At 37.2% G+C, this 72,089-nt stretch overlaps 2 pseudogenes; one reads left to right on the top strand and one right to left on the bottom strand.

Moving 5' to 3' along the window:
* The first annotated feature begins 24,758 nt into the window (after nt 1-24,758).
* Nucleotides 24,759-25,223, top strand: LOC110543411 (small ribosomal subunit protein uS15-like; annotated as a pseudogene).
* Nucleotides 25,224-46,857: 21,634 nt separating this feature from the next.
* On the bottom strand, nt 46,858-47,569 carry LOC110544506 (calcyclin-binding protein-like; annotated as a pseudogene).
* Between the last annotated feature and the right edge of the window lie 24,520 nt (nt 47,570-72,089).

The following is a 72,089-nucleotide window of genomic DNA, read 5'->3' as shown; positions in this document are numbered from 1 at the left end:
ACACAGAGAAGTAAAGTAAGTTTCTTAAAATTATCCACTCAATAAGTAGCAAAATTAGTGTTTGCCCTTAAACATATACGTTTTTAAATTTCCTAACACCATAAAAGGCATCAAAGTGACAAGGAGGCAGACACTTCTGATAATGACTTAAACAAGGACATTTCATCCTACCTGTCCAAAAGCTAGTTATCAACAGTGCTACCTGGCATCCTTTAATAGTATTCTGAAAAAAAAATAATTATGTGTGCATGTAGGTACACAAGGATACACATATACCTATATGTGAATGTATATGGAAGCCTAAGGTAGATGCAAATTGTCTTTCTCATCTTAGTTTCTGACATACAGTCTCTCCTTCAACCTGGAACTCACAGATTCAGCTAGACTGGCTGGCCAGCAGTCCCCAGGCATTCTCCTACTTCTGTCTTTCCAGTTCTGGGGTTATAGGCACATAATGACTCACCTTTTTCTTTTCTTTTCATTTCTTTTCTTTTCATTTCTTTTCTTTTCATTTCTTTTTCATCATATGTTCTAGGGACTCAAACTAAGGTCATTATGTTTATGTGGCAAGCATTTTATCAACTGAGTCATTTCCTAGGCCCTTATAAAATTACACAATTTTCTGTACGTCGTAGTCTCCTCTTTGGATCTGTAGAAGCTCGTTTTTTATTGGATTTGATTGGTTTAGTATTTGCATTGTTTTAAAATTGTATTTATTATTGTGTGTGAGTGCATAATATGGATCTCTGAGTGCATGCATATACATGGTGCCACAACATGTGTGCAGAGGCCAGAGGACAAATTGTGGAGTCAGTTTTCTCCTTCCAACTCTAGGTGGGTTTCAGGGCTTAAACACAGGTGACAAGGCTCATGAAGAAAGCATTTTTGCCCACTGAGCCATTTTGCTGGCCTCTGTCTTGTTTGTTATGAGACAGACTCACACTGAAACCCAGTCTATGTAACTCATCATGTAATTCAAGAGTGCCTAGAATTTACTATAATCCTCCTGTTCCAGTCTCCTGAGTACTTGGATAATAGATGCGAGGTATCTATTCCAAGTCTATAAAACCTTTTAAAAATGCCTAAAATAAATTGTATTACAAAGAAAGTACATTAAACGGAAATATGGGCATCAAATGTTAAAAAAATCCAAATGGCAGTATATATGCTCATTATTGATACTAACTAACAGTGGATCTCTCTCTAACTTAAAAATATTTTTGGAGAAAATAACCCCTTAATTTTACTTAGATATTAACAAAAAAGTAGGGTGATTTTTCCTATAAAGTTTTAAACTTGAATTAAGTACAGGACCCACTTAAGGAATCATAGGGAGCTCTACAGTGACTTTGTAAGCTGACTTGCAAGAGAAGATACTTAAATATTCAAGAAGTTTGCAAGCTGATTTTATCCACTGTCCAAAAGCAAATTATTTTAAGAACTTTTTTAGTTTTTGAAATTATAATATATTGATATCATTTTTTACTCACAACTCTTCCCATCCATCATTGCTCTTTCTCAAAATCATGGCTTGGCTTCTTTTCCTTTAGTTACTGTTTCGTATATACATATTCATGTATATGTATTTATGTACACACACACACATTTATTTCTGGCCTATAACTCAGAAATATGCCTGCCTTCTCCTCTCAATTACTGGAATTAAAGGCCTGTGTCATTACACCTGACTGTCATTTGTTTCCTTCATGATGACTTTTCTGATTGGTATGAGATAGAATCTCATTGTGGTTTTAACTTATATTTCCTTATTGGCTAAAGATGTAAACATTTTTTTCTGATATTTATTCATCATTTATTTTTCTTCTCTTGATGACTGTTCAATTCATTTACTATAGACTTAATCATTTGCAGTTTTAATGTTGAATTTTTGAAGTCCTTTAAAGATTCTAGATATTGATTCTCTCTGTGCTATACTGGATAGAAAAATAAACTAATCATACTGAAAAAAGTAAAGTAAAAAATTTTACAATTAAATAAGTTATATTTAAAGAATAACTACAAAATAATTTCCTAATTATTTGATTGTATTTTATATTCTCAAGCTTATTTATTTATATCTAATGTATGTATATGGTATAGATACTACATATTGACATGCTAGTTAGTAATCTTGATATTTAATGACTTGATATTAAAATGGGTAGGGAAAATGGGATTTTAAATATGCATAGCCTACTCTTTAATATTTAAAACAAGTCTATTGTGTCTCTAAGTTTAAGGTTAAAAACATCTGTTAAGGTAAGTAACACACCTGAAAATATATCTCTATGGAACACTTTTAAGTCAAGATTTTTAAGTTATATCTACTAGAGTTCATTTTTTCTTTCATTTTTTTCTTTTTACTATTACATCAAAACATAATCTTCAGAAGAAGAGAGGACTTAACTAAATAAAATAATTATGTATTTCATATGACTCTATTAGAAGAATCATAAGACAAATAATATTCTGGATACAATGTTTTTAAATTGCCTGTCTGAAAAAGGGACTTGCATCTGGAATATTCAAGGAACTTACAAAACTCAATAATAAGTGAAAAACCAAATAAAATAGCTTATTAATGAAGAAATTTGAATGATAAATAATCCCATGAAAAGATCTAATTCATAATTAGAAACATTGAAAGTAAAGCCATAATGAAACCCTAGACTGGCTGTAATATAAAATGGTGACTATCAAATGTAAGCAAGCATGTGGAATATCTAGAATTCTCATACCTGAAGATAAATCTCTATGGAACACTTTTAAGTACAACTATTTTAGAAAACAATTTCATACATTCTTATAAACACAAAGTTTGTCCTACCATGTTGTTCTTTTTCCAGCAGAAATAAGAACAGAGCAACCCTGTGAATGGGGTTCTGTTTCCCTCAGGAACAGCTAGAGCCATTTAGTGCAAGGTCCATGTGCTAATCAAGGTTCCCAGTGTCACAGTTAGCTCTTTTAAATGAGATGGCTGGTATCAGATGCAATGAAATCTGAGGAGTTCCAAAGCCTATGATGATACCAAAGTGATACAGCTCCTTGATAAGCTGCTGTGTTAAGCATGGCAGAGGATAAGGGTAGATGCCTGAAACTGATCACAAGACAGGTCTAGAGAGACACAGACCTGGCAAGACAGAAAGCAGGTCCAGGCCTAGCAGTTGTTCAAGACAGTGGTAAACACTGAGCTCATGGTAGTTGGGCAGACTCCAGCCAGCCTGGTTGGCAGCTAAGTCCCAGGAGTTCAGTAGCTAATCCCCAGGGAGGAGGGAATCCTTATCACCAGAATAAATGATGAGTCTTGGGTCGTCATAGTGGAAAGCTGATGGTGTCATGCAACACGAAGCACATTTATTTTGAGTGAAATCAAAATAAATGTGTTTTATAAATCTTGATCAGTGGGAGGAGTTTGAAAGTGAATTTGTTTGATTCACTGGGGCTAGAGATACTAGGGATACTTGACTTACATATGGTGGTTCAGTACTTCATTTACATTTAGTGGCACAGTCCTATCAAAAGAAGGATAACATAGTACTTAATTATCTTATAGGTGGGGGAAAACCTCCAGGTACAATAGAAGGTTATTGGTTGAAAGCCAAGACACCAAGGCATCTTATTAGCATAGGGTGGGTATCGCCAGGTTCTTGCTAAATAGGTTTTCTTAACAAGAAAGAAGCTGGCCTGTAATTCTCCCTGAAGGCTATATGATGCTCCTTGGATGTTTTTACAGGTTCAAAGAAGGCGCCCCCTTGAGAAAGGGAGTCCATCATAATAGACAGAGCTCAGTTGGCTATCCAAAAAGGCCAGACTTTAATCACACCAGCAGAGCCCCACACTGCCATAAGGCCCAGTCTGTGCCATTTTATGTATTTTTCCAAGAGGAGTATATTTTTACACAAATGCATATATGAATGTCCATAGCAACATTGTTTTCAATAAACAAACTGGAACCAGCTTTTTGTCCATTAGTAGATGATTACATAAAAGAACTGTATTATAATGATGTAGTTGAATAGTATTCACAAATGAAAGTGAATGCTATTAATTCATATAACTTGAATGAAAGTTGTGCTGAATGAAAGAACCAAACACACTACACTATTTCACTTACAGAAAATTCTAGAAGCTGTAAATTAATGTGTCATAACATAAAACACATCCTTGGTTTCCTTGGGGATGGAAAAGAGAAATAAAGAGTGTAAAGGAGGAATTAAAATAAGGAAAGCTTGTTTAACTGATAGATGCATACATACTCTTTTGATTGTGCTTACAGTTTCATGGGTATGTGCATATTAAATCAGTCATCACATTTTACATTTTAAACATATGCAATGTATTGTATAACAAATGTACCTCCACATAATCTATTTTTAAAAGAGTAACATTGACCTTCTCTATCAGTGGACTCGGGGAGGAGCATGGGAGGAGACAAGGAAGGGAGGGTGGGGTTGGGAGGGGAAGAGGAAGGGAGCTATAAGTGGGACACAAAAGGAATAAACTGCAATTAATAAAAAATTTAAAAAGTAAAAGACAAAAAAAAGTAACACTGAGCTTCTTTGCAAAAATTCTAAATGGCACTGTAACAGAGAAGGTGCAGAGATGGCAAATAAGATCATTGTACAGATTTACTACATTTCCTAATTGTTTTTGGGACCTACTTTGTTATATTGAGTCACTGGGAGGTGTCAATTATTTGCAGATATAATTGTTTTATATTTACTAAATGTTATTCTCAACAAACTCTAAATATCTTCTCTAATGTAATTCACATATTTCCCTCTACATTTTTCAGATTCATGTGAACATGAAGAATAAGTAGTTTTCCTTCAAAATCAGTTGAGAGGAGACGAAGACATTAAGCAATATGTCACACAGTAGGTCAATAGTGGAAATGGGACTAGAACCCAGACCTTGGTTCCTCTGTGTGGTTCTGCATGACATTCAGAATTCTTGTCAGGTTACTTCAAGGTAAGCTTGCTTATTGGAGGAGACTGTTGTGCTCAATGTTAACAAGACTTTGGAAGAGAATTCATTATAATCAAAACAAAGTTGGTTCTCATAAATACTTGAAGCATGTTTTAAGTTCGGTAGCATTCTTGCATACTAATGAAAAGGTCTCGTATCATGATTCTGTTGCTTGATAGTGCTAATCTGTCCATTTAGCATACAAAACCTCACTTTCATCCACAGACACAGAAATGATATCTGAGGCAACATTTCATTAACTTGTATATTTTTCCCAAACTAATGATTGGTTGTGTCCTTCTTTTCCTGCATCTCTCCCTTTCTCTTTGGATGTTGCTAGGGAGATTTTGGCACAGCATAGAAAGAGGAGGAGGGAAAAGGGTAGGAAAGCGGGGAGTTAGGGGGTGAGAGAGGGTGAGTTACCAGGGGCCACTGCTCTCAAAACAGACAAAAAGGCAAAAAAAAAAAAAAGAGTGGGAAAATGCAAGCCTCTGTACCCTTTCAGGCAGGGTTGGGGCTGTGTGAATTCTGCCAGAAAATTTAAGGTAGCTCTAAGAAGGCAGGCCACAATAGTGTTTAAAGATGTTCTATATCCCTCTTTAAGGGTCATTTGCAGATAATATACAACTGATTATTCATGGACTCCTATTCTTTCAACCACCCATGCATATGTATACAATGGCAAACAGAGACCATAACAGCTACAGAGACATCTGCACACTCTCAGCCAGAAACAAAGGGACAAAGGGACAAAGGGACACATCCAGGAAAAGACACCTTTTCAAGCCCCCAGATGATTAGTTAGGCACAGAGGGAAGAAAGAGCCATAGGTGGTAAGAAAGGTGGGGTGGGTTCAGTGTAAAGAGTAAGAAGATGGAGATGAGAGATTGGATTAGCAGTGTGAAAGTGTGAAAGAGAGAGTGTGAATGAGTTAATGTGATTCCATAGAAACTTCACGTAAGGTATTAGGAATAATTGAGTTACAAATCTCACCCGGAATTATTGTTTCTGGGCACTGAAATAAATTCTAATCACCTTTTAGAGGTCCTGTAGTAGAGCTACTTTCCTAGCACAATTGTCGAAGCTCAAAATGATCATATTATTGTGTGTGCATAGACTTCAATTCATTTATTTATTCAGATCTCTAGAAATACATTGCTTAGGAAATGAGCTTAAAACTCAGGTGTAGACAAAAAGCCAAATAAAGAAATAACAAAGTGATATCTGAGATATACAAATAAGTTGAGAGGATCTCCTTACCACCCAAAAGCATAAATAAGAAAAAGTGAATGAAACAAAAAAGCTACCTTTTTCTCCTTTTAGAATTCTTTTCCGTGTTGGCACGCATTTGAAGAAACACATAGCGACTGCTAAACAAATGCTCAAATGCTAAACAAATGCTATAGTTTCACAATTGTGATTCATTGGCGGCTGGCCTTGGGTGAAGTAGTGGAAAATGTGAAATACAGAAAGTTTTTAAAGACATGCATTTTCATTACTTTTCAAATGCAGGCAGTTACTCCATGTTAAGAAATTTTTGTCTTCGTAAGGACCTGTCTCTGCATAGTTCATAATGGATTGCTTAGTACAATTGCAATTACCCTGAACACAGCTGAGGATTTTTCAATGAAGTAGATTCCCTCTTGGTACTTTGTCTTACTGGGAAATAACAATAGCTTGTCGTTAGTGACTACTTCCTATATATAAGGCAGGAGATGCCATAAGTAGTACACAAGAATCCTCATATTTCTTCCCACAATTACATTATGAGGTCAGTTCAACAAGTATTCCCATTTTATGGATAGGGAAACTGATATTCAGATTTTGCTATATGGGTGAAAATTAACAATTAGAATGCACAGCCCCGATTTAACCCCAAATAACCTGTCTCGAGAGGCTGTGATATTAAATAGTGTATTTACTGCCTTAGACAAACAACCATTTGCCTCAAGTTTAAAGGGGAAAAATCTGATATGATTTATTTTAAGAATGAAAGCAAAATGCAAAATATGTTTTGGCATCAGCACACACTGAACCATCCTTCATCTCTGCCACTACATCTGTGGCTCCAAGGATCCCTGACTTGCAGGGTCATAAGACTTAGAGTCTGCAAGATGCCCTGGCATGAAAGAGAGAGCCACTTCTCTTCAGCTGAAACTGGAAAGTAAACTACCACCTTTCAGGAACTGGTAACACAGACTGTAAATACAATGGTTTTCCACTTAATTTTCAGTGAACAGGAAAAATGAATCAATTACAATTTCCTATTGCTGAATAATCCAAGTAATCAAGGCTTTGCTGCAGTAAGCCTAACAATTGCTTATATGTATACTAATGAAATTCTACAATAATAACAAGTGCCTGGCAAAGCTTTCCTTGCTTTTATTTAGCTAGAACATAGATGAGTTTGCACATAGCCCAGTCTTATTTCAATTCTGAAAAATTTTTAATTATAGGAATGTATATTAGTGAAGATGTATGTGTTCATTAGTGATAAAATAATATGACCATTCAACATTTTATTGTTTAGCAAATAACAGTGCTGGAGGAGTCTGTGATCATTATGACTTTATATACGTATGTATATATGTGTGTGTGTGTGTGTGTGTGTGTGTGTGTGTGTGTGTGTGTGTGAAGCCAAGATCGAAGGAAAACCAAAGTTAAAAAGTTGCTGGGCAAGTTGCCATGATACTATGTCCTGCATATAATTTGGGGCTTTCCTTTTCAGTTAAACACTAAAATCCTAACTCTCCAGCTATATGCCTTCTTTTGCACACAGTAGCAACTACTTCACATGGAAAGTTGATATTTTGATGAATGAGAATCTATGACAAATTTTCTGTACAAGAATCCTGACCTGCTAAAAAGATATGTGAATGAACTTAGTTCCAAGAGAATTTTCATCCCACTTCAATTTTATTCAAGATTTCTAAATTAAAATGCATAATACAGTAAGGCTTAGAAGTTTACAGTAAAGAATCAGAAATCAGGGATTAGTTAAAACAATAGATACACATGGATTTTTTTTTATTATTTTTTAGCAGACACTTTCCACCCAAGGGTGAACATTCTTATTGCCCATTCATTGGGAATTTATAGTATCTGGGACAACCAAATAATGCAGCAGAGTAAGAATTCTTTCTGAAAGGGGAGGAAGACCTCCTTATCAGTGGACTGGGGGAGGGACATGAGTGGAGAAGAGGGAGGAAGGGTGGAATTGGGAAGGGAGTAAGGAGGGGGCTACAGGTGGGATACAAAGCGAATCATCTGTAATTAACAAAAATATAAAGAAAAACACACTTAAAATAGAATTTCTTCTGCACATCACAAAGACAGGCATGCCAGAAACATTTATCAAGATATGTACCTGTGTCAAAGGTTCACTGTCAGTTTCACATTTTTTGAATTTAAAACAATATTTCCTACAGTTCTGTAGGAAGAGGTAAAAAGAATAAGAGAAGTACAAGCTCTGTGTGCAGCTCACAAAATGAAGGGTGAAGCAGACCACAAATTAAAAGTCTATTAGGTGGCTGCTTTTGAGTAGGTCAGTTGTTCGGTTTGAGAAAGCTTCTTATGTCTACATGTACTAACTTTACATTACTATAGCAATGATGGTAGTAATACCTATATTACAGAATTGCAGTGCAGACAAAATAAGTCACATGTGGAAAACACATAATGCTGAGTTTTTGCAAAGTAGCAATATTCCAGTATTTACTGGCAACAACAAATCACTTCAATCCACTCTTTCCCCCCTTAATTTATTTGTTACCTGACAATGCCTTCTATGCAGCTCACAGTCTACCTTTTCCCCATTCTGCTCTATGGGAAACAATCCCATTTGTGTTGTCCTTCATCTTCTTAGTCCTCTAGTTAAGTGATTTTCCATAACTTCCAGCACCTTACCTTTTTTTCTCAGACTATCAGCTCCCTCTTTCTCCTTTTTTTTTATTTTGCCAACCTCTTGCATAGTCCCAAATGACCCTCTCTTTCTCTGTCTCTGGTGGGAGGACATTCCTAACTTTTTTTTTATTCTGTATCCACTCTATTGTCACTCCCTGTGAGCTCCAAGAATAGGTTCCTTTCAGAATTTTCATCTTGTTAACAAGATTATTCTACACACTTGAAAACATAAGCACAAAAATTCTAAGCTAAACTAATTAAACGTTAGCAAGCATGATCAAGAAAAATAAAGGAGATGGCACAAATCACAGACAAGGAAACTTATAGATCTGGATTGTAATATTGGTAGATAATACTATATATAATTTCTTGTAAAGTAAACTGAAAGACTCGATGCAATGTAGTATAAACAGGATGACATAAATCAGCCAAGGAAAAAGAGAAATGTATGGAGAGCAATTATTATAAAAAGAAACAAACAATAGTCAAATATGTGGAATCTCAGGGTCTTTCTGATTTGCATTTCCCAACAACCTTACACCAATCAGAATGGATGAGATAAAAAACTCAAGGGACAACACATGCTGGAGAAGTTGTGGAGAGAGGGAAACTCTCTTCCATTGCTGTTGGGAATGTAAACTTGTACAACCACTCAGAAAATTAGGAAGAGTGCTACCCCAAGATCCAGTTATACCACTCTTAGGCATATATCCAAAATATGCTCAAGTATACAAGGACATTTGCTCAACCATGTTTGTAGCAGCTTTATTTGTAATAGCAAGAAGCTGGAAACAACCTAGAGGTCCCTCAAGGGAGGAATGGATACAGAAATTGTGGCACAATTACACAATGGAATGTAAGTTGTCTTTCAAAGAAGTGTCTGTGTTATTTCAAAATAATGAGATACTCTCAGAAAGAAGAAAATATTACACATAACCCTTTATCCCATAAAAATCTCTCAAGAAAAATTTTCATCCAGCATGTTGGCTTATAATTTCAGTTCTTAGGCTGCTAAGACAAGAGGGTTGTATGTTCAAGGCCAGTGTAGGCCACATGAGCCAGTCTCAAGAAAAATTTGATTAAATAGTATTGTAAACAGATAACTCAGATAAGAGGCAGATATAGTACACACACACACATTTAATGTGTGTCAGAAATAACCTAATTAAAATAGGTCAATGGAACAGAAATCTTGAAAGAGACTTAGAATTATATGGAAATTGTGTCAGTTTGTAATACAGTTCAGATGATACCAGCAGGCACAAGGTCTTAGGTGAGCTTAGTTGTATAAACTGAGCCTTGTGGTTCACACCTATATTCCCAGATCTCTATACAAGGAGTTCAGGCTAATCCTTTTCTACATAGTGAGTTCAAGTCAGTTTAGGTTTCATGAGATCTTCTCTGAAGGAACAAATAAACAATCAAGAAAATGTATGATATAATGGTGGCATTTTAAAGCTCCAGAATAAAGATGGCTTTCTAAAATTGTGTTGGGACAACTGAATAATCACCTGGCTTTCATTTTTGTATTTTTCAATTATTTATTACAATTTATTCAATTTGTATCCCTGCTGTAGCTCCCTCCCTCTTCTCCTCCCAATCCCACCCTCCCCCCCTCTTTCCCCTCTTTTGCCCCTCCCTAGTCCACTAATAGGAAAGGATCTGCTCCTCTTCTATTTAACCCTAGCCTATCAGGTCTCATCAGGACTGATTGCATTGTCTTCCTTTGTGGCCTGGCAATATATAAGAAGGAAGATCCATAGCTCACATTGTAAACAACAAACTTCAGTGGATTAAACAAATCAATATAAAATGTAAATTATACCAACTATGTTGTTGGATAAACTTTTTAACATACAATTCAAAATTATGGTATAATAAAAGAGGCACTGGTGAATTTAGTATATAATTTATTATATTTCACATAGACTAACATAAAGACAGACAAATAGACAAATTATAAACTGAGAAACTGACTTCAGTATGTACCAGTATCTCTACCAGAAAAATAGCCTGCACATTTGATGATTGAATGACCAAACCCCAATTTAGCAAATAAAAAAAGACTAAAGTCATGAACAAATAATTTTAAATTGCTATAAAATATCTCATGAAAATAAGAAAAGGTGTTTGGTTTCATTCACAATAAAAGAAGTGGAAATTAAAACGAGTCTAATACGGTCTTCCAACTTGTCAGATTGCAAAAGTTCAACATCTTAATAGAACACTTGTAGAGGTTAAGTGTAAAATTCTTTCACACATTATGGGGATGAAGATAAAGTAGTACAATACTTACGGCATTGTGCCTGCCTTTGAGTTATTTACGAAAACTACATGTGCTAGAGAGTGTGGAAGCCAGAGGTTGTGGTCAGCTATCTTCTTGATTTTATTTCTTTAGATTGAACTTGGAGCTGATTGGCCAGATTATCTGGCCAGCAAGTCTCTACAATCCTCTTGCCTTCAACTCCAGCAAGTCTCTACAATCCTCTTGCCTTCAACTCCCCAATGTTTGGGATTGTTTCTACACCTGGCTTTTTTGTTATGTGTGGTAGGAATTCATGATCAAGTCATTAGGCTTGCATGCCAGACAAGCACTTTACTTGCTGAATCATCTTCCCAGCCTCCAGAATCGCATATGCTTTTGGTGAAGAAATTACACAGTAACTCCTGCACTGTGCACTGCAACTATTTGCAAACAGAAAATACTGGAAACAAAATAAATGTGTGCATAAGGGAAATTGATTCAGTAAAGCACAGTGCCTCCTTACATAGGACACTATAGAATTGTAAATAAGTTAAAATAATCTTCATAACTCTCATGTAGCAAACTCATGGATGATTTAAGGTCTTGAGAAAGTCAAGTACATGAAGGTGACTTTATATTTTGAAACATGCCATTTGAACGATCCAAGCAATTTTCTATCTTCTGCATTTGACTGTTGGTCTCTCCATTTTTGAGGGGCGGTGGTAAATTGACCTGTCTGATAGATAAGCTAAAAGTTGTTGATGCTTTTATTTGATGCAGATTTTATTTGCTGTTGGTAGAGAAAAGGAGTGACTTCCAGCTTCTGGTACTCAGTATTTCTTAAAATGAGTTTTTCCATTTAATGTTTAATCTGTCCAGGTTGTGTTTAGAGATAAAGTAGGAATAACATATAATATATGTATATAAGTCTATTTCAAGTAGTACAGATAACACACACACATATATTTCAAGTAGTATACATACACATATTGCTTTGAGATTGATGAGTGATTGTTAATATATATTTACTTGATTTCTCTGTACTACCTAAATTTTTTTTCTACCATGAGCCTATATTTTCATACTAATTTTGTAATAAAGGCATTACATTTAATTAAAGAAAAGGACTCCTGAAAAACTAAACTCAGGCTGTGTACAGAGGGACAGTTGGGGGTGGAATTCTACATGCCAGGTGCTATATGCCTTTAAAACCAGCCTCCAGGAAGATGACCTTCCCTGGAAGACAGACGATATTGAGGCAGAAAAGTAGATTGTGAACACTCTGCTGAAGTAAATAAAAAACGTGGCAGAATAGCCCATGGCATATCTTCAGTGTTTCATTGCATATTCTGGAGAGTTATAGCATATATCAAGGCTTCAGAAACTGGGGATATGGAGCATATGCTAAAAATAGGGAAACATAGCATATGGAAGGTAACATGAAAACATAAGTAAATAATCTGGTATGACAGCTTGCATGAGGAACCAGTCCTAAAACAAACTCAAACAAGGAATGTAGCCATTAAGGTCCTTAGAATAAAACACATTCCAGTTATTTACAGCAAGAAAAGTATTTGTAAATAGATGTTAGGTAGTCCTGAGTTGGTGAGGGAGAGTTGCAAAAAAAAATAAAAATAAAAATAATAAGTCCTAAGTTTTCAGGAATATTATCCAATGCCACAGTCTGGAACTGTACAGATAATGAAGAACTACAGTCTCTGCCCCTGGAAAACATCAAGTGCCAAGACCTTTAATTGACTTTAACTGATAGTGCTGCCAGTGCCAATGCCACATCTGTGCTGCTACTGCTCCCATGATTTAGATACATCTGCCACCGCTTGTTATAGAAATACGAGGCCTCCTCACAGAGCCAGTTTGTTTGTGTTACTTGCGAAACAATGTCACACATGACTGTCCTTGTTTGGTATATCCTAGGTTACATGACTGTTTCCTAGCTACAATGGAGGCTAAGAATTGGAGATCTGGACTTTATATTTAAAGAGGGAGCCTAATTACATGCGAATTTTTCTAAAAATATAAAACCTAGTCTGTAGATGATGGAAATATCAATGATGGTCACCACAAAAATGTTGGATATCAGACTGAGAAGAGACCTGAATGCCTTTGTAACTAAGTAGACATCATTTGCACAAGATGGGGCTCATCAACTTTTCAGCATGAGAGGAGAAGGTCCTCATGAGGTTCATTCCTACCTGAGTAGCTATTGACCATCAATATCTGCTGAGAGTAGGGGGAGAGTCATTTCATTCAGTTGTGTGTTCATGGGTACCAGTGTACCACTATGTTGCTCATACTCAAGTATATAATACCTACCCATGTTTATACCAGCAATCCTAATTAAAATTCAGGATGATATAAAGAAAGACATGAGAGAAGAAGGGGAACTTGTTGGGAAGAAAAATGAGTTCAGAATTGTTGTGAGGAGTATGAAAGACTATAATAAGAGTAAAAAAAGAACAAAATACATCAGACATGTGAAACTGTCAAATAATATTTTAATGTAAACATAAAAATACACAACACCTATGTAGGCAAAATAAGAAGGGTTAAAGGTTTAAAAATAGAAATATGTTCTTAGGACATTTATAAAGTTTAGTAAAAACAGAACATATAACAATAATAGGGAATTTTCAAGTGTATAGAGAAAATAATTTTATTAAAATCTGGGCAAAGCAGGTGGAAATGGGTCTTAATAGACTTAAAAAAAGACACTTCAATGACAGAGTATGAAACGAAAAGGAAATGAGATAAAGAGGAAAAATTACCTTTTAATTTTTTCTTCCATTTTAAAACATTTTTATTATAATCTATGGACCAGGATTGACTTTCAACTATCAGAAGGTAGATCATCGTACTTACTATACTGATAGTAATGCAACCATTATTATATAAATAATATATTATAAATTGGATAACATTACAGTTCAAAGAGGATAAACATTGTGAAATATGAAATATGTTCAAATAAAATATAGATTTTAGGGATTAATAAATTAGTTACGTTTTTGGCTTGGGAGAAAAAAGGCAGCACGGACTGATATTCCAACTTGCAGGATAGGTAGGGTTTACAAGTGTAAATATACAGGCAGGAGAGGGAGGAAACAGCATGAGCAACACAGAATGTTTGAAGAAACACAAAAGGTCACTTCAGACTGTGGCCCAGGACATAAGGGGGATCATATTTAAAGAAGTACCAAAAGATTATATTGTGGGTGATGTTAAATGCCAGTTTCACTGAATAATTGACAGGAGTTACTATAGGATTTGAAGTCTAGAGTGATACATCAGTTATGTTTTAAGACGTTTCCTAAGATGATTATAAGGGGAGTGGTTTAGGCAATTAGAGACAGGAAAATCAGAGAAGACAGTATAGCAGTGGTGCAGGTGAGACACAATAATGAGTGATGGGAGGGAAGAAATAGTTCTCCAGAAGACTGTGGAATAGAATTGATTACAGTGGCCTGCAAGGAAACAGACTAAATGTGACAGTGAGAATTTTCAGCCTATATTAAGAAGGAGGTTTTACTCATGGTTAAAGCTAATGAAATAGCTACAGAGAGGAAAATCATAGTACTGAATGTCTAGATCAAGACAAAGCTGAAAATGCTATTTAGCTATTTTGAATGGGAAAAGCTACTACTCAGTCTAGAGATGGTTCTGCGCTTCAGAGTACATGTTATTCTTTCAGAGGACCTGAGTTTGGCACCTAGTGCCCATGTCAGGTAACACATAACCATCTGTAACTCCAGATCTAAGGAATCCAATACTTTCTTTCTCCATGAGCATCTGAACTTACAGGTACATATCTAGAGATGCTCTTCAAGATACATAGATACAGATATACACTTATTTTAAAATTAGATATTTAAAAAAAAATATCTTTAAGTATGAGTGTTTTGCCTGCATGTATGTCTGTGTGTCTGATGCCTGTGGAAACCAGAAGAGAACACTGAATCCCCTTGAACTGGAGTTATAGATCACTATGAGCTACCATGTTGGTTCTGAAACTTGAAATCAGGTCCTCTGGAAAAGCATCCAGTGTTCTTAACCACAAATCCATCTCTCCAATAACTTTAAAAAATATTTTTTAAAAGCTGCTACCAAGGGAAAAGGAAAGTTTTCTCAAACAAACAAACAAACAAACAAAAAACACAATAGGTTTCATTATTTAAATAACCCAATACTCTCTTTTTTTTGGTATGTAGACAGAGGAATGTGTACTCATGAGAAATGTGCAATCATAAATTATGTTATTTGTTGATAGAAGAATCTAAGAGACAACACTCTTCAGCAAGTAGTGATATGTTAAATGTTATTAGAGTGTTAGGAGGGCAAGAACGATACCTGTGTTGTTTACAGCCACAACTCACACACTTTAATCTGTACTTACTGCATAAAAGGCTAGTAAATGAGTATATGTTGAATGAATAGTTATGCATAAACAAATGAAAAACTTACCTTGATCTTATTTCTACTGCCATCTTATAGTAACCTTGTTGTAATAGAGAGTCTCTGTAAATCCAGTAGAACAGCTACACAACACTTGAATTGTAGGACTCCTTATGTATAAAATGAGGAATAATTGTTTTTTTTTTCTGTTCTTTTTGATGAGTGAAAATATTCCCTTACCCATACCAGTTCAGTAAAACCCATCACTTTCCTACCCATTGCCTAAAAAAAAATGCAGAAACACTCAGATCTGAATACAGACAGCAATAAAATTTGCTGCAAAAATAATAAATAAATAAATAAATAAATAAATAAATAAAGGGCTTATTTATTTAAAATTCTAGTTAAGTGGACTAAAGATTTTTTTCTTTTCACTTTCCTGTATTATTTTCTTCTCTAGTTTGTCAGTCCTTCCTTCTTGACCTTCTGTAGTGGTTTCTAGTTGGTTTTGGTGATAGTTAAATGACAATTATTAGCATAAAGTTCTACCACGTTACTATATTATACGATGCCAATTCCAGAAACAAACATAAGGTCTTTGAGTTTATCTGTGTAATTACACAAATGATACAACTTGTACCACATGAAGCAATGACAGTTTCATAGCTCAAATTCGTGTTGTGTTTTTGGAACAGTAGAATCATTGAACAACTATAGCTTACTGATTTTTCTTCTACTTACCATGAAACTCAAAATCTACCAACACGCTGTTTCTTCAGCTTACTGGTGAATATGGAAGTACTCAAAAGAAAAGAAACCTTGGTTTGTTCTGTCTTTCCATTTTCTTGTATGCATTATTTTCAGATTAAATGGGTGTGCTCTGTGGAATTTACATAAAGAAGAACATGATAAGTTTCCTTGATAGTTCATGTTTTTAGGTTATTGTGTTTCTATAGTAGAAACATGTTTTTGTAGGCAATGAAAGCATAGACTTGTTAACATCACTCTTATTCACATTAGGCTTTAACATTTCTAAACAATATGAATCTACAGGAATTCTGCATGTTAAGCTACAAGAAAGATTGTGCATATAGAGTAGCATGATGACACACACACGCATACATGTTGAATTTATATTTCTGTTCACATGCACAGACCTGTTTGAGTTCACAAACAGCATATTAAAACAATATTCATGTATTATGTTATGAAACATAAATATTAAAAAAATGACCAAGAATGCCAAAATAGTAATATCAGATCTTTAATCAAGCACGAAGTTTTTCTGAGCGTAGAGCACTGGGTCACTTGTATGTGAAAATGATCATTGACCTTATTTACTCTATGTCAAATCTTACATGTTGACAAAGGATGTAGTTGCTGATACCAAACTGAGGCATCAAATCTTGATTCTCAGACCATTTAATAAAAATCATAAAAGAGAACATTCAAGTCACTTTGATCATACAAAGAAGAGGCTTAAAATAGGATTTTTTTTCATCCATTTTTTTTAAATTTTTTATATTAATCACAGGTTATTTACTTTGTATCCCAGCCGCAGCCCCCTCCCTCATTCCCTCCCAATCCCACCCTCCCTCCCTCATCTTCTCCCTGCCCCTTTCCAAGTCCACTAACAGGAAAGGACTTCCTCCCCTTCCATCTGACCCTAGCTTATCAAGTCTCTTCAGGACTGGCTGCAATGTGACCTAGCAAGGCTGCTCCTCCCTCCTGAGGGGGGATGGGAGTGGAAGAGCTCGCCATTGAGTTCATGTCAGAAATAGTCCCTGTTCCCCTTACTAAAGAACCCACTTGGACACTGAGCTACCATGGGCTATATCTGAGCAGGGGTTCTAGATAATATCCATACATGGTCCTTGGTTGGAGAAACAGTCTTATGAAAGGCCCCTGTGCCCTGACATATTTGGTCCTTGTGGAGCTCCTGTACTCTCCAGTTCTTACTAACCCTCCCTTCTTTCATATGATTCCCTGCACTCTGATTTGGTTATGAGTCTTAATATCTGTTTTGATACACTGCTAAGTAGAGTCTTTCAGAGGCTGTCGTGGTAGGCTCCTGTCCTGTTACTTGTTTTCTCCTACATCCAATGTCCATCCCATTTGTCTTTCTAAGTGAAGATTGGTCATCTAACCCCGAGTACTCTTTTTTTTGTTGTTGTTGTTTATCTTCTTTAGATGTATAGATTTCCGTATATTTATCCTATCTTATAGGTCTATATAAGTGAGTATATACCATGTGTATCTTTCTGCTTTTGGGATACCTCACTCAGGATGATCATTTCTAGGTCCCACCATTTACCTGCAAATTTCATGATTTCCTTGTTTGTAATTGCTGAATAGTATTCCATTGTGTAAAAGTACCACAATTTCTGTATCCATTCCTTAACTGAGGGACATCTGAGTTGTTTCCAGGTTCTGGCTATTACGAATAAAGCTGCTATAAACATGGTTGAGCAAATGTCCTTGTTGTGTACTTGAGCATCTTTTGGATATATGCATAGGAATGGTATAGCTGGATCTTGAAGAATCACTATTCCTATAATAGGAATTTTTATGAATATCTTTATTTCTACATACATAAGTATCATCATGAGATTTTTTTTTCTTCCCATCCACACAAATCCTCTGTATACACACAACCATAGCTGGTCACAGTCTCAAATTATTCCTACTTTCACACTGTTCTAACACTTATAGGGTGTTGTAAACCTCATAACAGGTTAAAGATCTACCACCACGGGGGGGGGGCAAACAAAGGGAATGTAAATAAAATGAATGAAGGAAAAAGAACAAGGTAAAAAAGGGTGGGAGAGTAATGAAGGATGGAAAAGTGAAAATCAAATAAAAATAAATAAAGGTTAAAAGAAGAATGGAAGCTAAATAATGGATACTAAAGAAAGAAAAATTAGGAAGACTTAGAACCTTTCTGTCATTCTCTGTTGACACACACACAAAAATGTCAAGAGGTTTAAAACTCTCTGCTTTGTTTCCTAATAAAGTTTAAATTTATCTAAACACAGGAAACATCATCTGTCTCATAGATTCATAGATACCTGAAAGACTAAGCAAGATTTGGAACTAATAATAGAATCAAACAAGAATAATGTCTTCTTTTACAAAGTAGTAGAGATATGTCCACCAGTCTTTGTCTCTAACAGGCTTTTTATTGAACTCCTTAAGAGGAAATTGAGTTTCTTACTTCATTAACTATGCCTAGGTATGACTAGCTTATTGCTTCTTACTTTATTCAGATTCTTAACTACAGCTAGGCATATGTGCCTACAGGGACTTAGCCAATGAGTCGGAATCTGTCTTCTTAGAAGGGAATAATATAGTCTCCAAGGAAACAACACAGGACAGCAATTGTACCAGCTGTTGTTTGGGTTCTTGAAGAGCTATTGGAAGTGAATTCTTGTAAAATTGAGACCTTATGGAACTTTATAGTACATTTTCCTCCAAGAACATCGCAGACATAGCATTTTATAAAATATCATTATTTGAGAATAGGTCAAAAGCACTGCACATTTATTTGGTTCAAATTTAGTTCTCCCTCTCTACTCACTCATTTTATTATTTTATTTTATTTTCAAGGGGACGTTGTGGTCTTTTTGTCTATGTGCAGCCAGGCTTGTTTATTAATTTTTTAAATGACCAATGGTGTTCAGGCTTAAGTGGCGGACATCACAATATTCAAAAAAATTATATAAGTTGTTTTTTTTCTTTTGCACAATTTGCGCATCTGATAAAAGACAGTAATGAATATCAATTCAAATATGTGGAAGACACTGAAAATAATTTGAAAATCAACATAAAGATGATATATAATTTTAACAAGATGTTATGACAAAATAATGAATTGGGTTTTTTTATTATTACGCTACCTAAATTTATTTTATTATTTTATGTGTATAAGTGTTTTCCCTTCATATACGTACTACACACATGACTAGTACTCATAGAGATCAGAAAATGACATCAAATACTCTGGAACTGGAGTTAATTATAGTTTTAAACCACCACGTGGGTAGAATCAAACCGGTGCTCTTAATTACTGAGCTGTATCTACAGTTCTTTATTCTACTTTTTCTAGCTTTCTTGATGTATAGTTGTATACATAAGCATGTATATATGTGTGTGTGTTATGTATACATACATACATACATATCTACATACATAACACATACATATATATAAATGATTTGATATACATGCACATTTAGAATGATTAATGCAATCAAACTACTTAATATTTATAATACCTAACACCTACTTGTGTTTCTTGTCATAATACCATTTAAGAACTACTAAGCAAATTTTAAATATATAACATGATATTATTAATTATTGGGCTCTGCCTCTTGTGGTAATTCAACAAAAATGATACATTGTTTAGACAAGTTCCTTTCATTAACTGAATTTACAATAATTCTTTCATTAACTGAACCACATAGACACCTACAAGAGAGAGTAATCTTATTGAAGCTTAAACTCAAGATTTTACACATGCTAGGCAGATACTCTACCACTGAGCTATACAAGTTGCCCCTGATAGGGTAATTATTAATTTATTTCAGAAGATAAGATACTGAAATAATGATCTAATTGCCAGCTAGTATATATCCAACCAATACTAGGACTAACCAGGAAATTCAGAGCCCTAAAGCATGCTACTTTTTTTTCAAAGGTATTATTGAAACACATGGGGAAAGCAGTAGAGAAAAATCTTAGCTTTTACCTCAAGAAACTTCCCTGAATTGAACATTCCCATGAAACAGTTGTATAAAGGAAAACAAAGATAAACAAAACATAATAAAGCTAGCATCTAAAAAGCCACCCTCACATTTCCTTCCATCATTCCTTTAAAGGTAACTGTATCCTGAATTATAGTTACTTACTAGTGGTTCCTGTATTTGTTCTTCAGATAATAGAAACTTTTTTATATTCACTCTTTTGTGTACAGTTTTTGTTTCTAAACATGTATGTATCCATAGTGCTGGTAGGCATTTGAGACCAGAGTCCAGTTGGTTTGAATAGGACTTCACGGTCCATTCTTACTCCTGTCTTTTGTTGATCATACAATAACATTTACATCGGCTGAGTAGCTAGGGGTAAAATTGCTAGGTTAAGAAAAGGCATTTGTTCAGTTTTTGCAAGATGGTGTGAGACTATTTTCCAGAATAATTATCTTCATTTGTAGTCCTAGCAGTTCAAGTTGCTCATGATATTTGCCATCTTTCCCTTTTAGCAACTTTGGGGTCAATTTATGGTAATATCTCACTGTTGTCTTAATTTGCATTTTTGTGACTCATGAAGTCAAACATCTCTAATACAATTCTTTTAATTTTAGAAAATTGTCTTGATAGATGCCTATTCAAATCTTTGTTTATTTGATTTTGGATGTTTCATCTTAGAAGAATTGATTTGTGAGTATTCTTTCTGTAATCTGGATATCTTTTGTCAGTTATTTAGATTGAAAATAATTTATTGTGTGACTTGTGTTTGCAATGACAGTTATTTGTTAGACACCAATAATGCCTTTCCCAAAAGACAGTTTAAGTATCTCATCTAACCCTAGCCTCAGATAGAGAGTAAGCTGAAATTCTATTTTATAGGTAGAAATTAATGCACTTTGTATGGGAACATATTATGCCTGGAATCTTGGGGCATAGGTTATTGCATAGGCATTGCATAGCATCCTCGAAGCCTATAATTTGAACCCCAGTATTGTAAAGGAAAACATAAATTAAAACCCAGACAATAATTTCATTATCCACATTGCGGGGGGGAAGGAAGCACTAAAATTAAATTCCGTGTTGGATTCTTGGATACCTCTTTCATTCCCTGAAGCCACTGTATTTCTCCATACAATTTCATTGAAAACTTACATTTGATTTTCTCTTGAAGGATAATAAGTCTTTATGTCTACTGTAATCAAATCTGTTTCTCAGCTAGGCTGTGGTGGTGGTGAACACCTTTGACCTCAACACTCAGGAAGGCGAGGTAGAGGCGGAGGAGGCAGAGACAGAAGAGGAAGAGACATAGGCAGAGGCAACTATGAGTTCAAGGCCAGCCTGGTCTACAGAGCTATGTCCAGGACAGCCAGAGCTGCACAGAAAAACCTTATCTTGAAAAAAATTCTGTTTCTTGCTCTTTACACAGTTCTTTGTTTCCACAGAAATTCAAATTTTGTTAACCCATTTTATGTATTACTGAACATTAAACTGGAAGGCTGGTGGAAAGGCACATTACCAATTTAAAGTAAGTATCTCTATCTTGATAATGAAAGATCACACTAATCTTTTTGAAGTTGTTTGAGGCTAAATACTAATATCCAAAAAAAATACTAATGAGAAAAATATATGTTCAGAAGCTCACTAGATATTCTTTTTTTAGGAGAAAAGAAAGGTTTCATTTGTTTCTGGATAGTCCCGCAAAGTGTGTAACTGGTGAGCAGGACACATTCATGTTATAATTAATAAAATTGTCATGAAGTAGGGAAATGTGTTCATTCTCACAAACAGGTGAAAAGCAAAAGTGACCATTGGTTAGAAGGTAAAGATCAGAATGATGTATTTTCCAGTTTTAAGCAAGGTCTATTTTCCTTATCCAGGTAGTCATCACCATTGAGTTAAAAACACACCTTAAATTTTATATTCTTCTTATGGATTTGATCTTCACTAAAAGCAAATTTGAGAATTAGAAGTAAAGCATAATGACAATGCATGTGTGAAAATACCATAATGAAATCCATTATTTTATATGCTGTCCTAAAAAAGAATAAGAGAAAACAATTAAGAAACCCTTACTTCTGGATATGGAGCTGTGTCCTAGCAACAATTGTTTAACATTCTTTCCAGAAATTTCCTGAGAATAGACTTGGATGAGGGAAAATATGCCTAAGAGTCTTATTGAAGGTTTTGAGATATTGGGACTTTGAGGCTCATTCTCCAGGTGGTTTCCCTAGTAAGGGAAACAGGGTCTCTGACATGAACTCAGTAGCTGGCTCTTTGATCACCCCTTCTGAGCAGGGGGCAGCCTTACCGGGCCACAGAGGGAGATGATGCAGCCAGTCCTGATGAGACATGGTAGGCTAGGGTCAGAGGGAAGGGAAGGAGGTCCTTCCCTATCAGGAGACTAGAGTAGGGGCCTGGGAGGAGAATAGGGAGGGAGGGGATGAGGGAGGAAGCTACAGCTGGGATACAAAGTGAATAAATTGTAATAAATTAAAAAAAGATATTGGGACTTTGAAGAGGGGTGACGGCTACACCTATCTTTGGCCATATGGTAAATATTTAGAATGCAGTTAAAAATTCTACTTGTTTAGGAAAATAGCAGCTTCCTCTAGGATCCATGGCCTCACCAGCCATGGATACTTGGCTAGGTTTATAGTACCAGGCATGGAAATATAAAAATTAGGAAGAGTTCATAAATTTAAGAGTTTTTTTGGGGTAGAGCTGGAGTAGTTGGAGCCAGGAGATGGTGGTGTGGGTATGGTATAAATAGAGTTCTTATGCATACAACTCTCAAAATGAAATAAATGTAAAAATATAAAATGACAGCCGGGCACATTGCTATATGCTTTTAATTCCAGCACTCAGGGAAGCAGAGGTAGGTGTATCACTTTGAGTTCAAGGGTCAGCCTGGTCTAGAAAGTGATCCAGGACAGCCAAGGCTAGACAGAGAAACCCTGTCTTGAAAAACCACACACACACACACACACACACACACACATATACATTTCTAGATATGTGTATATATATGTATATATATATATAGTGATGATATTAGGTTATTCTATCTACCACATTTATAAAAATAAATAAATAAATTGGACTTAAGTTAGATAAAGGAGTTTCAAGAGATCTTATGTCCTGAACACAATTTTCTTTAGGTACATTGTTGTTGGATAAGGTTAAGTACTGTTTTACACTCTTTTCTTAGTTTTAGTTCCTTCTCCACAAATTGTCATTACTCTTAAGTACATACTGTAATCTAAGTTGAAAACAACAAGAACCTGTTATACTAAAAGAAGCTCTTAACAGACAAAAATAATAATTTATTGGAGTATCAATTATTTTGTGTAAATTAATTTCATTTTAAGGTGCTTGAACACAGTTACTATTATTTTATGAAAACTGATGAGGGGAATATATATCTAACCTCAAGTCTTGTCCATTTGAGTTGTCTCAGTTTCTCCAATGATGTAAAGTTTATGATTTTTTTATGTCTTGTTATATAAATACTATGTCTGATTAATTACTAATGCATTCTGTACAATATTTAATACAATTGGAATGAAATAAAAATAATTTATAGAAGTATGTTTATCAATAGATTTTGTAATTATTGATTTCATAATTTTCAGAATGGTATTTCTATATTGACTAAGAAATCATCAATGTCAGATGATATTAAAGAAACTGAGGATGCAAGAGACAGATATTAATGTAAACAAATCATTTAAATCCAGTCAATAAATATAGCTGTGAAAAATATCAAGGAAATTACTTTTTGTAAATATCATTACAGGAGTCTTGTAAAAGAAAGCAAAGCTGGAAGAGATTGAAGGTAGAATAGAAGTTGATCAGACTAGTGAAGTAGGAAATCAGGATAACAGAATTGATAAAAGTAGTGTCAAGTCTAGCTAGTTTATGTAGAAGAAATTTGGGGTGATAATTTGTATAAGAGGAAAGTCCTGTCTGAAAGTGGTATTACCACATTTTCCTACAAGAGACATCACTGCTTCATAAGTTGGTTGTTCGTTTGTATTGGCTTTGGAGGGCTGATAGAGATTATTAAAGTTTTAAAAATGTATTAAACTCAATGTACATGAAATGATGTATTAGAAAACCCTATACATTACAATAATTACTGTCCTGGTACTATTTACCCACTGGGGCAATAGTGACATGAAATTTATGGTAATAATGAATTACTCTACTCCATGAGACGGAGCCCATATCTGACAGCATCATCATAGCCTGTGAGTAAGACTGTTCATAGACCCTATGGGAGAACCTACTACTGTTATTCTGCTACATGGATATATTATCAAAAAGACTCCTAATTACTAAATTGTTACACCCGTAGATTAGTACCTCTCTCAGCCCTCATCAGAAAAGTTTCTTTTTGTATAAAATGGTACCTAGCACCAAGCCCTACAACTGGTCAAAACATAAAGAACGAGAAACTTCTCTGCTGCCAGATCTCTGCCATCATGGGTCACATGCACACTCTTGGGAAGGGCTTGTCCCAGATGACACTGCCAGGCAACCGCAGTATCCCCATTTCACTGAAGTTGATGTCTGACCATGTAAAGGAACAGATTTACAAAGTGGCCAAAAAAAGTCTGACTCCCTTCCAGGTAGGTATGATCCTGAGGGACTCACATAGCTTGGCACAGGTCCGTTTTGTGACTAGTAATAAAATCTTGAAAATCCTTAAGTGTGAAGACCTTGCCCCTGATCTGCCTGAGAATCTCTACCATTTGGTTAAGAAAGCCATTGATATCCGAAAGCATACTTAGTGGAACAGAAACGACAAGGATGCTAAATTCCACCTGATTCTGATAGAGAACAGAATTTACCAGTTGGCTCATTAATATAAAACTAATATAAAACTAAGCAGGTCCTCACCCAATCGGAAATACGAGTCATCCATAGCCTCTGCTCTAGTGGCATAAATTCTCTTGTTTACACAAGCAATAAAATCACTTTGAATAAAAAAAAAGAATAAGAAACTTCAAAGTTCTCAGCACTAAATGGGATGTCTGTAACACACTCTTTTCCCCAAGGCTCAGAGATCACTATCCAATAGAAAGCAGAAAGATTATAAGAGCCATAGATGATGCATTACAAAAAACAAACAAACAAACAAACAAACAAAAAACAGTGTTTTCTGGACATAACAGAGCAGGAGCACTTATAAACTCATACTGATTGTGAAAGTATGCACAAGTCCTTTTTAAAAATTCAATCCAGACAAAATCCTAGCATGGAGGGGGTAGTTGGTCATGCAGTCCCACCTGGAGTCCAGACACTATTAATATTTGATAGCTCCATAAAAGGAAAGTAGGTTTTCTTTAAGGAGGAGATTCCTGGTGGGTAGGCCATATTCCTGAGCAAGCTACACATCTAAGAGTATTTGGACAATAAAGGTAGTACTCAATGATTTGGAAAAAAAAAAGATAAGAATTTGAGTAGGTAGGAAGTCAAGGTGAATTGGGAGGAGTTGGGGGAGGAAGATGAATATGAGCAAAATTCTGAAAGAATCAATACAAATATGATTATAGAAAATAAAACAAAAAACAACAAAGGCCTGGTTAAGCCTAGCAGATGCATCCAGGTGACAGGAGTTGGAGGTGGTAAAGGACAAGGGATAAATCTTTCAATATAACAAATCACTATTCCATCTCCCATAGCAGGATAATATGCCTTCATTAAAGTCATTATTTCTGATTAAGCAGTATTATACTTTAAAATCACATCAGTATTTGAAGCTCATCTACCATGTATTACATGGTATGTGGTACAGTAAATACTTTTATACTTTTCTGCTTCTGCTGCTACTATGAGGCCCAGGAAAAATCCTTGTGGGGAAGGGGAAGATAAAGTGAAGCAGGTTTTGAAGTTCATCTTAAACTGCACCTACACCACAGAAGATGGAATCACAGATACTTCCAGTTTTGAGCATCTCCTCTCGTAGAGGACAGATGTGAACTGAAAAGCTGAGAATCTTGGTGGAGAAGTTATAAACATTGAAAGGAGCAATATCATTGTAACTTCCAAAAAGTATTTCATCTCACCAAATAATATCTGAAGAAGAATGACATGATTTATTACACGTGGTTGCTTAGAGCAAAGAAAATTAAGAATTATGTGACTCCCACACTAATTAGGATGAGCAGGAGAAGGAATACGAGGATTAAGATGCATTGATATGGGCTACATTGTATGACTTTCCAAATAAAATTTAGGAACAAAACTCACAAAAGTAACTTGATATATTAGTTATTATTATGAATGCATTTGGACTAGGCAGTTGAATAATGATGTACTTCAAGTATTGATGTTTGGGTATTTTTCATGCTATAAATGAAATATCACTGGCCAGTAAGAAAAGTTAGTGGTTAAAGGCTCCTGCATGACATGAGTTCAATTCCTGAGACTTTCATGGTAGGAGAGAAGTAACTCCTGAAAGTTATCTTCTTCTTTTTCTTTTTTTTAATTTTTATTTTTTATATAAGTTAAAGTTTATTTACTTTGTATCTCAGCTGTAGCCCCTCCCTCATTCCCTCCTAATCCCACACTCCCTCCCTCATCTCCTCTCTGCCCCTTTCTAAATCCACTGATAAGGGAGGTCCTCCTCCCCTTCCATCTGACCTAGCCTATCAGGTCTCATCAGGACGTGCTGCAATGTCTTCCTCTGTGATCAATCCTCACTTAGAAAGACAAATGGGATGGACATTGGAAGTAGGAGAAAACAAGAAACAGGACAGGAGCCTACTATAGAGAGCCTTTGAAAGACTCTACCTAGCAGTGTAGCAAGTTATCTTCTGACCTCCACTCTCACACAGTGAAGAGCACACACGCACAGGTGCACGTATGTGCATGCACACACACAAACAAATAATTTTACAAATGTAATATCAACCAAGTTGCAGCTCCTGTGTTTAAAGTGTGAACTTAAAATATAAAAGGCTGATATGCAACAAAATCCTGTTAAATGTTATTTGGCTAGATTCTTTCTAGAAAGCACACGAGCTTTGGTATAAGATTAACTAAGTTTATATCCAAATTCTGTCACTTGCAATTTGTTTTTCCCCTTGTATTCAAATGACTCATTAAAATGAGTGTAAGTAGCAGTAATCTGTGTTACCAACGACAAACTAAGTGCTCTTTTGATCTGTTTAGGTGAAATTATGACTGACAACTTCCTCAGTGTTGGTAGTTCTCACCTTCTGAGTGTCTCTAACTTAGGGATAAGGCTTGAAACCACCAAAGCTTACGACTCTACACTTTAAGAACTACAGGCTTATTTGCTTTAGGTGGCTCAGGATAAAGAAATCTCTAGGCCTTCGAATTCAGTAACCTACCTCCAGCTGGTATTGCAGTCTTCAGCTTTGGTTGCTGGAGCCCTTGATCTTAACCCTTGACACCTCTGAAACTAGTTCTCCCAGGAACCACAGCTCACTTCTTCAGCTCTTTGTATTCTCTTGCCTTTTGTAGTTGTAGCTGTCTCCCACCTCTTACCTTCTTAGTACTTTATAGTCAGTGTTCTCTCAGAAATTCTTTACTCAGACTTGTCTTAGTCTCAGAATGAGCAGAGGGCTTACAACTCTTGGACTTTCTGGGCCTTATAGCTTAAGAAATTGTTTCAAAGCTTATTCTTAGCTGCTAGTAAACTGCCTGTGGCTGGAAGCCAAGGGTTTCATCACTTTTAGTACTACCATCTTAGCCCACTCTACCCATCTTTTTTTTTTTTTAATGTGGCAATAAAAGACAATTCACGAAAAGCCACTCTAGTTTCTCAAGGTTAGAAACAAAGGTAAAGCTTCTAGTTCACCCAAATAAGAAATCCCTTTTTATATAGATGAGAACTGATAGACTAAGATCAGAAAGAAGGAGAGGAGGACCTCCCCTTTCAGTGGACTTGGGGAGGGGCATGCATGCAGAAAGGGGGGGACGGTGGGACCGGGAGGGGAGGAGGGAAGGGCTTATGGGGGGATACAAAATGAATAAAGTGTAATTAATAAAAGTTATATATATATATATGGAAAGAATTATGGCACATTGTGCTAGGCTAGCAAGTCCGTGAAATAGCCTTGAGCATGCATGGATTACATTCTTACTGATCACAAGTCACAAAGAGGCTTGCTAATGTTATTACATCAAAAACTTATTTTACTGTCACTAGAGAGGTGTTTACCCCCTCCTGTACTGAGGGACAATAACTAGATGATGAGTTGAGTCCTTTGAAACTTGTCTTGTCTAGAGTAGAGCCTTCCAAAACTAGTGAAAGTTAACCAGAGTGACTATCACTGAAGCAAAGGCTTCAGAAGCTGAGGTCTTTAGCAGCAGCCCTGTAGCTGAAGTGAAGTTTCCTCAACATTATCATATAATGTACAGAACAGTGGAGAGCATCCTCAGGATTGCCAAAGAAGGGGCTATTTGGCTGACAGCAACTTGTTCCAGGCAGCTAGGAATAAGGAAATTGTCTGTCAGCTGTCATTCAAGGGGCCAGATGGCCAGCACCCAATAGTTTTGCTCATTCACAAAAGAAACAAAGAATACTTAACTTAAAAACTTAGAGTTAATAGTCTTAGTAGTATTTAATAATGCTTCCAGGAGCCCTGAGAGAAGTCTCTCTCTCTCAGGGTTAGGCCCCTCTGATCTCTCTGATCTCTCTGATCTCTCTGATCTCTGCTTTTGTTCCCTCATCACAGCTGTGAGAGGGGGAAATAAGAATGAATTCAATGGCCACGTATGTCATAGGTGTCAACAGACTTTCATGTTTTTTTTTTTTGTTGTTGTTGTTGTTCTATATTGTCATCATCAAATTTCTAGAGTGAGCTGTTAATACTGTGGATTAAAAATCAGAGTTTTCCTACCCTCCAATTGGTTTGGTAGGCTTCCTGAGAAACTCAGGGACACATCTAAGGGCAGCTTTTCATATCACATCTGTCTCCACTGATGTTGACACCATGAATCGTTATGGAATCTTCAGTCTGGTCCTCAGGAATATTAGTCTTCATCTGGTTTAAATCTCATATCTTTGGCTATTTCTATAAAGTCTATTTCCACACTTTTACATGAAAGCATTTCCTATTGGCCTTAAGATTCTTACTAGGGCCTTTTTTTTCCATTGATAAACAAATCAAACACTATCTGTTCTTGGAGAAACTGCTAGAGCTACCCGAATAAAGAGGACTTACAGTCCTTCTCACTAGGAGAAGACAAAAGTTAGTTAGTCTAAAAGTTGTCAGCAAGAGAGATGGATGTGCCTCTTCCTTGACTGAATTAATAAATCTGCCAAGCTGAAAGTGCTATCAAGAGAGATTAGCAGTTAAGTGCTGATAGCCCATGACGTTGACTTCTGATGAAATTCGAAAACCATCATCTTGCACAGCTTTGAATATGATGAGTTTATTTTGCCAGGGTCAATACCCTTCATCTCCTAGATTCAATTATCGTCTTCGTGGATGACACACAAATCTACTTGTCTGTGCTGCACTTAATCCCTGGGTTCAGTGCTGTATAACTAAGGCAACCATATTTTCTGCACCAAAAGTCAGAAGATGCATGCATGGCTTGACAAAGGCCTGCTTTTCTTTTTATTCTGATGTGTGAATTATTCATATGAAGACTTGCAGAGACAGAAAAATTCAACAAATTTCAACATTTAGTTGTATTTTTAATAAATTTATGAAAAGATATCTAGCAGATGTCTATTGCCGTCATCATCAGCATCAATACATATCTATCCTATAGCTTAAACTTTTCCTACCATAAATAGAAAAGTTAGTCATTTTTCTTGTATCCTTAGACAGGTAACTTAGGAAAATATTCACCTCACCTAACCATGTGTTCCACACATCTAATTAGTTTAAAATGATTACTTCTTTGAGAAAAATATTTCTCTCATTATTTTACTCTCTTAACTCTGCTGCCATAGCCATCATACAGGCTGCCACTTGATTAGAAAGAACGTGTAAAGTTTATTAAAGTGACACATTCTTGGGTCTAATCCTCATAGACACTGGTTTAACAGAATTGGGGTAGGGTCCTAAGACTTGCATATTTTATGAAGCAGGGGTCCGTGTAGCCCAGATTGTTCTCAAATTTGCTATGTAGGCAAGGATGATGATGGATGATGATGTTAACGGTATTGTTGTCTTTCCTCCACCTCCTGAGTGCAACACACCAAGTTTATACAGTATTGAGGTTGAAGTCAAGATTCCTTGCATTCTAGGCAAGCACACCACAATGTGTTCCCAGATCTGCGGTTTCAGGAGTTTCTAGAACAGGTAACCCATATAACAGCATTCAGCATGAACAGTTTAGCTTTGTATTTCATGTTTATATTTAATTATTTTAGAAAAGACTTCTATTTGGGGGTCATAAAAGGATATTGATATTATGATTAAACTGGAGATAAAATGCGTCTGGTGGATTTAATCTTGCTACTGAATAAAGCAGGACAAGTACCGCCATAATTGTGATAGCATGGTAATCTCATTGTGGGTCAAGAATCTGATGGAAATATGTAGCAGAGTAAGAATCACCACATAATAATAAAGAGAAAAACAAAAACAAACAAACAAACAAACAAAACCCTATGTTGACAAAAGCTCAACATAGTTTGCTTGCATTGTGAATTCAGCGGTATTTGGAAACTTTTTCCATTATTTACATATTGCAACTTGCCTAGTAGTAACATTGGGTAGCCATAAAAGTCCATTTTAGCATGCAAACTTACAGAGATATTATAATGTAACTTACCATTGCTCCCAGGCTAAGTTTGTATCCAATTTCTGATTTGTGATACTGAAGGAATTCCAGATAAATCTAATCACAGAATAAACCTGGGTGTTTGTGAGTACCAGTTATAGATGGAATACGAAGTCATCTAATATTCTACCTCAGAAGGTTGTACTACCAAGTGAACCACTGCACATCCATGGGCTAAGACTGATCAAGGTTCTCTTGTGACCTGTACTTTTAAAAGTTTCTTTCTACCCAGGCTCAATGGTTTCTCCAGCACCTACATCTGTAGTAGTGTCTTTTGTCTCCTTTGCATCACTTTATCCTCTTTTTCTTGCTTTCATGTTATCGTGTTTCCCAGACGATGTTTTTAAGTCCTCTGTAGGAATCTCTACAAACACAATCCTTAATTGTCATTGTACTTTTAACTTTCTTGTGTAAAATCAAAATCTTCTTGAGCTTTGTTAGGGCTTGTACAGGCTATCTTTTCCAACTCCTAGCATACTGAGACATACTGCTACCTCCTTATCTTATACAAGATTAACAATCTGAAGAGATAGGCATTCTGATTTTGTATTTGCTAGTTTAGGGAAGAGGACTATACACACAGATGCATGCTTGCATGCACAAGCAAACACACCACATATACGTAGCCACACACAGAGACACACAGGTACTAACATAGTACTTTTACTTATGTGAAGGGTAATGTATTATATAAAATGTTTTCTACATTGTGCCTTTTAATAATTTATTATAGACAGGTATCCATATCAATACTCTAGAGCTTTTTCTTTTGTTTAAATTTCTGTCCATATTCCATTTTATAGATGGAATGCTCAACAACTAAATGAACAAATTTCCTAACAAAGTATCTAGAATACCTAATCATAGTAATCTAGCATATGAATTTTCATATGATTTATACAACCAAATTATCCTGCACTGAGTAATAACACCGAGGTATTAAAACTCCAATATGAAAGATTTATTCTTTTGTGAACAGTAAAAACTTTTCTGCTATGTATTGTTTTTGAAGGTATAATTTGCTTTAAAGTTAACATATTATTCCTTTAAATGCCTAAACCTATTAGAGTAGTAATCCATTTTTGCATTACTTCTAAATCAAGCCTAATTAATCTTGTCCTTAAATAAACACTATTTTGAATGAACATTACAATATGTATTTTTTACTCAGGTATATATATTGGAAACACATATGGACAGTTCAAAAAGACATATTACTCTGTGGTTTCACTTAATTTTGCACAAAAAAATGTTCTTATTATGTATACCATTTCATATATGTTTAGTATGTAGCATTAAGTAGAATTGTCTTCATACTGGTCAATACAAAGGTATATGGCATACACTGAGGGTGGTGAAGGGGCTCTGCTAACAGTAGTCATACAGAGGTTTATTTCATAATATAAGAAAATGTTGCATTATATTAACCATTGATTTATTCCATCGTGGAAGAAAAGGAAACTTTTGATAGTTGCACACTTATCAAAGAAGTAACAACTAACTCATTATACAGAACTATACATACAGTCTCAAATAACAATAACAGAACCAGAAACTATATAATCTTATCGTGTGCCAAGGAGAGTAGAGCTGAATAATAGTAATTCCTCTTATAGCAAGGAGCAAAATTGAGAAGTTAAATGAGTTACAAGCCTTATATATCTTTCATTTTAACAGACATTATTAAATTATACTCCCAAGTAACAATACCAGTTTTTACTCTTATTTATAAGAACTTTCTGTTTAGTTCTGTACACCATTTTTAAATTGGGTTGTGTCTTTTCTTGATGTGTAGGTTGTTTTGTTTCTTCATATATTTGAGATATTAACCCTCTATTGGATGTGTACTTGATAAACATCTTTTAACATCCAGTAAACTTCTAATTTTGTCCAAATGATGGTAACCTTTGCTATACAGAAGCATTTTGTATTCATGAAGTCTTGCTTATTATTATTGTTCTTAGTGCCTTGATATAGGTCTCATTCAAAAGTCTTGTGTCAATTAATTAAAAACTATTCCAAAAATTTCTCTTCTATCATAGTTATGATATCTGGTTTTATGTTGAAACATTTGATCCATTTGGAGTTATGTTCTGTGCAGGGTGATAAATATGGATCTATTTGTATTCTTCTACCTATAGCCAATTAAGTTTAACCAGAACCATTTGTTAAGTATGCTGGCTTTATTTTCCAGGGTATATTTCTTCTTTCTTTCAAGTAGCAGGTATCTGTAGGTGTGTATACTATACCTATGTCTAGGACTTCAGTTTGATTCCATTGATAAACATATCTATTTTTGGCTGATAACATGTTTTTATTACAATAGCTCTGTAGTGTAACTTTAATTGGAGAAAGTACTGCTGGGGAATTCCAGCAGTACTTTTATTAATCAGGATAATTTTAGCTGTTCTAGGTCTTTGTGTTTCCAAATAAAGCTGGAAATTGTCCTTTCAAGATATGTGAAGAACTGTCTTGGAATTTTTATGGGAATTGCATTGAATCCATAGATTGTTTTTGGTAGGATGGGTATTTTTACTAGGTTAATCCTACCAATCCATGAGCATGGAAAAATTTTCCATTTTCTGATATCTTCTTAAATTTCCTTCTTTAAAGATTTGAAGAATTTCATTATGAAATTCTTTCACTTTCCCAATTAGATTTATCCCAAGATACTTTATATGATTAGAGGTTATTGTGAAAGACATTGCTTCCTTGATTTCTTTCTCAGACTATTTATAATTTGTATATGTGAAGCTACTGATTTTGGGATGTTAAGTGTTTATCAGTTGTAGAGCGTTTCCTCAATGGAAATCACATTTCTTTCTTATTATTCAATTTCCCTATTAATTAATTCAATTCACATCTCAGTCATAGGCCCTCACTCCTCTCCCAGTCTCACCCTCTTTCCTACATCTCTTCTCCCCTACCAGTCACCCCATCTCATCAATTTAAATGAGGACTGAGTTCATCTTCCTCTTCTGTGGCTTGGTAAAGAAGTCCCATTAGGGGGACGTAGGTAGCAGGTAACATAGTCCATGTCAGAGATATGCCCTGCTCCCCTAACTCATGAGCCCACATGAAGCCAAGATGCCTATTGGACTTATCTTCTTGGGTCTGAGCATTCTAGTATGTCTATCCTGTACTATACGTTGGTATAATGTTCCTGTGGAATATATACATTTTACCCTTGTTCATTCAAATGCTGATTTCTCTACCCCACTACCTGGATTCAATCAGGACATTGCATTGTGATGCTTATTCACCTGTCTCAAATTTGTATAAACATGCCACCATTTGTTCTCAGTATTGTCAATAAAACAACCAACCAATGCTGAGCATCAGAGAGAATAGGGTGGGACATCCTGGTCAGTAGGGATGGAGAAAGAAGCGAGCTGGAGGAGTCAGGAAGAGAGATTGGAGAGGACAGGACCTGGAACCACAAGGAGAGATGAACCGGACCTAAGATATGACTGAAAGCAAGTGTAATGTGGAAAATCTGAATGGGAGGAAGCTATCTAGGCTTGGAGGTTTAGGATAGAGTAACTATTGCCCAGCATTGTACTTAGGTTAACTAAATAAATCTAGTCCTTGTGTGGTGATTTGAGTATACAACTGGTTTAAGAATAACCACTGTTTAATTAAAAGATAAATCAATAATGAATATTAATAACCAATAATAGCTACATGACTAAAATGTACATGTAAATGAATATATACCATGTGTGTCTTTCTGGGTCTGCGTTACCTCAGTCAAGGTGGTCTTTTCTAGTTCCATCCATTTGCCTGCAAATTTCATGATTCTTTGTTTTTAATGGCTGAATAGTATTCCACTGTGTAAATGTATCACACTTTCTTTGTCCATTCTTGGTTGAAAGACATAGATCGATTCTAGTTTCTGGCTATTAGGAATAAAGCTTCTATGAAAATGGTTGAGCAAATGTCCTTGTATGGTAGAGCTTCATTTATTTATATACCCAGTAGCTGTGTCTTGAGGTACAGCTAATCCCAACTTTCTTAGAAAGTGCCAGGTTAATTTTGATTTCCAAAGTGGTTGTACAAGTTTGCACTCTTACCAGAAATGGAGGTGTTCCCCTTTATCCACATTCTCACCAGCTTGTGTTGTCCCTTGTGTTTTTAATCTTAGCCATTTTGAGAGGTGTAAGATAGGATCTCAGAGTTGCTTTGATTTTTATTTCCCTGATGACTAAGGATGTTTCTTTAAGTGTTTCTTTGCCTTTTGATATTCCTGTGTTGAGAATTCTGTTTAGCTCTATATCCCATTTTTAAATTCGATTTTTTGGCTTGTTGGTGTTTAACATTTTGAGTTCTTTATACATTCTGTATACTAGGAAATCCACTTGGATGCTGAGCTGCCACGGACTATGTCTGAGCAGGAGTTCTAGGTTAGATCCATGCATGGTCCTTGGTTGGAAAATCAGTTTCAGAAAAGAACCCTGTGCCCAGATATATTTGGTCCTTGTGGAGCTCCTGTCCTCTCCAGGTCTTACTAACTTCCCCTTCTTTCATATGAGTCCCTGCACTCTGTCCAAAAATTGGTTATGATTCTCAGCATCTGCTTTGATATACTGCTAGGTAGAATCTTTCAGAGGCCCTCTATGGTAGACTCCTGTCCTGTTTCTTGTTTTCTCCTACCTCCAATGCCCATCCCATTTGTTTTTCTAAGTGAGGGTTGATCATCTTACCCTGGTACTTCTTGTTTATCTTCTTTAGGTGTATAGATTTTAGTATGTTTATCCTATATTTTAGGTCTAGTATCCACTTATAAGTGAGTATATACCGTGTTTGTCTCTTTGCTTCTGGGATACATCACTCAGGAGGCTGTTTTCTAGATCCCCCACAATATGGTTATCCTATATTATATGGCTAATCTCCACTTATAAGTGAGTATATACTATATGTGTCTTTCTGTTTCTGGGTTACCTCACTCAGGGTGATCTTTTCTACTTCCACCCATTTGCCTGCAAATTTCATGATTTCCTTGTTTTTAATAGCTGAGTAGTATTCCACTGGGTAAATGTACCACAATTCTGTATCTGTTCTTCAGTTGAGGCACATCTAGGCTGTTTCCAGATTCTGACTATTACAAACAAAGCTGCTGTGAACATAGTTGAGCAAATTTCCTTGTTGCATGGCTGAGCATCTTTCAGATATATGCCCCAGAGTAGTATAGCTGGATCTTGAGGAACAACTATTCACAATCTTCTGAGAAAGCCAGATTGATCTCCAGAGTAGTTGTTCACGTTTGCCCACCCACCAGCAATGGAAGAGGGTTCCCCTTTATATCCTGACCAGAATGTGCTGTCACTTGATTTTTTGATCTTAGCCATTTTGACAGGTGTAGGATGGAATCTCAGAATTGTTTTGCTTTGCATTTCCCTGATGACTAAGGCAGTTGTTGACCATTTCCTTTTTAAAAATTATCTTTTTATTAATTACTGTTTATTCACTTTGTATGTCAGCTGTATCCCCCTCCCTCAGCCCTTCCCAATCCCACCTTCCCTCTCCCATTGCTTCCCATGTCTCTCCCCAAGTCCACTGATAAGGGAGGTCCTCCTCCCCTTCCCTCTAACCCTAGACTATCCATCATCTGTTGATCATTTCTTTAAGCGTTTCTCTATTAATCAATGTTCCTATGCTGAGAATATTCTCTTTAGCTCTGAACCTCATTTTTAAATTATAATATTTGGTTTGTTGGGCTTTAATTTCTTTTATTCTTTATATATTCTGGATATTACCCGCCTGTCAAATGTAGGGTTAGTGAAGATCTTTTCATTTTCTGTAAGCTATCTGTTTTGTTATGTTGACTGTGTCTTTTGCTTTACAGAAGCTATTCAGTTTCATGAGGTCCCATTTATTGGTTGTTGTTAGAGCCTGAGCTACTGCTATGCAATTTGGGAAGTTGTCTCCTGTGCCAATGATTTCAAAGATCTTCCGCACTTTTGCTTCTTAGAGATGTAGTGTGTCTGGTCTTATGTTAGGTCTTTGATTCACTTGGACTTTACTTTAGTGCAGGGTGATAAATGTAGATCGATATGCATTTTTCTACATATAGACATCCAGTTTGACCAGCACCATTTGTTGAAGATTTTTTTTCCATTGTATGGTTTTGGCTTCTTTGTCAAAAATTGGTTGTCTGTACGTGTGTAGGTTTATTTCTGGGTCTTCAATTCAATTCCATTGGTCCACCAGTCTGTTTCTATGCCAGTACCATATTGTTTTTATTACTCTTGCTCTATATTATAGCTTGAGATCTGGGATGAAGATATCTCCATTTGATCTTTTAATGTACTGGATGATTTTAGCTATTCTGGTTTTTGTTTGTTTGTTTTTGTTTTTCCATATGAAATTGAAAATTGTTCCTTCAAGTTCAATAAAGAATTGTGTTAGTATTTTGGTCGGAATTGCAATGAATTGGTATATTGCTTTTGGTAGGATGGCCATTTTCACCATGTTAATCCTACTGAGCCAGAAGCATGGGGAGACCTTTCCATTTTCTGATATCTTCTTCAATTTCTTCAGAGACTTGAAGTTTTTTTTTTTTTTTTTTTTTTTTTTTATACAAATCTTTCACTTATTTGTTTGGAGTTACACCAAGTTACTTTATGTTATTTGTGGCTATTGTAAAGGTTGTTATTTCCCTAATTTCTTTCTCAGACCATTTGTCTTTTGTATCCAGGAGAGGTACTGATTTTCTTTTAATTAAACTTGTATCCAGCCACTTTACTGAAGGAGTTTTTCATCTGTAGGAGTTCTTTGGTAGCATCTTGGAGCTTGTTTTTGTATACTAAGATATCATCTGCAAAGAGCAGTACTTTAACTTCTTCCTTTCTGATTTGTATCCCTTTGCTCACCTTTAGTTGCCTTATTTCTCTAGCTATATCTTCTAGTAACACATTAAAGAGATATGGGAAGAGTGGGCAAACTTGTCTTGTCTCTGATTTTAGTGGTATTGCTTTAAATTTCTATTTAGTTTGATATTAGCTATTGGCTTGCTTTATGTAGCATTTATTATGTTTAGTTATGTCCCTTATATCCCTGATCTCTCCAAGACTTTTATCCTGAAGACATGTAAAATTTTGTAAATGCCTTTTTTCTGCATCTCTTCTTTGTAAGTCTAGTAGAATTATGCACTAAAACCATAAGTCCCTGGACTTTCTTTTTTTGGTTGGAAGAATTTTGATGACTGTTTCTATTTTCTTAGAGGTTATAGGTCTGTTTAAACTGTTTACCTGCTCTTGATTTAACTTGGTAGGTGAAATCTATCAAGACAATAGTCCACTTCATTTAAATTTTCAAATTTTATTGCTATAGGCTCTTGAATATTTGGATTCCTTAGTGTTTGTCATTATGCTCCACCTTTCATTTCTGATTTTGTTAATTTAGGCACTGTCTCTCTGTCTTTTATTTAGTTTTGCTAAGGGTTTGTCTGTCTTGTTGATTCTCACAAAAAAAAATTCTTGGTTTTGTTGATTCTTTGCACTGCTCTCTCTGTTTCTGATATACTGATTTCAACCCTGAGTTTTATTATTACTTGACAGGTACTCCTCTTGGGTATGATTGTTTCTTTTTTTCCCCTAATGTTTTCAGGTAATATGTTAAGTTGCTAACATGCCATCACAAAGAAATTGGAGAGATCCCATATTAGTCACACTAAATAAAAGACAGAGAGACAGTGTAGTTTGGCTAAGGGTTTGTTTGTCTTGTTGATTCTCAAAAAGAACTTTCCTCTTTTTTTAATTTAATTTTATTTTATTAATTACATTTTATTCACTTTGTATCCCCCCATAAGCCCCTCCCTCCTCCCCTCTCAATCTCACCCTCCCCTCCCCTCTCCCCCTTCTTCAAGCATGCCCCTCCCCAAGTCCACTGATAAGGGAGGTCCTCCTCTCCTTCCTTCTGATCTTAGTCTATCAAATCACATAAGGACTGGCTGCATTGTCATCTTCTGTGGCCTGGTCAGGCTGCTCCCCCCTCAGGGGGAGGTGATCAAAGAGCAGGCCAATCAGATTATGTCAGAGGCAGTTCCTCTCCCCATTACTATGTAGTGTCCCACTTGGACACTAAATTGCCATGGGTTACATCTGTGCAGGGGTTCTATATTATTTCCATGCCTGGTACTTGGTTGGAGAATGAGTCTCTGGGAAGACTCCTGTGTACAAATTTTCTGGTTCTGTTGCTCTCATTGTGGGGTTCCTATACTCTCCAGATCTTACTGTTTCCACTTCTTACATAAGATTCCATGCACTCTGCCCAACAGTTGGCCATAAGTCTCAGCATCTGCTTTGATAGTCTGCAGGGCAGAGCTTTTCAGAGGCCCTCTACAGCAGGTTCCTAACTTGTTTCCTGTTTTCTTCTTCTTCTGATGTCCATTCTCTTTGCCTTTTGTGATGGGAATTGAGCTTTTTAGTGAGGGTCCTCTATCTTGATTAGTTTCTTCAGATGTACAGATTTTAGTAGGTTTATCCTATGTTATATGTCTATGTGAGTGAGTATATGCCTTGTGTGTCTTTCTGTTTCTGGGACAGCTCACTCAGTATGATCCTTTCCAGGTCCCACCGTTTACAAGCAAATTTCATGATTTCCTTATTTTTCATTGCAGAGTAGATGTACCACAATTTCTGCATCCATTCTTCAGTTGAGGGGCCTGTGGGCTGTTTCCAGCCTCTGGCTATTATGCAAATAAAGCTGCTACAAACATGGTTGAGCAAATGTCCTTATTGTGTACTTGAGCCTCTTTTGCATATATGCCTAGGAGTGGTAGGGCTAGATCTTGAGGAAGCACTATTCCTAGTTGTCTGAGAAAGCACCAGATTGATTTCCAGAGTGGTTGTACAAGTTTACATTCCTGCCAGCAGCTGAGGAGGGTTTTCCTTTCTCCACAACCTCTCCAGCATGTGTTGTCACTTGAGTTTTTCATCTTGGCCATTCTGATGGGTGTAAGGTGAAATCCCCGGGTCATTTTGTTTTGCGTTTCCCTAATGGCTAATGACGTTGAGCATTTCTTTAAGTGTTTCTTTGCCATTTGATATTCCTCTACAGAAAGTTCAGTTTAGCTCTTTTCTCCTTTTTTTAATTGGATTACTTGGTTTACTGCTTTTCAGCTTCTTTAATTCTTTATATATACTGGATATTAGCCTTCTGTCAGATAAAGGGTTGGTGAAGATTCTTTCCCAATCTGTAGGCAGTCGTTTTGTTTGATGACAGTGTCCTTTGCTTTACAGAAGCTTTTCAGTTTCATGAGGTCCCATTTATTGATTGTTGCTCTTAGAGCCTGTGGTGTTGTTATTCTGTTCAGGAAGTTCAAGGGTATTCCCCACTTTTTCTTCTAACCAATTTACAGGACCTTACACCCAAACACAAAAAAAATTTACCTTCTTCTCAGCACCTAATGCAACCTTCTCCAAAATAGACCATATAGTTGGTCACAAACTGAGCCTCAACAGATACAAGAACTTTCCTCTTAACACTACTTTCATAGTTTCCCATAAGTTTGGGTAAGGCATGCCCTCATTTTCATTAAATTTTACGAAGTCTTTAATTTGTTTATTCATTCTCTCACCCGGTGGTCATTGAGCAGGGAGTTGTTCACTTTCCATGAGTGTGTAGGCTTTTTGTTATTTTTGTTGTTGAGGTCTAGCTTTAATCCATGGCAATCTGATAAAAAAGGGGTTAATTCAATTTTCGTGGATCAGTTGAGGTTTGCTTTGGGACCAACTACATGGTCAATTTTGGCGAAGGTTCCATGTGGTGCTGAAAAAATTATATTATTTTGTGTTGGGTGAAAAGCTCTGTAGACATCTATTAGGTCCGTTTGATTCTTGATCTCCGTTAGCTTCATTATTTCTGTGTTTATCTTCTGTTGTAATGATCTGTCCATTGGGGAGAGTGGAGTGTTGAAGTCTTCCACTATTAATGTCTTCGGATCTATGTGTGATTTAAGCTTTAATAATGATTCTTTTATAAATGTGTGTGCCCTTGTATTTGGGACATAGATGTTCTGAATTGTGATGTTCTCTTGGTGTTTTTGTTTTCCTTTGATGAGAATGAAGTGTTCTTCCCCATCTCTTTTGATTAAATTGGTCAAAAGTCTAATATAATAGGATAGCTAATTCAGCTTCCTTCCTGGGTTCATTTGCTTGGAAAACCCTTTCCAGCACTTTACTCTGAAGTAGCGTCTATCTTTGTTGCTGAGGTGTATTTCATGAATGTAGCAGAATGTTGGATCCTGTTTTCTCAACCATTCTGTTAGCCTGTGTTTTTTTATTGGAGAGTCCATTAATGTTGATAGCTGTTAGTGACTGATGATAGTTATTTCCTGTTATGATGGAGTTGGTGTGATAGTGTGTTTGTGTGCTTGTTTTCTTTTAGTTTTGCTGTTGTGAAGCTATCTATATCTTGTGTTTTCGTGTGTGTATTTGACTTTTAGGTTGTAATTTTTCTTCTGTTTTCTACTGTAGGGCTGGGTTTGCTCCTAGATATTGTTTAAATTTGGTTTTGTCATGGAATATCTTGTTTTCTCCATTTATGTTGATTGAAAGTTTTGCTGGGTATTGTATTTTGGGTTGGCATTTGTGTTCTTTTAGTTTCTGAATGACATCTGCCTGGGGTCCTTCTGGCTTTCATAGTCTCTGTTGTAAATTCAGGTGTGATTCTGATAGTTCAGCCTTTGTATGTTTACCTGGTATTTTTCCCATGCTGCTTTTAATACCTTTTTCTTTTTTCCTGTAGGTTTAATTTTTTTTTATTATGTGGCAGGAGTACTTTATTTTCTGGATTAGTGTTTTTGGTGTTCTCTAAGTCTTTCATATGTTTAAGGGCATCTTTTTCTTTAGTTTGAGGACATTTTCTTCTATGATTTTCTTGAAAATATTTTCTGGACCTTGGGGCCTGGAATCTTCTTTTTCATCTATTCAGAGTATTCTTAGGTTTTGTCTTTTAATGGTGTTCTTGATTTTTTGGATGTTTTGTGTCAAGAATTTTTCTGTTTTAATATTTTCTTTGAGAGATGTATTGATTTCTTCAATTGTATTTTCAACGCCAGAGATTCTTTCCCCTATCTTTTGTATTCTGTTGGTGATGTGTACTGTGTTTCTCTCAGTTTTCCATATCCATGTGTTTCTCAGTTTGTGTTTTCTTTATTGATTCTAATTCCGTTTTCAGGTCTTGAACAGTTTTATTCATTTTATTTACCTGTTTGATTATAGTTTCCTGTCTGTTGTTGATGGCCTCTATTTCCTTGGTTGTATTTTCCTGTATTTCTTTGAAAGATTTATTTCTTTTCTTTTCATATGCCTCTAATAATTGCATAAGCATAGATTTAAGGCCTGTTTTCTTTGTTTCAGCAGCATTAGAATATTCACTTTTGGGGCCGGTTCTGATGGATCCATGAAATACTGGTTTTTGTTGATTGTGTTCTTACATTGGCCTTTAGCCACCTAGTTGTCTGTAGCCTTGGCTGTTTGTTCTTGGAACCTGCACAGAAGACTGAATCCATTTGTCTCTGGAGTCTGACATAGTCTTCAGAATGACAAGAGAGGTTCAGGAGAACAGAAATTGGTGCTGGCATTTCAAATGCAGCCAAACGGGGATGGTTGTTTCAGAAGGCAGGGCACAGCCACAGGTGGCTTGCAGGATAGGGGTGTGGGTACCTTGAAGGGCCTGTGTGCATGTGCAGGTGCTTTGGAGGACAGTGGTGTGTGTAACTCAGATGGCCAGGGCAAGGGCGTGTGTACCTTGGAGGGCAGAGGGCACAAGCATAGGTGCCCTGAAATGCAGGGTGCAGGCATTTTAGTTGGCAGCCTCAGGGGCACAGCTGCTTCAAATGGCAGCTACAGTGTATCTTGTGACTCAAAAGGCAGTTGAGCTGTGGCTTACAGGCTTACCAGACACTCAGATTGTTTCGGGTCCCACCATCTTGGATCCTGCACTTGGGATTCCCCATGATTTTACCACCCATCTGATTCCATGGGGGGGGGGCAGTAGAACCATGGTGGTTTGGAGGTTGAGATGTTATCCCAGGAATCCAGACACTGCTCTCAGGGGAGCAGAAGGGACCTGATGTCTGGCAACTGGAGCCAAAGAGCCCTGTATCTGGGGGTCAGTTTTGTAGTCTCTGATATTCTGCCCCTTAGATATCGTACACACTGGTTGCTGCCATCTTGGAACCCCCAGAAATCACATTTCTAATTCATCTACTTGCCCCTACTTATTCATCTTTCTTCTTTGTCATTTACCTTTTAAAAATAATATTTTAAAATATCTTTTTAAATACTACTTTTTCTTTTCTTTTTTGAATTTTTATTATTAGTTAAATTTTATTAACTCTGTATCCCAGCTGTATTCTGTTCCCTCATTCCCTCCCAAACCTACCCTCCCTCCCTCATCTCCTCCCTGCCCCATTCCAAGGCCACTGATTGGGGAGGACCTCCTTCCGTTTCATCTGACCCTGTTTTACCAGATGTTTTCAGGACTGGCTGCAAAGTCCTCCTCTGTGGCCTAGCAGGACTGCTCCTCCCTTGGAGGGAGGGGAGGTCAAAGATCCTGCCATTGAGTTCCTGTCAGAAATAGTCCCTGTTCCCCTTACTATGGGAAACCAATTGGTTACTGAGCTTCCACGGGTTTCATCTGAGCAAAGGTTCTAGGTTATATCCAAACATGGTCCTTGGTGGAGTGGCAGTCTCAGAAAAGACTCCTGTGCCCAGATATATTTGGTCCTTCTGGAGCTCCTATCCTTTCCACATCATACTCACTCCCCCTTCTTTCATATGATTCCCTGCACTCTGCCGAAGGTTTGGTTATGAGTCTTAGTATCTGCTTTGATACATTGTTAGGTAGAGTCTTTCAGAGGCCTCTGCGGTAGGCTCCTGTCCTGTTACTTGTTTTCTCGTACGTCCAATGCACATCCCATTTGTCTTTCTAAGTGAGGATTGATCATCTTACTCCGGGTCCTCTTTCTTTTTCTTTCTTGTTTATATTCTTTAGTTGTACAGATTTCATTGTGTTTATCATATATTATAGGTCTATGTAAGTGAGTATATATCATGTGTGTCTTTCTTCTTCTGGGATACCTCACTCAGAATGATCTTTTCTAGATCCCACCATTTGCCTGCAAAGTTCATGATTTCCTCGTTTTTGATTGCTGAGTAGTATTCCATTGTGTAAAAATACCACAATTTCTGTATCCATTCCTCCGTTAATGGACATCTGGGTTGTGTCCAAGTTCTGGCTATTACAAATAAAGCTGCTACAAACATGGGTGAGCAAATATCCTTGTTGTGTACTTGTTGCATCGTTTGGGTATATGCTTAGGAGTGGTATAGCTTGGTCTTGAGGAAACACTATTCCTGATTGTCTGACAAAACGTCAGATTGACTTCCAAAGTGGTTGTACCAGTTTACATTTCCACCACCAATGTAGGAAGGTTCCCTTTCTTCACAACCTCTGCAGTATGTGTTGTCATTTGAGTTTTTTATTTTAGCCATTTTGATGGGTTTAACGTGAAATCTCAGGGTCGTTTTGATTTGCATCTCCCTGATGGCTAAGGATGTTGAGCATCTCTTTAAGTGTTTCTCTGCCATTCTATATTCCTTTAGAGAGAATTCTCTGTTTAGCTCCGTACCCCATTTTTTAATTGGATTTCTTGATTTTTTGCTTTTAACTTCTTTAGTTCTTTATATCTGGATATCAGCCAGCTGTCAGATATAGGGTTGGTGAAGATCCTTTCTCAGTCTGTAGGATGTCGTTTTGTTTTAAAGAAGCTTTTCAGCAAATCCTACTGGCCTGCGCCACCAGAGCCGGCCCAGATGCCCCTCAACTGAAGAATGGATGCAGAAACTGTGGTACATCTATACAATGGACTATTACTCAGCAAAGAAAAGTAAGGAAATCATGCAATTTGCAGGTAAATGGTGGGACCTGGAAAGGATCATCCTGAGTGAGTTGTCCCAAAAGCAAAAAGACACACACGGTATATACTCACTCATATAGACATACAACATAGGACAAACCCACTAAAATCTGTGCATCTAAAGAAACTAAGCAAGAGAGAGGACCCTAACTAAAACGGTCAATCCTCATCCTGAAAGGCAAAGAGGATGGACATCAGAAGAAGAAGAAAACAGGAAACAACCTAGGAACCTTCTACAGAGGGCTTCTGAAAGCCAGAAGAAGAAAACAGGAAACAAACTAGGAACCTACCACAAAGGGCCTCTGAAAGCCTCAGCCCTACAGACTATCAAAGCAGATGCTGAGCCTGATGGGCAACTGTTGGGCAGAGTGAATGGAATTTTATGTAAGAAGTGGGAAATAGTAAGAGCTGGAGAGGACAAGGTCTCCACAAGGAGAGCAACAGAACAAGGAAACTTGAACACAGGGAACTTCCCAGAGACTCATACTCCAACCAAGGACTATTCATGAAGATAACCTAGAACCCGTGCACAGATGTAGCCCATGGCAGTTCATTGTCTAAGTGGGTTACATAGTAATGGGAAGAGGGACTGCCTCTGACTTAATCTGATTGGCCTGCTCGTTGATCACCTCCCCCTGTGTGGGGAGCAGCCTTACCAGGCCACAGTAGAGGAAAATGCAGCAACTTTTGATGTGAACTGATAGACTAAGATCAGAAAGGAGAGGAAAACCTCCCCTATCAGTGGACTTGGGGAGTGGCATGCATGCAGAAAGGGGAGGGAGGGTGGGTTTGGGAGGGGAGGAGGGAAGGGCTTATGGGGGGATACAAAATGAATAAAGTAAAAAAAATACTCTGAACAAAAAAAAAAAGAATATTTTCAGTTTCATGAGGTCCCATTTATTGATTGTTGTTCTTAGAGCCTGTGTTATTGGTGTTCTGTTCAGGAAGTTGTCTCCTGTGCCAATGAAATCTAGGCTCTTCCCCACTTTTTCTTTTAACTGATTTAGAGTATCTGGTTTTATCTTGAGTTCTTTAGGTCCACCTGGACTTTAGTTTTGTGCAGGGTGATAAATATGGATCTATTCAATACTATTTTTAAATCATTTACTCCTTCCTTTTTCTTCTTCCAACCCCTGTCTTTCACCCCTTTGTTCTCTCTCAAATTCATGGCCACTCTTTTTGTTATTGTTTTGAAGTAAAATTCCAAATTTATTGAACAAAGTAATAGATGGAATTTCAAGTTTTTCATCATGGTTTTATATATATATATATATATATATATATATATATATATATATATATATGATCCCTGGCAGTATTTACCAACACAAGATGCTTGTCTATTTCTGTCATTTGTTTTTTGTTTAAATTTTATATTCATAGATATACTTAAGTCGATTAGTAGTACATGGTAATACATCATGCACACACATTGCTTAAGCTGGTAATAATGAGTAACTGCTCTATACTAACTTTCAAGCTTGTATACGAATTTGAATTTTATGCAAAAACTTTGGTTTTATTTTTATATTACTGGAAGTTAATGTCAGTTATAGGTAGGCAAATACTTGTAAATACTTGTTTTCTAGTTTCCAACCAGAACAAAAATATGTAACATTTTCATTATGTAAGATTTGTTTTTTACATTTCAGAAAGAAAAACATACCCTTTCTTAAACAAAATGACTGAGGTGATAATGAAAAACAAAAGTTTAATAAGCATATTTAAATTAAATCCTCCAGTAAGAAATAGATAATTTGCTGTCTTTCCTTAGATGACTGTATAAAGTTTTCTTTCCAATTTTATGTGCAGTTCAACAACATTCCTTTATTGGAAACATGAGCATTCAACATCACAGTTCTCATAAGGACTTAAAAGTCTCAAAATTCTGTGTTTTCTCTAGCTTGCTCCTCTCTGGATTCCACCCAAGCTTTATTAATTGTTCATTAATCATCCCCATCATGTCATCATCCCCCTCTTCATAAATTTTCTTTAGAACATTCATTACTCCCTCACTAGGCTCTCCTTCAGTGTCATAAGAAGACTTTTCTTTCTCTTTGTATTATTTTTTCACCTGAGTTAAGTAGTCCCATCGTGTGTTTTCTCCTTTCTTTCTACATAGGATAATAACTCTCAGTCTTGACTTTTTTTGAACTGCTTTCCACAGAGATGGGTTTCAAAAGATTGTTCACAATCATTAAGTAATTCTTGCCATTGATATTTGTTATCAAAAGACCAAATGACCTTTCTGTGAAGTGTAATCCACATTCTTAGTGGGAGCCTGATGAACTCCAGTTAAGGTAATGTAGATTTTCACAAACTTATCAGACTGATCCCATCCATAATTACTGATTTTCACTTTATATTCTGTTGTAAGAGGAGCAACCACAGCAGCCGGCTTTTTATTTTCAAGTTCTGGTTTCTTCTGTGACTTCTGTTGCATCTTGTTCTTTATTTCCATTTCAGTCTTGTACTTTTCACTTGTAAGTGTATCTCGTACTCCTTTCTTACTAGAGTTTCCAGCAATACTTTGACCTCCTCTAGGTCTTTCTGCAGTTCCTCCAAAGTGAAAGCCATGGTGTGGTTGATCAGGCCTGAGGCCAGAGCTGCAGCAGTGCACTGGAGAAGACAGGAAAAGCCCAACAAGCCACCCACAAACGTCACAGCACTGGAAGTGAGCAAAACCAACCTGGCAAGACTCCTTGTAAATTGTTTTTACAAATATATATGTACATATTTATTTATACATTTATATTTCTAAATATATAAATATAAACTTTTTTCAGTTTGTACAACATTGCCTATATGCATGATAGCAGAATATCATTTATTATAACTTACGTTAGACTTTGTTATGTCTTTATACTATGCTTACTTTTTCTAGAATAAGAGAAGCATATTAGTGATGGAGAGGTGGCTCAGCAGTGAAGAGTCCTTACTTTTCTATCAGAAGGCCAGACTTAGTCTTCCAACACCCACATCAGGTGGCTAAAAACACTTATGGCTTCAGATCCAGGAATCCAAATCTTCTTTCTGGCCCTTGTGGATGTTTGCAGAAACATTTGTGTGTATGCACACACAAGTAAAGGAAATCTAGAAATTGGAAATGTATAAATATGTTAGTAAGAACTAGAAAATATTAGGAAGGATTAGGAAATTAGGAGAGAGAGAAATCTGACAGATTTATACTATAAAATATGATTTCAATGTTTTTCAACTACATTTATTCTGAGATTTTCTTGGGTGTGTTCCCCCACAATATTTTCAAGGTTTAGCTTCTTCTAAATGCTGATCACTTTCATTCATTTTTCCCTTTTAAGTAAGTGCTTAACCAAAGGTCCACACTAAAACTAACAATTTGTGAGTTTTCCTTTTAAATTCCTTCCGGTGATTGTAGAGACATTTTTTTTTCCTAACTGATTAAGACCTTTCTGTACTGAACTGTATCTTTGAGACTATTTAGATTTCTTGGGTAATTTACCTGCATCTGAAAACTTCATAAGTTTTTTTTTTTTTCTCAAACATGTATCTCAGGCAAAACTACATCCTTAGAAATAATCATCATCTTGATGATTTGATTACAACTTAACTGTGTTCTGATTGCTGAGGATTTCTAGTGGCATGACTATGCATTTTGGTCCTGGTTGGCAGCACCAAGCAGTACTTCTGCTAGGCAGAATCATCAAACTGACACTCTCCCTTACAAGATAACACAGCCACACCTGTTGTGAATAATCAAAGGTCCCAGAAGGCTAGCACAAATGAATTGGTCAGCAGTTACACCAGGTATCAGTGTCTAGGCTAAAGATCTTTGCATTCAGCTTGCAGTCTTTCAAAAACCTATTGGTCTTTCTTATCCATGTCTAAAGCATATTCCTTATGCTGGTCAGTTGTCTCAGCTACCCTTTTCCCCTGAGATCACTGTACAGTAGAATGCTGTTTTGTTTGAAACAGCACTTCATCTTGTTTTAAATTTCTTTTTATTTTTTTTAATTTTTTTATCAGTTTCATTTTTTTAACTCTGTATCCGAGCCGTGTCCCGATCCCTCATTCCCTCCCAGTCCCTCCCTCCCTCCCTCATCTCCACCGTGCCCCTTTCCAAGTCCACTGATAGGGGGGACCTCCTCCCCATTCATCTGATCCTATTTTATCAGGTATCTTCAGGACTGGCTGCAAAGCCCTCCTCTGTGGCCTAACAGGACTGCTCCTCCCTTGGGGGGGTGGGGAGGCCAAAGAGCCAGTCATTGAGTTCCTGTTAGAAATAGTCCCTGTTCCCCTCACTTTGGGAAACCAATTGGTTACTGAGCTACCACAGGCTACATCCGAGCGGAGATTCTAGGTTATATCCATACATGGTCCTTGGTTGAATGTCAGTCTCAGAAAAGACCCTGTGCCCAGATATATTTGGTCCTTGTGGAGCTCCTATCCTTTCCCCATCAGACTAACTCCCCTTCTTTCTTATGATTCCCTGTACTCTGCCAAAGGTTTGGTCATGAGTCTTTGCTTTGAAAACACTGCTAGTTACAGTCTTTCAGATGCGCTCAGTAGACTCCTGTCATACGTTCAATGCACATCCCATCTGTCTTTCTAAATGAGGATTGATCATCTCACCCCATGTCCGCTCAATTGATTATCTTTTTTAGGTGTATAGATTTCATTATCTTTATCATATCTTATAGGTCTATATAAGTGAGTATATCCCATGTTTGTCTTTCTCCTTCTGGGATATTTCACTCAGAATGATCTTTTCTAGATCCCACCATTTGCCTGCAAATTTCATGATTTCCTCCTTTTTAATTACTGAGTAGTATTCCATTGTATAAAAATACCACAATTTCTGTACCCATTCCACCGTTGATGGACATCTGGGTTGTTTCCAGGTTCTGGCTATTACAAATAGAGCTGCTATAAACATGGTTGAGCAAGTGTCCTTTTTGTGTACTTGAACAAACTTTGGGTATATACCTAGCAGTGGTATAGCTGGGTCTGGAGGAAGCACTATTCCTATTTGTCTTAGAAAGCGCCAGATAGCTTTCCAGAGTGGTTGTACCAGTTTACATTCCCACCAGCAGTGGAGGAGGGTTCCCCTTTCTCCACAACCTCTCCAGCATGTGTTATCGCTTGAGTTTTTCATCTTGGCCATTCTGATGGGTGTAAGGTGATATCTCAGGGTCATTTTGATTTGCATTTCCCTGATGGCTAATGAGGATGAGCATTTCTTTAAGTGTTTTTCTGCCATTCGATATTCCTCTGTCGAGAATTCTCTGTGAAACAGCACTTCATCTTGTTAAAAAGACCTTTCCATTGGGGCTTATTCCAACAGTATAGCAGACTGTCTCTTGAAATAGGTACTCCTGATCCCCAGAGTTTTTCAAGCAGAGGTACTGATAGCTCCCATTTCCCCCTAAATTATACGATGTGTCATCATTAAAACCAATTAATTAAAAAATTAAATGGAAATGTTCATTGTATTATTTGTTGAATATACACGAATATTGCAAAACATTAAAATTGTTCACAATAAAAATGAAAGCCTATTATCCCATCCCTTCAAGTCTTTCAGTGTTAGGCCATATATGTCCTTCCAGACAATAAAGTTGTCTGGATAAATGTATTATTTTTACATAAATGAGATTATATTGTATACAATTTTCTGTAAGATGATTTGTTCAGTTAAATGATAGGATATGTTTTCATGTCAACAATAAATACTGTTGTAACTTTATATTAACTCTGTTAGTATACAGATGATATGACTAACTCAAAGTTATGAAGCATCAGAAAAAGATTGCAAAGTTTATTGTGGAAAACTTCAAACACCCAGAAAAATTGAAAGAAAAGTCTAGGAATTCCTGTGTGTTTACTACTTTGGTTCTACAATTATAACCATTTCACTTCTTTTATCACATAACAACTTATCTTGATTTTTGAGGCTTTTCAAACTAAAATGCATGAACCATTACACTTTACTTTTGTATGACTATCTTTAACTAAAATACAATGTTTATTGATGGCTTTAAAAATGTATTCAGCATAACACCCATAGTTTGATGCTAACAACTAATCAGCTTTTAAAAAATACATGACCTATGCAATCTAAACCCTTGTCAATATGGAAACCTCTTCAGAATTTCTAGAAGTATGCTGTTTTGTAATTTTTCTATTAAGAAAAATTTTGATACCAATAAATAGGAATCTCATTTTTCTTTTATCTTTATAGATCATTCTATATTGAAAAGTCAATGTTTCTCCCTTCCCATATGGTGAGAGTGAACAAACAATACCATTGTGTAACTTGGTTTTGTTCTTTAAAAAATTATTCCTACACACAGTCTGAATATCCCAAAGACAATATATATGATTTTTATTATGTGAGAGTGTTTTTCTGGTTGTCTGGCACTGATAAGATTAAGCTTATATTCTGAGGTTGAGGATTCAAGGATGGAGAACTAAACTTGGTCTTCTGGACAATGAACCCAAGTACCAATATCCTCAGAATCAACGGGAGCTAAGCTAATCCTTATAAAAGTACCAAACCCTGAATACAATATATAATCAACCTTGTACAGGAAAAATGGAGGGAAGATGACATATAATTATCTAGTGAATTTAGAGAGTGCACCAAAACAGAGGAGTGATTCAGAGACTCTCCCGTAGGCTGTGTTATCACAGACTGCTGAGCTGTCAGCTGGCATTTCTGATTCAGAAAGTCTTGGATGGGAAGTCAGAGTTTGAATTTCTAACAAGTTGTTAGTTGATGATTCAGGATTTGACAGAGAGACTACAATGAGATGCACCTCTTTTGAGAATACAAATATGAAAAAAACTCATATATTTCTATCTACATTGCTGGAAATATTGTTCTGGCTCTTCACTCATGCCACTGTGATCATGACCATATTATAAATAGATATCTAAGTTAACTTTCAAATTTTGTTTGAGTCTCTTTCCTTGTGTTTTTAAAGCCAAGTCAAGTTCCCATTAATTGCAGCTTCCATATTTTTTCAGTCTTTAAATCTTCATTATTGAGCCAATATTACAAATATATTTCTTTAATTAATTAATTATTACATACATTCACTTTTTATCCTGGTTGTAGCTCATCTCCTCCAAGTTCCCCCCACCCTCCCTCTTCTCTTCCTGTTCCCCTCTGCTAGCCCACTGATAGGGGAGGACCTTCTCCTCTTCTGTCTGACCTTAACCTATCAGTCCTCGACAAGGCTGGCTGTATCATTTTCCTCTGTGGCCTTCCAAGGATGCACACCCCCACCCCCAGAAAGAGGTGATCAAAGATCCTGCCACTGAGTTCATGCTAGAGACAACCTCTCTTCCCCTTACTAGGAAGCCAACTTGGAGACTGAGGAGCCCACGGGCTTCATCTGAGCAGGAGCTGTAGGTCCTCCCCATGCATGGTCTTTGGTTGGAGTGTAAGTCTCTGCAAGTTCCATGAGGCCCAGAATTTTGGCTCTGTTAGTATCCTTATGAGCTTCTGTCCCCACCAGGTCTTTCTATCTTCCCCTTCCATAATGTTCCATGCACTCTGCCCAAAGTTTGGTAATGAGTCACATCATCTCCTTCAATACCCTGATGGGTAGAGTCTTTCAGAGGCATCCTGTGGAAGGCTCCTGTCCTGTTTCCTGTCTTCTCCAACTTCGAATGTCTATCCTGTTTGCCCTTTTGAAACAGGTTTCAGCCTCTTCTCTAGAGTCATCCCTGTTGTTTAGCATCTTTTGGACTATAGATTATAGTATATTATCCTATATCCTATATATATCCTATATTATAAGGCTAATAATCACTTATAAGTGAGTATATAACGTGTATTTCTGCTTCTGGGTTACCTCACTCAGGATGGTCTTCCCTAGTTCCATCCATTTGTCTGCAAATTTCATGATTTCCTTGTTTTTAATTGCTGAGTAGTATTCCACTATGTAAATGTGCCACAATTTCTGTATCCATTCATCAATTGAGGGACATCTAGGTTGTTTCCAGATTCTGGCTATTATGAACAAAGCTTCTATGAAAATAGTTGAGCAAATGTCCTTGTCATATGGTTGAGCATCTTTTGGATATACGCCTATGAGTGGTTTTGCTGCATCTTTAGGTAGCACTATTCATAATTTATTGAGAAAGCTCCAGATTGATTTACAAAGCAGCTGCACAAGGTTACATTCCCACCAGCAATGGAAGAAGGTTCCTCTTTCTCTGTAACTTATCCAGCATGTGTCTTCCCTTGAGATTTTGATCTTAGCCATTCTGATGGGTGTAAGGTGGAATTTCAGGGTTGTTTTTGATTTGCATTTCCCTGATGACTAAGGATGTTGAACATTTCTTTAAGTGTTTCTCTGTTATTTGATATTCCTCTGTTGAGAATTTTCTGTTTAGCTCTGTACCCCATTTTAAATTTTTTTCTTTCATTTATTTTTAATTTATTACAATTTATTCACTTTGTATCCAGGTGTAGCCCCTCCCTTAGGCCCTCTGAATAGAGTCCTCCCCCCTCTTCTCATCCTATGCCCCTCCCTTAGTCCACTAGTAGGGGAGGTCCTCTTCCCCTTCCTAATGGCCCTAGTTTATCAGGTCTCATCAGGACTGTCTGCATTGTCTTCCTCTGTGGCCCGGAAATGTAACTATGTGGTTTGTTGGTTTTTAACTTTTCAGTGCTTTATATATTCTGGATACTAGCCCTCTGTCACATGTAGGGTTGGAGAAGATCTTTTCCCAGTCTGTAAGCTGTCATTTCTATTAACAGTGTCCTTCACTTTATAGAAGCTTTTCAGTTTCACGAGGTCCCATGTATTGGCTATTTCTCTTAGAGCCTGCGCTGTTGGTGTTCTGTTCAGGAAGTTGTCTCCTGTGCCAATAGTTCAAGGCTCTTCCCCATTTTTTTCTTCTAAGAGATTTACTGTGTCTGGTTTTATGTTGAGGTCTTTGATCTGCTTGGACTTTACTTTAGTGCAGGATGATAAACATGGGTTTATTTGCATTTTTCTACAAGAAGATATTCAGTTAGACCAGCACCACATGTTGAAGATGCTATCTTTTTTCCATTGTATGGTTTTGGCATCTTTGTCAAAAATCACGTATCTGTAGGTGGGTAGGTTTATTTCTGGGACCTTAGATTCCACTGATCCAACAGTGCGTTTCTATGCCAGTACCATGCCATTTTTATTACTGTTGCTCTATACTACAGCTTGAGATCAAGAATGGAGATACCTCCCGAAGATCTTTTATTGTACGGGATTGTTTTAGCTCTTCTGGGTTTTTCCATTTTTTCATATAAAATGGAGAATTGTTCTTTCCAGGTATTTAAATGATTGTCTTGGAATTTTGGTGGGAATTGCATTGAATCTGTTGATTGCTTTTGGTAGGATGGCCATTTTCCCTATGTTAGTCTTACTTCTCCATGAGCATGGGAGATCTTTCCATTTTCTGACAACTTCTTCAATTTCTTTCTTCAGGGAATTCAAGTTTTTTTGTTGTTGTTTTGTTTTTGTTTTTGTTTTCTCATACAAGAATTTCAGTTGCTCAGTTAGAGTCACACCAAAGTACTTTTTGTTATTTTTGACTATTGTGAAGGGTGTTGTTTCCCTAATTTCTTTCTCAGCTTCTTTGTCTTTTTAATACAGGAAGGCTTTAGATTTATTTGAGATAATTTTGTATCCAGCAACTTTGCTGAAGGTTTTTCTCAGCTGAAGCACTTCTATGGTAGAATTTTTTTTCGGGTCATTCATGTACAGTATCATATCATCTTCAAATAGTGATACTTTGTCTGCTTCCTTTCTGATTTCTAGCCCCTTGGTCGCCTTTAATTGTCTTACCGCTCTAGCTAAGAATACAAGTACTATGTTGACTACATAAGGATAGAGTGGGCAGCCTTGCCTTGTCCCTGATTTCAATGGGATTGATTTAGGTTTCTCTCCATTGAGTTTGATGTTGGCTATAGGCTTGCTGTATATTGATTTCACTATGTTTAGGTATATGCCTTGTATCACTGATCTCTCCAAGACAGGTGTTGCATTCTATCAAATGCTTTTTCAGAATCTAAGGAGATGATCATGTGGTTTTTCTCTTCAGTTTATTTTCATGGTGGATTACATTCATGGATTTTCATATGTTGAACCACTCCTGCATGTGTGGGATGAAGCCTATTTGGTCATGGTGGATGATAACTTTAATGTGGTTTTGGATTTGGTTTGAAAGTGTTTTATTGAGTACTTTTGTGTCAATTTTAATAAGTGAGATCTGTCTGAAGCTCTCTTTCTTTATTGGGTCATTGTGTCGTCTAGGTATCAAGGTGACTGTGGCCTCATAGAATGAGTTTGGTACTGTTTCTTCTGTTTCTATTTTTTGGAATTTTTTGGAGTGTATTGGACTCAGTTATTCCTTTATGGTCTGGTAGAATTCTGTGCTGAAACCTTCTGGCCCTGGGGTTTTTTGAATGGAAGACATTTGATTACAGCTTCTATTCCATTAGGTGATATAGGACTATTTAATTTATTTACCTGATCTTTATTCAGCTTTGGTAAATGGAATCAATGAAGAGATTTCATTTACATTTTTTTTGCATATAAGCTTTTGAAGTAGCACTTAATGATTCTTTGGATTTCCTCAGTGTCTGTTGTTATGTCCCTCTTTTCATTTCTGATTTTGTTGAACTGAATACTGTCTCTCTGCCTTTTAGGTATTTTAGCTAAGGTTTGTTTATCTTGTTGATTTTTTTCAAAGAACCAACTCTTGGTTTTGTTGATCATTTGAATTATTCTCTTTTTTCTTTTTTATTGAATTCAGCCCTGAATTTGATTATTTCCAGCTGCCTACTCCTCTTGGGTGAGCTTATTATTTTTTTTCTAGTGCTTTTAGATGTACTGATAAATTGCTTGTATGAGATTCCTGGAATTTCTTTATCAAGTCACATAGTGCTACGAACTTTCCCCTTAGCACGTTTTCATTATGTCCCATAAGTTAGGGTAAGTTATACCTTAATTTTCATTGAATCCTAAGAAGTCTTTAATTTCTTTGTTTCCTCCCTGACCCACTTGTCATTAAGTAGTGAGTTGTTCATTTTCCTTGTATGTGCAGGCTTTTGCTCTTTCTGTTATTGTTGAGGTCTAGTTTTAGACCATGGTGGTCTGATATGATACAAGGGATTATTTCAATCTTCTTGTACTTGTTGAGGCTTGATTTGTGCCTGACTATATGTTCAGTTTAGGAAAAGGTTCCTTGATGTGCTGAGAAGAAGGTGTATTCTTTTGTGTTTTGGTGAAAAAAAAATCTGTAGACGTTTGATTTAATATCTCTATGTCATTATTTCTCTGTTTAGCTTCAGTCTCAATGATCTGTCCGTTAGCCAGAGTGGGGTGTTGATGTTTCTCACTATTAAGGTGTTGGATCAATATGTTATTTAAGCTTTAATAATGTTTGGCAAATGCAGGAACCCTTGTGTTTGGCGCCTAGATTATTAAGATTGTCATGTCCTCCAGGTGGATTTTTTTCCTTTGATGAGAATGAAGTGTCCTCTTCATCTCTTTTGATTAAATTTGGTTGAAACTCTATTTTATTAAGATGGCTACTTCAGCTTGTTTCTTGGGTTCTTTTGCTTGGAAAAACTTTTTCCAACCTTTTACTCTGAGGTAGTGTCTAGCTTTGTTGCAGAGGTGTGTTTCTTGGATTCAACAGAACGTTGGATCCTGTTTCTGCAACCATTCTGTTATTCTGTGTGTTTTTATTGGAGAGTTGAGAGCATTGATGTTAATATATATTAATGACCAATGATTGTTAGTTTCTTTTATTGAGGAGTTGATGGTGATTGTGTGTTTGTGTGCTTCTATTCTTTTGCTTTTTTTGTGGTGGTATCTTTATCCTGTGTTTTTTGGGGGGACATATTTGACCTTGCTTGGTTGGAATTTCCTTCTAGTATCTTCTGTAGGACTGGATTGCTATGTATATATTGTTTAAATTTAGTTATATCATGAAATTATTTTGTTTTATCCATCTATGTTGATTGACAGTTTTGCTGGATATGGTAGTCTGTGTTGGCATCTGTGATCTCTTAGTGTCAGCGTGATATCCACCCAGGCCCTTCTGTTTTTCATAGTCTGTTGAGAAGTCTAGTGTGATTCTGAAAGATCTGCCTTTACATGTTATTTGGCTTATTTCCCTTGTCACTTTTAATATTTTTTTCTTTGTTCTATAGCTTTAGTGTTTTGTTTATTATGTGGCAAGATGAGCATCTTTTCTTCTCTATTCTATCTGGTATTCTGTAGGCCTCTTGCATGTTTATGGGAATCCCTTTCTTAACATTGGGAAAATTTTAATCTGTGATTTTAGTGATGATATTCTGGGTCTTGGAACCTGGAATCTTCTTTTTCATCTATTCCTATTACTCTTAGGTTTCTTCTTTTTGTGGTGTCCTAGATTTCTTGGATATTTTGTGTCTAGAACTTTTCCAATTTTATTTTTTCTTTTGAGAGATGTATCAATTTCTGCAATTCTATCTTCAGTGCCTGAGAGTCTCTCTTCCATCTTTTGTATTCTGTTGGTGATGCTTACATTTGCAGTTCCTAATCTCTTTTCTAAGTTCTCAAACTTCAAGGTTTTCTCTGTTTGTGTTTTCATTACTGATTTTAATTCTGTTATCACATCTTGCACCATTTTCTTCATTTGTTTGAATGTAGATTTCTGTTTTTCCATGATGGCCTCTTATTTTTTTGTTCATTTCCTCTTTATGCACCTCTATTTTTTTGTTTGTTTCTCTTTCTGTGCCTTGAATCAATTCGTAATTATAGATTTAAGATCATTCTCCTGTGATTCAGCTACAATAGAATATCCATTGATTTTTGAAGATCTTGTGAAGCCATGATGACCTGGTTTTTCTTGCCTGTGTTCTTATGCAGGCCTCTAGCCATCTGGTTGTCTGTAGCCTTAACTGATTGTTCCTGGAGCTTGTACTGCAGACTGAATCCAGCAATTTTTTTGGAGTCTGGAATAGTCTTCACTGGATTCACTGTCTCTGCTGGCTCAGTATTTGTGACCCAGTTATGCCAGGTAGCTGGGGAATGGGAAGAAAGATCTCCTAGCCTAGAGCATCTCTAGTGCCCCAGAGGCATCCTTGGGGAGGAGGAGAGTAGAACTTGGATCAGATAGCTAGTTTCTCTGTCTGTACTGGGTTCCCTGTTTCTGGCCTAGGGGATCCAGGTTGCCTAGAGCTGCTCCAGTGCCCCACAGGCTTCCTTAAGTTGGTGGAGAATGGAACTTGGGTCTCACACCTTGCTCAGGTTTGCTGTGTTCACTGTCTCTGCTGTACTAGCTTATTCTGATGCAGGTGAGCCTGCCAGGTGGAGAACAGGCAGAGTGGAGCCATACCTCACCCACAGTTCCAGAATTTATCCCCTCCATATGGTGGTGAGAGTGAGAATCACTAGCAACTGATACCAGGAAGGTGTCCAGAGATTGTTGAATGTAGTCTCCTGGGTTTGGAACTAAGAGCTGCTAGTACCCAGACGGTGTCAGCAGAATTGTGAGAGTTGGCACCCAGGTTTGGAGCCTCACCCTCAGTATAAGAAGGTATTCACTCCACAGGCAGTGAAAGTGAATACCCAATGTCTGAGCCACCAGTCACTGGTTACAGGAAGATATCCACAGATGCTAGTTTTGGGTGGGTGGCTTAGGGCTGTTGCAGTGCTAAGTGGTAGCCTGGGAACTTTTTCTGTTATTAGCTGGGTGGCTTGAAGATGGACTTCAAGTTTCCCTGTGGATACTCCTCTCACCTGGGAAACACAGACATTGGGGTTTGGGAGTCCACAGTACAGCCTGCTGGTCACCCTAATCTCACTGCTGAGCTGCTGTTTAGATACTTGGCATGGTTGGTGCCACCATCTTGGGTCTCCCCAGTATTACAAATTTAAACTTTAATAAAAACATCTTTCTGGGCTTGGTGATTCTTACCGTTAACCCTATGACTTGGATGGCACACAGATAGATCTCTGCATATTGAAAGTCAGCCAAATATATACAGAGAGAGATAGTTTCAGGTCAACCAGGACCACATACTGAGAGATTTTTCTCAAAATAAAAGTGAATGAATAAATCTCCCATTATATTTAAATTATTAAGTACCACATTTGAAATGGAGGTTCATATTTTTGTCCCATAGATTTACCTAGAGTCTATGTAGACAAAATGCAGATTTGATATGTGTAGTAGAAACACAATTACTTACTTTTCTCTAGAGTCCATAATAATTATGTTAATTTTGCAGGGCTGCATGCAAAAATTGAAATCATGCTGCATCAAAAAAAGCAAATTAGAAGTAACAATGCTTTTGTATGCATGTACACAGGATTCCTCAGGGGTATTGAAATTTTGAGATATCAGATTTAGTAGCTGTACATGAACACACCATGTCTGTATGTCACATGATTTCTTAAAAATCATATATATTACACGCCAACTTCTTTTTATCTTATATTATACTGACATTTAAAAACAAAAAAAAAATATTGAGTTGTGTGGCCCAGAAGTAAACACTTTCCCAATGTTTAGTACATAGTCACAGTTAGTTATTCACTAGATGCTAAGTATACAAAGTGTAAGGAGACATTTGAATATTTCAGTCTAGTGGGAGAAACATGTCAATAATTAACAATACGTGATGTGAGAAGTGTTATTATTGAAGCATGAAGAAAATACCATGGAATCACAAAAGCACTACTTGCTGTTTTTGTTTAGAGCATCAATCTTTCTTGTGAGGACAAACGTCTTCATAAATATCCTAACATCTTAATTGTGTTTTGAAGGAGTTGCGTGTTCATAAAGATAAGAAAGGCATTTCAAATTTGGGGACTTGTACAAAGTTGAAGTTTAGATTTATGAAAGGACTTAAAGTATAGCTGAGGGTAGGTCAGTGGTAAAATGTTTGCCTAAATTATGTAGGAGAGTAGGGTCAACTGAAATAAAAAGAAAGATTTTTCTGTGCCTGGGTTCTAGGTGACAGGGATGGAAGTAGTGAGGTGGGGGTGAAGAAGTAAATGAAGATAAAAACTATGGAATATGAAATCCATGCTAAGGAGTTCAGAAATTAGACTGAGTATTTACTTTAAATCAAATATGAAGTTTCTCTGTTAGAGATGAAAGCCCTTTCCACCAGTGTAATCAGATCCTTTCTTCCCTTCCTTCAGTCTTCAACTAGTTTAGTGAGTATGTTAACTTTCTATCAGAATGAAATCAATATATGGGTTAACACATTAATGAGGATAGTTTTTGCTCCTGGTTTCATTATTGATGCAACGTGATGAAGTATGAATACATGTTATTGCAACAGCATTCTTTTCTGTCTGAAAGACAGGAAGTTTGATTGAATTATAAACTATATAATTATATGAACATAATTATATATATAAATATATAGTATACATATATACATACAATTATATATATATAATTATATAGTATATATGTATGTACATACATATGTTATAGAACCAAAAGAGAGGAGAAAGAAAACAGATTGGAAAGCTCAGGATATAAGAAATGCCCTAGATTTTTTTTTTATTTTTTTTACTATTTAATTTTATTTTTTTCTTATCAGTTACATTTTATTAACTCTGTATCCCAGCCGTGTCCCGATCCCTCGTTCCCTCCCAGTCCCTCCCTCACTCCCTCATCTCCACCGTGCCCCTTTCCAAGTCCACTGATAGGGGGGACCTCCTCCCCATTCATCTGATCCTGTTTTATCAGATATCTTCAGGACTGGCTGCAAAGCCCTCCTCTGTGGCCTAACAGCACTGCTCCTCCCTTGGGGGGTGGGGAGGCCAAAGAGCCAGTCATTGAGTTCCTGTTAGAAATAGTCCTTGTTCCCCTCACTTTGGGAAACCAATTGGTTACTGAGCTACCACAGGCTACATCCGAGCGGAGATTCTAGGTTATATCCATACATGGTCCTTGGTTGAATGTCAGTCTCAGAAAAGACCCTGTGCCCAGATATATTTGGTCCTTGTGGAGCTCCTATCCTTTCCCCATCAGACTAACTCCCCTTCTTTCTTATGATTCCCTGTACTCTGCCAAAGGTTTGGTCATGAGTCTTTGCTTTGAAAGACTGCTAGTTAGAGTCTTTCAGATGCGCTCAGTAGACTCCTGTCATACGTTCAATGCACATCCCATCTGTCTTTTTAAACGAGGATTGATTTACCCCATGTCCACTCTCTTGATTATATTTTTTAGCTGTATAGATTTCATTATGTTTATCAGATCTTATAGGTCTATATAAGTGAGTATATTCCATGTTTGTCTTTCTCCTTCTGGGATATTTCACTCAGAATGATCTTTTCTAGATCCCACCATTTGCCTGCAAATTTCATGATTTCCTCCTTTTTGAGTGTTGAGTGGTATTCCATTGTTTAAAAATACCACAATTTCTGTACGCATTCCTCCGTTGATGGACATCTGGGTTGTTTCCAGGTTCTGGCTTTTAAAAATAGAGCTGCTATAAACATGGTTGAACAAGTATCCCTTTTGTGTACTTGAGCAAAGTTTGGGTATATACCTAGCAGTGGTATAGCTGGGTCTTGAGGAAGCACTATTCCTAATTGTCTTAGAAAGCGCCAGATAGATTTCCAGAGTGGTTGTACCAGTTTACATTCCCACCAGCAGTGGAGGAGGGTTCCCCTTTCTCCACAACCTCTCCAGCATGTGTTGTCACTTGAGTTTTTCATCTTGGCCATTTTGATGGGTGTAAGGTGATATCTCAGGGTCGTTTTGATATTCATTTCCCTGATGGCTAATGAGGATGAGCATTTCTTTAAGTGTTTCTCTGCCATTCGATATTCCTCTGTCGAGAATTCTCTGTTTAGCTCTGTTTCCCATTTTTTAATTGGATTACTTGCTTTGCTGCTTTTCAGCTTCTTTAGTTCTTTGTATATATTGGATATTAGTTCTCTGTCAGATAAAGGGTTAGTGAAGATTCTTTCCCAATCTGTAGGTAGTCATTTTGTTTTGATGACGGTGTCCTTTGCTTTACAGAAGATCTTCAGTTTCATGAGGTCCCATTTATTGATTGTTGCTCTTAGAGCCTGTGCTGTTGGTGTACTCTTCAGGAAGTTGTCTGCTGTGCCAATGAGTTCTAGGCTGTTCCCCACTTTTTCTTCTAACAAATTTAGAGTATCTGGTTTTATGCTGAGGTCTTTGATCCACTTGGACTTTAGTTTTGTGCAGGGTGATAAATATAGATCTATTTTCATTTTTATGCATGTGGACATCCAGTTGGACCAGCACCATTTGTTGAAGATGCTGTCTTTTTTCCATTGAATGGTTTTGGCTGCTTTGTCAAAAATCGAGTATTCATAGGTGTGTGGGTTTATTTCTGGGTCTTCTATTCGGTTCCATTGATCCTCCTTTCTGTTTTTATGCCAATACCATGCAGTTTTTATAACTATTGCTCTATAGTACAGCTTGAGATCGGGGATGGAGATATCTCCAGATGATCTGTTGTTGTACAGGATTGTTTTGGAGATTCTGGGTTTTTTGTTTCTCCATATGAAGCTGAGAATCTTTTTTTCAAGGTCTGAAAAAAGAATTGAGTTGGTATTTTGATGGGAATTGCATTGAATCTGTAGATTCCTTTTGGCAGGATGGCCATTTTCATAATGTTAATCCTACCAATCCATGAGCATGGGAGATCTTTCCATCTTCTGATATCTTCTTCAATTTCTTTCTTCAGAGACTTTGAAGTTTTTCTCAAACAGGTCTTTCACTTGCTTGGTTAGTGTCACCCCCAGGTACTTTATGTTGTTAGTGGCTATTGTGAAGGGTGTTGTTTCCCTAAATTCTTCCTTAGCCCTTTTGTCTTGGATATACAGGAGCACTTCTGATTTTTTTGAGTTGATTTTGTATCCTGCCACTTTGCTAAAGATGTTTATCAGCTGGAGGAGTTCTCTGGTTGAATTTTTGGGGTCGCTCATATATACTATCATATCATCTGTGAATAGTGACACTTTGACCTCTTCCTTTCTGATTTGTATCCCCTTGATCTCCTTTAGTTGTCTTATTGCTCTGGCTAAGACTTCAAGTACTATGTTGAAGTGGTATGGAGAGAGTGGGCAGCCTTGTCTTGTCCCTGATTTCAGTGAGATTGATTTAAGTTTCTCTCCATTGAGTTTGATGTTGGCTATAGGCTTGCTGTATATTGCCTTTACTATGTTTAGATATGTGCCTTGTATTCCTGATCTCTCCAAGACTTTAAACATGAATGGGTGTTGGACTATGTCAAATGCTTTTTCAGCATCTAAGGAGATGATCATGTGGTTTTTCTCCTTCAGTTTGTTCATGTGGTGGATTACATTGATGGATTTCCGTATGTTGAACCACACTTGCATGCCTGGGATGAAGCCTTCTTGGTCATGGTGAATGATATCTTTGATGTGTTCTTGGATTTGGTTTGTAAGTATTTTATTGAGTATTTTTTGTCAATGTTCATAAGAGAGGTAGGTCTGAAGTTCTCTTTTTTGTTGGGTCTTTGTGTGGTTTAGGTATCAGGGTGACTGTCGCTTCATAGAATGAGTTTGGTAATGTACCTTCTGTTTCTACTTTGTGGAATAGTTTGAGGAGAATTGGAGTTAGCACTTCTTTGAAGGTCTTGTAGAATTCTGCGATGAAACCATCTGGCCCAGGGCTTTTTTTGGAGAGGAGACTGTGAATGACTGCTTCAATTTCCTTGTGGGATATCGGGCTATTCAGTCTTTCTACCTGATCGTGACTTAATGTTGGAAGATGGAATCTATCAAGATAATTATCCATTTCTTTTAGGTTTTCAAATTTTGTGGCATATAGGCTTTTGTAGTATGACCTAATGATTGTTTGAATTTCCTCAGTGTCTGTAGTTATGTCACTCTTTTCATCTCTGATTTTGTTGATTTGGTAGATTCTCTCTGCTTTTAGTTAGTTTGGCTAAGGGTTTGTCTATCTTGTTGATTTTCTCAAAGAACCAGCTTTTTGTTTCATTGATTCTTTGAATAATTTTATTTGTTTCTAATTGATTGATTTCAGCCTTGAGTTTGATTATTTCCAGCTGTCTGCCCCTCTTGGGTGTATCTGCTTCTTTTTTTTCTAGGCTTTTCAGTTGGGCCATTAAGTTGTTTGTATGTGATGTTACGAATTTCTTCTTGCAGGCACTTAGTGCTATAAATTTCACTCTGAGCACTGCTTTCAATGTATCCCATAAATTTGGGTATGTTGTGCCTTCATTTTCATTGAATTCTAGGAAGTCTTTAATTTCTTTCTTTATTTCTTCCTTAACCCAGCTGTCATTGAGTAACAAGTTGTTCAGTTTCCATGTGCATATAGGCTGTTTGTTATTTCTGTTGTTGTTGAGGTCCAGCTTTAGTCCATGGTGGTCAGATAGAATACAAGGGATTATTTCAATCTTTTCGTAACTGTTGAGGCTTGCTTTATGACCAACTATATGGTCTATTTTGGAGAAGGTTCCATACAGTGCTGAAAAGAAGGTATACTCTTTTGAATTTGGATGAAAAGATCTGTAGACATCTATTAGGTCCATTTGATTTAGGGTCTCTGTAAGTGTTTTTATTTCCCTATTTGTTTTCTGTCTAGTTGATCTGTCCCTTGGTGAGAGTGGAGTGTTGAAGTCTCCCACATTTAGGGTATTAGGATCAATGTGTGATTTAAGCTTTAATATTGTTTCATTTACGAATGTAGGTGCTCTTGTATTTGGGGCATAGATATTCAAAATTGTGATGTCCTCTTGGTGGATTTTTCCTTTGATGAGAATATAGTGGCCCTCCTTATCTTTTTTGATTAACTTGTGTTGAAAGTCTATTTTATTAGATATTAGGATGGCTACTCCCGCTTGTTTTCTGGAACCATTTGCTTGAAAGACATTTTTCCAGCCCTTTACTCTGAGGTAGTGTTTATCTTTGTTGCATAGGTGTGTTTCTTGGATGCAACAGTGTTGGATCCTGTTTCCGCAACCATTCTGTTAGTCTGTGTCTTTTTATTGGGGAGTTGAGTCTGTTGATGTTGATAGATCCTAGTGACCAATAATTGTTACTTACTTTAGATGTGGGGTTGGTGGCGTCACTGAGTTTCATTGCTTGTATTCTTTTGGTTTTTTTGTTGTGTAGTTATATATTATATATTTCCACTGTTTCCTTAGATGTAGTTATTTTCTTTGGTTTGGAATTTCCCTTCTAGTAACTTCTGTAGAGCTGGGTTACTATGTAGATATTGTTTAAATTTGGTTTTGTCTTGGAATATTTTGAATTCTCCATCTATGTTGATTGAAAGTTTTGCTGGGTATTGTAGTCTGGGTTGGAATCTGTGGTCCCTTAAGGACTGTATGATTTCTGTCCAGGCCCTTCTGGCTTTCATAGTTTCTGTTGAGAAATCTGGTGTGATTCTGATAGGTCTACCTCCATATGTTACTTGGCCTTTTTCCCTTGCTGCTTTTAGAATTTTTTCTTTGTTCTGTAGGTTCAGTGTTTTGACTATGATGTGACGTGAAGAATTTCTTTTCTGATCTAGTCTACTTGGTGTTCTGTAGGCCTGTTGTATGTTATTGCAACAGCATTCTTTTCTGTCTGAAAGACAGGAAGTTTGATTGGATTATAAACTATATAATTATATATAACATAATTATATATAAATATATATTAATAAATAGTATATATACATACAATAATATATATATAATTATATAGTATATATGTATGTACATACATATGTTATAGACTCAAAAGAGAGGAGAAAGAAAACAGATTGGAAAGCTCAGGATATAAGAAATGCCCTAGATTTTTAAAATCTTTCTTTCATTCATTAGTTCTTTCTCTCTTTTTCATATTAGTGCTAAAGGAATCAGAAATTTCAAAATGGAATGGGAACAGACAGAAAAAAAAAAACAACTCAAAAAATCCTTCTTTCTATAGTTAAAAGACTAGTTCTTTCATAGAACAGAAAACTTGAAAAAAAGTCTGTGCACTGCCTCCTACACCAGCAAGGCTATTCTATTTAAGCTGCAATAAGGTAACTAAAATGTGCTTCTTGGTGGTCCCATAGAAAGCCAAGTACAAAGCGTGTCTCTGACTCTTTTGCCTATTTGTGGGACCCTTTTCTTCCTACTGGGTTGCCTTGTCCTGCCTTGATATGATGATATGTGCCTGCTCTTATTCAAGCTTATTATCCCATGTTTCATAGATGTCTCTGTGAGGCTTACTTTTTTTTAAGGAGTGGATCTGTGGGAGAGAAGAGGGGAGCGGAAGAGGCTTGGAGGAGGGGACAAAAGGGAAACTGAGTTTAAGATGCATTAAATGAGAGAAGAATTAATAAAAGAAAAAAAACAATTCTGAGATTTTGGGGAAGGCGAGGAAGTATGGCCCAGAGGTGGGAGGGGTCAGTATGGAGAGCTGGCTTCTGATGTCACAAAGAAAGATGACACTATAGAGGAAGCAGATATCAGGGTCACTAAGGCCAGGATCTCCTTATCTCTATGGTTGCCCATGTTACTCAAGTCAGGCAAGGAACAGCAAGCATTGGTAAGAAAATGGAATTGAGTCATCTGTCAATCCAAGCCTGGGAGAGGCAAGAGTTTCTTATGGGGAGGCTGAAGTAACTAAGAGATGAAATCTGTTATCTCCCTTGTCTGAAGATGCCAAACAGCAGGATGGTTTGAAGGTACAAAAAAGGAAGATGAAGAAATTCAGATGAAGAATCTCAAAACCAACTTTTAAGTGGGAATGAGAAAGAAAGGGCCTATTTTAGATGAAATTACATTGTTATCTTGGCCAGGTATGGACTGGACTGAATAGTAGTACCAAAGTGACACATGAAAACAGTGATGCCTAAAATGATGACTCGGGTGAACCTGTCTTAGAAACTATTCTATTGATGTGAAAAGACACTATGACAAAGGCAAATCTTACAAAAGAAATCATTTAATTGGAGACTTGTTTACAGTTTTAGAAGATTATTCCATGTCTGTGATCATCTCTTGGAAAGCACACCCATATGGGGCTTGAGCAGTACCCAAAAACTTTACATCCTGATCCATAAATAGGAGAGAGAGAGAGAGAGAGAGAGAGAGAGAGAGAGAGAGAGACTGGGCCTGGTGTGAGCTTTTGAAACCTGCAAAAACACACCCTGACACAAACCTCCTCCAAAAAGGCCACCCAGTCTAACAAGATCTCACATCTAAATCCTTCTAAAATAGTCTTACTCCCTAGCGACTAAGCATTCAAATCTATGAGCCTATTTGGACCATTCTCATATAAACCACCACAGAGCCTAATTTTCAAGAGTTATAGCAGTGGGAAAAAATGTCTAAGAAATTCTGCAGCAGATTTGGACAAGCTACAGTAGGAGTGTCAGTATTGTGAAGAAAATGTTTTTATGTGTAACTACAACTGAAGATGCAGAGTAGAACCAAAGAATGTTGTCAGACTTATTCCTTCTGACCTGAGCCACATTAAAAGCAACATTCTATCTGGCAAACAAGGGGAGTTGAAAGACAAGATCAACAGCATCACTCAAGGCCTAGACTGCCTGGGAAGGTTGGCCACGAGATTTCTGTTCCATGGTGGTTTTCAAAGAGACCAGAGTGGTCCATCTGTTTGTTGGACCAGGTAGAGGTACTCAGCTTCACTGAGGAGTTGGAGTCATTCTAGGAGAAGGTTATGCAGTTTGAAGACAAAATGGAAAACAATAACAACTATCAGAAGCAGCAGAAATGTCCTCTCTGATATGGATGCACATGGAGAATATTAGTTACCAGAGGCCCATCAACCAGAACATGGAGAAGCACACACTGCTGGAGGAAAAAAAAATAGACTTGTGTTCCAGGTGAAAAGACGTCTGCAGTAATGGCCCAACACAGTCTTGGGGTCATGGCACCAAGTGTTTCCAAGACTTGTCAACATGGGGGAAGGACAGATGAGGGCCTAACTAGTCTCCTAAAGGAGTCTAAGAGGTAATGGCAGCAGTGTGGCCAGACCCACAGTGATGATAGGACATAGTAGGATCTTTTTGCATACCCATAACTGCCTCTGGTGGATATGTCTTCTTTCTCTCGGAAGCAAAGAAACTTGAGTTCATCTGCCAGTCAGGCCTGACAATCATACATGCTAGGACAACACATTTTTCATTTAAATTTTATAATTCTGCCACTTGGATGTTATTCAAGCATAATTACTAGGATATAAGGTCACACGCATACAAAACAATATTTGAATCACTAAAAAAGCAATTATGAACATCCTTGAAACAGAAAACCTTAGCAAATAAAATGTCAACAGAGAATATAAAATGAATAAAATGAAATTTATCAAAATTGTAAACTACAAAAGCAATACATAAAATTAGCTATATATAACATACTAGAAATGAATAACTTAAAAAGAAAATAAATACAAATTCTCTTTATTTATATTTTTATTTATCTATTTATTTATTTATTTATATTTTTGAGACAAGGTATTTCTGTTGTAGCCTTGGTTGTCCTGGACTCACTTTGTAGACCAGGCTGGCCTCAAACTCACAGAGATCTGCCTGTCTCTGACTTGTGAATATGCCACCATGCCTGGCTCAAATATGACAGCATCAAAAAGAATAGAAAACATAGATATATATTTAGCAAAAGTGGATATGACTTAATGTTAGAAATTATAAAATATTGCTGAAATTGAGATCCAAGATGGGAGTACCAATCACATACTGTGTCTGAACAGCAGGACAGCAGTGACTGCACAGTGACCAAAAGACCAAACTATTGGCCCCAAACACCAGTGATTGTGTTCCTAAGGTAAGAGGGAACTCCATGATGAGGGAAACTATTGGTCCAACTTCAGGACACCCAGACAATCCTCAGAAAGGCTTCTAGATTCCATCAGGGGTGGTGTCTTCAGTATCTAGACACCTGTCTGTGTGCTGTGCTCACAGTCAAGTGAGTACCTTCTGGGTACTAGGAAGCAGAACTCCAGCTTCAGGCCTTCAGACACCTGGGAGTCACAGGAACAGCACCAGATGCTGCTCCAAAGCTCAATCTTCCTAGGGCTCCCTGGGTTCCCTAGGATCCTTGATTTTTTCAATTTGGCTGTGTCCAGAAAACACTGTCTGAGCACAGTGTCTGCACAGCTGCAGCTCATTAACTTCAGAGCAAAAAAAAAAAAAAAAAAAAAAAAGAAGAAAAAAGAAAAAGAAAAAGGAAGCCAGTGGCAGGGCAGTTGTCTCTGGGATGTCTCCCTGGTGAAAGGAGATCACCTGGGCTCCTAAGGAGTCCAGTTAGGCCACAGGATTATATACAATAAGACAGCTGTGGAAATTCCCTGAGAATCACCCATCAGTTAGAGACAAAATACCCACCAATATGAGAAGGGCTCCTACAGGAACATCAAGCTTCCAGCCCATGGAGTTTCACCCAACACCTTGAACCCCCAGGAATCCAGCAGTCACCATAAAGTACTGTTATGTCCAGTTCACAAACCTCAAAAAACCAGGAATAAAGAGACTCGACTATAAATACATGAAGTTTTTAAATTGTATATGCCTTTGAACATGGGATGAAAACTTCCCATGGAAACAAGAGAGGAATGTGGTCTCAAAGTCTAGGGGTACAGAGTTTTTAAGGGAAAAAAAAAACACAAACAGTGACATACATGCTTTGGCATTACATGATTGGGTAAGGGAAATTGACTTTTAAAATTATTGGTTCACTTCAGGCGCCAAGACTACAAACAGTTCTGGCTTGGTCCTATGGGCTGATTTCCTAACAACTGTATAATTAGAGAGTGGGGAAAGAATGCAGTAAGTCTAGTTCCTCTCCTCAGGGCATTACTGGAAATGTGTTCACCTAGCTAGCCTTTAAAAGAATACCCACTGATTTTAAGTCTTTGGTATCTCATTACCAACAAACAGCTCAGATAACCAGATGGGCAAAGGCCAGTATAAAAACATAATCAACAAAAGCCAAAGCAATATAGCATGTCTGGAACCCAAGGGCAAGCAGATCTGGATACAATAACACAAGTGAAACTCAAGAAAATGACTTTAAATATATGCTTATAAAGGTGATAATGGAGGAGCTAGGGGGGAGCCAAGATGGCGGCGCAGGGAGAGCACTGCATCTGAAAAGCTGGACAGCACTCTCCGTGCAGCAACCAGGAGACTGAACTCTGGGCCCTAAAACTGCAGCGATCGTGTTTCCCAGGTGAGGGGAGGCTCCCACTGCGTGGGAATCGGTCGGGTCCACTCTCGGCTGCCCAACCAGAACCCAGAAGAAATCCCGGGTAACACGGGCTTTGGGTCTCCTGGCTGGAGCCGCAAGCCTGCATATCCTGATCACTTTCCCAGGCTGATCAGTGGGCACAAGGGTGCCTGAGACTGGGAGTCCCAGTCGCAAGAAAACCTCACGGCGAAGCAAAGTTGTGAGTCTGATCACGGGTCATCCAGTCTTTCCCTGGAAGTTCTCACGGACCACCGGTACCTGCCGCCATAGAAACTGATCTCCCACCATGCTGAGAGATGCGCGCCCAGCTCACCAGTACAGAAGAGCTGCACTCCCCAGTGCAACAGGGACTGGGAACCCATTGCCGGAGAGGGCCCCACAGGGAAGGAAGAAACCTTGCTGCTGGGATCACCTAGGCTGTGCCTGGGGAAAGTATAACAGACTGCAGATAGCAAACAGGCGAGTACACCCAGCCATCACAGATCCGGGCCCAAGCAGGGAGCACAGAGATATAGGGAACCCAGCCCCCACAGAATAGCAGGCAGATGCACGCTCTGCCAGTCCAGAGACCTGCTTTGTACCAACTACTCCTTACAGACAATGTGTGCCCCAAGACACCAGAGTCTTAGAGTCACTGTCTGGAGAAACTCTCACAAGGAACAAGGAACGAAGCAAAGGGGACGGACTTAGGCAACCCAGTATATCCCTGGAAAAGGTCCCACAGACTGGCCCAACCCAGGGAACTGCTGTACCCCAGATAACCTGCTGTTACCAGGAGAGCAGTACTCACCCGCCACAGATTACCTTTTGGGTTCTGGTGCACAGAGCCCCAAACTCAGACCTACAAAAGACCAGGAACCCCGAGATCAACCCCTAGATACTGCTCCAAGGGGCAACCAGTTATCCCAAACAAAACCGACCAAACCACCGGACACACAGGTTAGAGCAGCTGATCACTAAATTTACAGCAAGAAACCCAGAAGGAGGACAGCTATTTCCAGGAATTCTCCCAGTGAGAGGAGAGCCCTCTTGACTAATCAGGACCACAGTTACCGCCCGGGTCTCTATGCCTGAGGTAAGCTGTAGCAACTCCTGAAAAACACTGGCCATCCAGGGACCATAACCAAAAAGCTGAGAAGGCTTCCTTCAGGAAAAAACATCTTCCTGCCAAAGGGATTCTCTCAACTACAAGACTCTAGTAACAACCAGAAACTAAGTTCAAACAACTAAGATAGCCAATGGGTAGAGGACAGCGTAAAAGTTCAACCAAGAAAAGCCAGAGCAATATGGCATCTCTAGAACCCAGTTATCCAGGGGCAAATAGCCCTAGACACCCCAGCATAATTGAAATTCTTGGAGATGACCTAACATCTATGCTCATGAGGAAGATTACAGAGGAAACAAATAAAATACGAAAAGAAATAGTGGAAGCTGCAGCCAAACAGTCTGTGGCCTTTAGAGAGGAAATGCTTGAAGCACTGAATGAAATAAAAGAAACAGTGGATTGTTCAAACAAACAGCTGAAGGAATTGACGGAAAAACATGAAAATACAGTCAGACAGGTGAAGAAAACCAACAAAATAAAAGATAGAATTGGAAAAATTAAAAAAAAAAACACAAACGGAAGAAATTGTGGAGAGAAAGAATTTAGGGAAGAAAGCAGGAACTACAGAAGTTAGCATAAACAATAGGCTACAAGAAATGGAAGAAAGAATCTCAGGTGTGGAAGATACAATGAAAGAAATAGATGTATCTGTCAAAGAAAATGTTAAATCTAAAAAATTCCTAACACAGACCGTCCAAGAAATTCAAGACAACATAAAAAGACAAAACCTAAGAATAATAGGAATAGAGGAAAAAGAAGATGCCCTGCACCAAGGCCCAGAA

Source organism: Meriones unguiculatus, chromosome X (assembly GCF_030254825.1).
Source record: "Meriones unguiculatus strain TT.TT164.6M chromosome X, Bangor_MerUng_6.1, whole genome shotgun sequence".
In the NCBI taxonomy this organism is placed as follows: domain Eukaryota; kingdom Metazoa; phylum Chordata; class Mammalia; order Rodentia; family Muridae; genus Meriones; species Meriones unguiculatus.
Note: the sequence above shows the minus strand (reverse complement) of the source record. Positions and strands in the feature narration are given on the sequence as shown.